This window comes from Ahaetulla prasina, chromosome 2, assembly GCF_028640845.1.
Source record: "Ahaetulla prasina isolate Xishuangbanna chromosome 2, ASM2864084v1, whole genome shotgun sequence".
Lineage (NCBI taxonomy): Eukaryota > Metazoa > Chordata > Lepidosauria > Squamata > Colubridae > Ahaetulla > Ahaetulla prasina.
The window spans coordinates 82,173,277-82,234,224 of record NC_080540.1 but is presented as its reverse complement, the minus strand read 5'-3'; the positions used below and the strand labels follow the sequence as shown (position 1 = coordinate 82,234,224).

The following is a 60,948-nucleotide window of genomic DNA, read 5'->3' as shown; positions in this document are numbered from 1 at the left end:
AACTTGTGTAAATTAGACCTTTTTTGTGTGTGTGCAAATCATTGGCTTATGCTCAGCCAATCTTATGAAAATGACATATGATTGAACAAAATGACATAAAGCTTGTGTGAGAATAAATGAAATGCTTAGCAAATGTTTTGGCATTATGGATGGAGTAAGAAAAGGATACAGTATGTTAATAGCCCTCTTGGTTTTTTTCCTACCTTGTGTTAAAACACTAGAATGTTTTGACTGTGTATCTTGCCTCTGGCTTTTTTTATTTTCATCTGTTTTTTTTTTCAAGTCCTGACCACATCAACCTTTTGATCCTTAATTGCCAGAACATGCATAGTTTGTTCCAGAAAAATGGGCCTAGGATCTGGCAAAAAAAATTTCATCCATGCACAGAAGAGAAGAATACATTTAAAACTGTGATTATTTTGTAATCCCTTTATAATAATCTGTCAGGAAGAGCCTTACTGAGAATTAATCACATGAGCCTTAAAATATAGCGCATTGGAGGAGTTCCCATTCTGTTCAAGTTTGTAACCTGTCCTATGAGGACTATTTTATGCACTCAAGAAGCAATTATTACTTTCTAAACTCTGACAAAGAATTTTCTGAACAATGACAATTCTGGTATACTTTGATTTATTTCCCCAAAACAATAAATTTTGGAATAAATAGCAAACATTGTATCTTAATGGATATTTCTAATTAAAGAGAAAGTATTGATCTTGTTGGTGAACACATGTTAAAAGCAAAATACATATAACTGGTCTCTTTCCTGACTTCTGGGAAATTTGATTTTGGATATAGTCAAGCAAATAATTAGGCAGTAGTTAAAGATAGTGTTACAAAATGAACATATCACAAAGATACCCAAATATTAAGGGAAATAAAGCCTAATACCTGTAAAATATTTATATTGTCTTAGCATAGAAAATGGACATGAAAAGACAAAATATTATGTTGCCAGTACATTAAAAAGTAGCAACAAAACAGATAATAACAAACCTGACAAACAGCTAACAGCAGGAAAGAGACAGAGGGGCTAACTCTGGCTGCACAAGACTGTTCTGTCCCCCCGCAACCACAACCAAGAAGACACGCGAGCTGACTATAACTGCCAGCAATTTATTCCTACGACAGATATCAGTTCTGACAACGAACCTGCGATTGCCTGTCAAGTTCTCTTATCTCCTCAGAAGCCAGCATAACTGCAGTTCGTTGCTGGAGCAACCAAGAGTTCAGAAATAAACAGAAATAAACAGAAATCCAGAAGCCAAATTCTTAGTCTCGAAATATTGCAGCCAAAGTTTCCAAGAGTCAGTTTTTGTCCGTCACAAGAAGCTATAGAGCAGCTCCTCCTGCTTTTATACCTTGTGGGGTGTGGCTCCGTGACTCAGCACTCTCTAGGCCTGCCCCACTCCTTCTTTTGTTGTTCCCGCCTCTTCTTTCTGCGATGCCTGGGATCTAACCAGGACTGATTGTCAGCAGCTGGGTCTTGAGATGTTGCCTGGGAGGGGGAAGGTGCGGGAGAAAGAGGCCTCGTCATCTCCTCCACCTGGCCTGCCTCTGGAACCTGGAGCGGAGCCAGAGAGAAAGGTCCTGCAAAGGGAAGCCCTGTCGGCTCTTCCCCCTCACTCTCTGAGTCACGCTGCCAAGAGGCCAGGCTCAGGAGCCAAAGACACAATAAAGACCAAGCATTAAAAATAAATGCATACAAAGCCACAATTGAGAAGACAGCAACAGCAAATGCCGGCTCTGCAAAGAAGCTGAAGAAACAGAAGAGCACTTGGTTAGTGGCTGCAAGAAGATCAGACTGACTACAAATGACAGCATTACGAAGTAGCATCATTTGGAAGATGCCATTTGCCTGAAAGCAAGAACTGATGAGACCACAATGAAGTAAGCCGAAGTGCTGTTGGGATTTAGAATTCAAATAAACATATCCCATGCCACAGTCCAGACTTGATAAGACAGACCAAAAAAAAATAAATCTGGATAGTGGACATGGCAGTACCTGGAGACAGAATAGAAGAGAAAGAAATGGAAAAGATAACAAAATAGAAAGACCTGCAAATAGAACGACTGTGACAAAAGGAAGCAAAGGTAATACTAATAGTTATAGATACCTTGGGTATAATCCCAATATAACTGGAGCACCACTTGAATTCTGTGGCATTGATAAATTCACTTTCAGTCAACTGCAAAAGGCAGCTTTACTCAGAACAGCTTGATAACTTTAACATTATAAAACATCAACAGCTGCCTATGCTATGCTAGATTCTTGGAAAGAACTTGATAGGTGGATAAAAATACTAAATCCAGTCTGAATAACAGGTTGACTGTGCAACGGACCATAATAATAATCTTTCTTTCTTGGGTTGCGTGGTTGCCAGTTATTCTACTTCTCAGTTTTCTTCATCATACTGATATCAGGCCACAGATGTTTGCAAAACACTAGGAGAAAGACAAGCTGTGCAACCAATAGACTATAAATGATGAAGTCTTTGTTGAGAACAGAATGCCTTGCGGAGCGGGTGCATTGTCTAACAAACAAAGCTTGCGTTAATACTGCTGAAAGCTGCTCATCCATCAAAAAATCGGCGGACATAAACACCCACTATAAGTACTGCAGTTACAAATGGGAAAAAGTGTGTTATCCATCTATGTGGAAGGACAGATATTGCCAATGGCTGCATTAATGCTTATGTATCTGAATAAACATAACAAGAAATTAGTTTAGTGTTTAAATTTGAAATTAGTACATACAATTTAGTTTTGCATTTTTTTTTACTTCAGGAAGACACTGTAAATCTTACTTTTCAAATATTTTATATTTAGCTGGCGAACATTAGGTGACCTATTTTTATTTTTATAACGGTTTTGTAATATTAAAAGGATGATTTTCATGGATTGTTTTATGCTTATTTATTTATTCAAAGTCTTTTGAATAGGTGATATAAAGTTGATTTTAATAATAAAATTTACCAAGCTAGCAGTTTTATTATATGCTAAACCACTGAAATAATATATAAAGCCATTTTTTTTTAAAAAAATGAAACTGCAGTAATGAACATAGGTAATTCTTCACAATCAGATTGTGAAAAGAGTAAATGTTCTGTCAGTTAATCCTAAAATCATGCAAAATGAAAACTCTCATTTCCTTTTTTTAAAATTTTTAAATAGAAAAATGTGATTAACCCCAGCAAGGTGAGAGGATATCTTTAGGTTCAATTGACATAGAAAGTTTCTGAGAAGTTTTCACTTGAGAATACTATATATTCTTAAACAGTAGCCAGAATAAGTAGGAGTGTGAACAAAATAAGATCTAGAAGCATTCTAGCTTGTCTACGACTCTAAACACATGTTCAATTTTCAACTCCAATTTTGAGATTTCCACCATTGATCTTCATTTCTGATTTTACCGTACTGTTCTTGATTTCTCCTTAGTGAATCCCTCCCCCCCGATTTCTCTCTTCTTTTTTAAAGATGCTTTTATTATTTCAGATTATGTGAAATACCCCGGGCAGAGTTTGGATTGAAAGGGTGCAAGTTATAATACACTATCACTGCTTCACACATTATACTAAACCACGTTTGTTTCATATGGCACAATTAGCTGAGTTAATATATCAAGCTAAACCCTAAATAGCTAATAAACTGTAATGACTTAATTAATATAAATTTAATTTAATTTAATATAAACATCAAATCTGAGATTAGTACAATATAGTACAAGTTTTATCCAGAGATGCCTGTCTTTATATTTGAAGCTGAACAAAAAAGTTGAATGAGAATCCCACATCCCATCCCAGCAATAATAGTACCTCTTCAAATTAAAAAAAAAAAAAAAGCAGGCGGCTATATAGTTCCTGAAAAATTATCTGGTTTAGTATATGCCTTGAAAACAGTCTCACTCTAGAATTTTGTCATATTATCCACTCTCAACAAAGTATTAGAGGATGAGTAGAACTAGAACGTGATATGGAAAGCAGTCTATGCCAATGTTTGAGTGGAATGGAAAAGTTGCTAATTCTGAGAGAGAAACTAATAACTTCAATAAATTCAATTACTGTAATAGATGGCCTATCAAAACATGAAACCAAAATGTTTAAATTCTCCACATGTAGTAAGCTAACCTTTATTCTATCATAAAAAACGAAAAATTGAGTGATTCTTTCTTTAACAGGAATGAAATTCAAATAATTGAAATATTAAGCTACTTGCAATTTCATATATCTGAGAAGTAAAACAGTATCATCTATATATTTATATAAAATAAGATCTCATTGTGTTCAGTATGCTCAACTCTAGAAAACTATGTATAGGATTGCGTTTTCTCATTAAAACTGATGACAAATAACAAAAAACCTTCCATATTTGATATCAACCATTTTCACTTAAGTACACAGCATCACTTCCAATATATTTAGTCCACAAAACAGCTGGAGATAATTTTTAATTGAGAATATTTTAATTTAATCCTTTTTTGCTACGTTTTTTCAAGCTAAAAAATGTTTATATCCCAATCCTATTGGTATTTACTTTGAAAAAGTCTATTGACTCAATGGAATTATTTCCAAGGAAGACTATAAATTGAAAGGTTAATTAAAAAGATACATTTATTTAATCAATTTATATAGCTGCCTAATCTGAAGAAGTCACTTTGGGTGGCAATTTGTAGGATTCTATCATTATAAAAATCATATCATTTATAATATGCAATTTATAATTTGTATTATATATAACTATAATATAAATTATACTTTTATAATTGAGGCATAATTTGCATAATATCTGTTGACCTTATTTTTTCGCGGGCAAAATTTTTTATTTTCCATAATAATTCCCACAATTTGACCAGTGTACAATACAATCACTTATCCAACAATCGATCCTATACTCAAATTATGCTCAATCAGGCCTGCTCGACCGCCACTCCCTCCCTTAATCCTTTCTACCCTTCTCATCCTTCTTCTACTTTCCCCACCATCCTTCTCCTCACTTTCCTACATCCCCTCCTCTTTCCCACTTCTTACTACCATCCTTTCTAACCCTCTATCTTCTCCTCCTTCTTCTCCTCCTATCCTTTCTTCTCCCTCCCTTCTTTCCTACCTACCTACCTGCCTACCTACTTTCTTCCTTCTTTACTCCTCTTTCCTTATCCTTTCCCTTCGGAAGTGGTTACCGAGCAGTCCCGACTTTACACCATTCCAACTTGTTTAATTCTACCATTATTCCTGTACAATGGCAATCAATCAATTTATAATCTTCCCTTCCCCCATTACCCCCTCCCCGAGACTTCCCAGAACAGAATACAGGGTATTGTAACTAACAAACATAATCTAAAATATAACATAAAACATATTCCATTTCACACCATCATACTATCAATTCCCTTCTTTCTTAAACTCTAATACATAGCAATTCCTAACTTCACTCAAAAACTAATTGATATTTTTTAATCTGATACTTATTTTGAATATAATCGATCCACTTCCTCCATTCCAAAATATATTTTTCTTGTGTACAGTCTTTCAAGTAGGCAGAAATTTTTGCCATTTCTGCTAAATTTGATACTTTACTAAACCATTCTCCAATTGTAGGTAAATCTTCTTTCTTCCAATATTGTGCAATCAATAGTCTTGCAGCAGTTATTAAATTCAAAATCAGTTTTGTCTCTATAACAGTACAATCTGGAATTATTCCTAATAAAAAGAACTGTGGAACAAACTTGATCTTCTTTTTCAAAATGTTCTGCATAATCCACCAAATTTTAATCCAAAAAGCTTTAACTTTTTTGCAAGTCCACCATATATGATAATAGGTAGCATCCTCACAATCTCATCTCCAACATTTTGCTTTCACATTTGGATACATACATGACAGTTTTTTTAGGATCTAAATGCCATCTATAAAACATTTTATAAACATTTTATTTTCTCTTAAATTTTGTGCTTGCATAAATTTAACATTCCTCACCCAAATTTTTCCCATGTTTCTAACATTATAGGTTGTTGAAAATTTTGTGCCCATTTTACCATACAATCTTTAACCAACTGCATTTCTGAATCAATTTCAACCAATACATTATATAATCTCTTTATATGCTGTTGACCTTGATCTTTTATTTGTTTTACCAAGTTATCATCACTTTGCCTTATACCAATTTTCTGATCTATTTTCCATCTAGATTGCAATTGTCCATACTGGAACCATGTATAATTTCTCCCTTCATCCCTCAATTTCTCCCTAGATTTTAACTGTAATCCCCTTTTTTCCATAGTCAACTAACATCTTGCATTATTTTTAACTTTATTCTCGGTTTTTTACTCTTCCATACAAAATTACTACTCCCTTTTTGCCATTCTTGTAAATTTGCATCTTTCTTCAATATTGGAATCATTTGAAACAAAAATAAAAATCTAGGCAAAACATTCATTTTTATAGCTGCCACTCTTCCCAACAATAATTGTAACTTCTTCCAATTCTCCATTTCTTTAATTACTTTCCCCCACAATATCTGTTGACCTACATTGATACAAATGACATATTTTATATCATTTGTGTAACTGACATTATGCATAGTACGAATTACCAAAAATAAGGCAAATTTAATGAGAGGCTATGTTTTTAGACACCTTGATGCAGATTGTCTGGATGAAACATTCCCAATATTTAGAAGTTATTGGACATATACTGTACTCATTGGATTCAATGACTGACAAATAGGGCTCTGTTAGACATGTCTAATAAACAGATTATACACGCATTTTGATAGCTGGAAGTAAACAAGATTAAGAATAGTTCATTATGAAAGTGAAATAGAAAGTGAAAAGTATAAGTAAAATATATAATACATATATGCTAGTCTCAGTTGAGGTAAGCAACCTGATGCAAATCATAGAATAGGTATAAGAAATAACACACAAAAGAAAATGAGAGAAAAAAATACAGCTAGATTTAATTTACTCCAAAACTTAGGCACGTATGATTTACTACTCATACGTGCCTATCGCCCATCTTTTTACATCTACATCCTGGGTTCCACAACATCCAACATCAATGAATATTGTGCAACCTCATCCACATCATCCATCGCATCTTTTTCATTCCTTTTTTTAATGGTGGCTGGGGAATTCTGGGAGTAGAAGTCTACATCTTTTTAATATGCCAAGTTTAAAAAGCGCCGTGCTAGACCTATTCTCTATCGCCTTCTATTCTCCATTAGATATAAAATTTACATTCTTCCTCCTCTCTTGCTTTTATCCCCGCAACCAAGGCGTCTTTCCCGCCCTTTTTTCCCATTGGATGATCTCCTGTCCAATCAAAATTTCACAATGCGATATATATCCCTGTCAAATTTAGCTCCCTCGTTTCGCCTCACCTTCTTCGCCTTCTGCGTGACAGAGCTGAGTAAAATTCGCGCTCGTTCTGCCCTAGTTAAAAGAAAGACTGCGCCCTCCGTTGTTCACGCGTCCAATGCGGTGGTGGCTGAAGGCGTGGGGTCGGCTGCCAGAAACGGCCTTTGGGCGGGATTATTCGTGGCAGCCCAGAGCGGGGCTCCCGCGTTCGACAGGGGTTCAGAAATACCAGGCCTCGTTTCCATGGGAACAGGATCCCTCCGTAGGGGGCGGGGACATTCCAGGCAGAAGTCGCGGGAAACCGCTCGTGCTCTGCCGTTGGAATCACGCAAAGGAAGCTGAGGGGGAACTTAGCTTACTGAGCATAATCGAAAGCTACTTCGACCGGGCGGAGCGTGTGGTTGAAAAGGACCTCGTAAAGCGGCTTCGCACTCCCAAGGGCGAGAATGAGCGAATGCTGCGGGTTCGCGGGGTCCTGGACACAATCCGGAGCTGTGGCCACGTCCTGGAGGTGGCCTTCCCCCTTCGTAGAGAAAGTGGCTGTTGGGAGTTGATCAAGGGCTGTCGGGCCCAACACAGCCAGCACCGTATGCCGTGCAAAGGAGGTGAGCCTGAAGAGCGCCTCCTCTCCTGTGCTGTAAATTTAAGCAAACAATCAAAATCGTTAATTTGTACTTTCAAAGCAAGTGTAGATATTCAAAAGAAATAATTGGTCTTGAAGATATTAAAACGTATTGAGTAAATATGCACAGGATTGCAGTTATTGGTTGTATTGATTGGACCTCGATCTGATTGACTGAACTTTGGTCTGCATATTGGTCTGTGTATGATATTCTACACCACATGATCATTATGGGGTTGGCACAATAAATTTAAAACATAATGGTTTATGGTTCACTCTTGTGCAAATCTGTGCATAGAATTAGGTGTGTTAATAGTTAAGTTGTCTGCTTGAGCAGATGAAAGACTTCAGATACAAATCCCAAAATAAATTGATGTTTAATATATTAATTGATCACATCTTTAAAATTTGTTAAAAGTAAACATAGCCATCTGGCTATCCAAACAAAAGTAGGACTTCAAAAACAGATTGCTTAACACCTGACAATCTGTACTGCATGACTAGTGAACCTGCGTTTTAAGGAAAGAAGGTTGATAAACAAATGTTGGAAATAGTTGCAAGATGACGCAAATGTAGATATCTGGCTATTTTAAGATCTGCCTAGTTGTAGTTACCAATCCCTTCTGTTTAAGGAAGCCTAGTGTTCAGAGTTGTTAAGCAGTATACAACACATGTGGTAAACTGCTTGCTTTCTAGCAAAATACGGTTGGTAGATAGTGGGTTGTAAAAATCCAGAGTATCTCCATGTAAGCTTTTATCTATCATTTGGTAAGCAGCAAAGAAAAGGTTGATTGACTTTTTACTATTGTCTAGTGGTCCAGAGTTTTTCAGCTGAAATCTGGTAGGTCTAGATACAAACAATGGATTTTCTGTGGTGTTAAAAATAGAACTTGGAAAAATGGCAGGCACTTTGTTGCTTTCCATTTATTAATGCTGCCATCTAGCTTAATAAAATGGTACTGCTGTCTGCTTAATTTATTTCCCCCCCCCCTTTTTTACTATTAGTATTATCTAGAGGGGTTTTTAAAACATATTAAAAAATATGGTCCTAAACTTATGAATTGTTTTAGAAAAGTTGACAGATTTTTTTAATGTAAACATTTGGAAGTCATGGAAGGTATTTGGAGGAAATTGAAAAATATATAAAACTTTTTCCTACTGATCTTAGTCTAAAGCAATGACAATGGATTGGACTTTGGACTATGAACAGATTGACGGACTGACAGTCATTTCTACCTTTGTTAAGACCTTTCGTAGAAACGTTCTCCATAGGTTTACCATGGAGGCTGCCGGTCTGTTTGCTTAGGCTTATCATCTTCATCTGGTTCCAGCTTTATTTGTCCTCTTTGACATCTAGACATCCGTTGGAGGATCCATCTTTTAATGTCTTACCATCTGGGATGTTACCATCTTAGCACCCTCACCGATCTACTTTTTCTATGCTACGCTGTACAGGAACTCCTGCGCCTGCGAGGTGCCCCCGCCTCGCAGGAATGGCCCGCCTCATTACCAAGGGCCGGCCTCAATGACGGGTCTTGGGACCCACAGAGGTGGCATGCGAAAAGAAAGAGCCTTTGGGGGTTTTTAGATAGGGCATTTTTAAGGGGTGGGAGGGGTAGGGCGGGTGATGGGGGTAGCCCGTCGGGAGGGAAACCAGTTCCAGCGCATGCTCGTGGCGATTATCAAATGGGTTCGGAGGTTATGGGGGGGGAGGGTGTTCCTTTGTGTGAGGGTGAGTCTATTGGCACGGTAAGTGGGAGGGGCAGATATGGCGGAAGGGGGATCGACGACATAGGGGGTCACGCGTTCGATGTATGCAGGCGATCGCGTGCCCCGATCCCCCTAACTTTACCCGTTCCCCGGATGGTCAGGACCCTCAGAGCCTGGGCCTTCGTCTGATGTTATGCAACGCACGGTCCGTGGCCAATAAGGCCCCCCTAATACATGATCTAATTCAGGGGGGTGCCGCGGATATTATAGGCGTTACGGAGACCTGGTTGGGCAATGAAGGGGGTGTGCCCCTGGTTGAGATGTGCCCACCGGGTTTCCGTGCATTCCATCAGCCGAGGGCCCAGGGTAGGGGTGGAGGGGTGGCGGTTGTGATTAAAGAGAGTCTAGAGCCGAGGGAGACCACTGTACCTCAGATAGCCGGGTGTGAATCCCTCTTTGTGAGGTGGGGTCATAGATGTCAGATGGGCTTGCTGGTCGCGTACCTGGCTCCTTGCTGCGTGACAGCTGCCCTGCCCGAGCTCCTAGAGGTGCTTGCCGGGGTGGCGGTGGAGACCCCCAGACTTTTAGTCATGGGGGACTTTAACCTGCCATCTGCCGGCCATCGACGGTAGCTCGGGAGTTCTTGGCTTCCATGACGGCCTTGGATATAGATGTTCAATATACATTGATATATATTTGTTTTTCTTTCTCCAGGAATTCGATATAGCAAATTGGTTAATTCTGATGAAGTAAAAGCTTTGGCAGCTTTGATGACATACAAGTGTGCAGTGGTAGGTGAGTTAGCACTCTGAGTAAATATTAAGGGTAGGCAGAGTAGACTTGGAAGTCAATATGTTGAAATTTTCCTGGTGATGAGATTCACAGAAATTATTGTGTATACTAATGTCTTCTGCCTTCAAAAATAATCATCAATGTCTCCTCAAAAAGTGGTTATTTGTTCTAACTAAATAATAAAAGATTCTTCAAGGAAATGGCAAACCAGCCAGGGAGGCCATATAGGTGCTTTGGATGAAGGAATCAAAAAGAGTGCTAAAAGGAGAAAACTAAATTGTAGAGAAGCTGAGTGTCTATAGAGATTCTCAATTATTCAGGTCATAGTTGTCCCAAAAATACTTTTTCTAAAAGACTAGACTTTCTTGTTTTTTTCTTTGAAAATGTCTTGTTTCACATCCAAGAAGTTCTTTAGCTTCTTCAGTTCTTTATTAAAGAAGCTTCTTAGATAAGAAGCAAAACGTTTTCAAAGAAAAAAAACAAGAAAGCCCCGTTGCCTTCTGGAAAAAGCACCTTTGGCAAGCTGAACAAATTATTTGCTTCCATCTTCATAGGAGAAAGGTTGCGCAGTTCCCCGAGTCTGAGCTCCTATTCTGTTTTAGCCATATATTGATGAAGCAATATGCTAGGCCATACTGACAGGTTGACCATCAACAAATCACTGGGCCCTGATGACATTTACCCAAGTGTTGAGCTTAAAGTTGAGATTGTAGACCTAACTAAAATATGCAACCTATTTATACTTCTCCTCTGTAGTTGAGGATTGGCCAATATAACTCAATTTTAGAAAGGGCTTGTAGGGAGATCCAGGAAATTATAGATCTATAGCGTAATATAATTTCCAGGAAGATAGTGGAAACTGCTATTAGATAAAATAATCAAATATGTGGATAGGCCTTGCTCAAGGATACTCAACATGCTTCCCTAAAGGAAAGTCCTATTATCTACTATTAGTTTTTTGAGAGTGTTAACAAACATGTATAAGATAAGCCAAGAGATAGCATCTACTTAGATTTAAAGAAAACCTTGATAGCCAAGGAATAAAAGACCTGATTCTCTTGTGGATAAGCAGTTGACTAAAAAATAGGAAAAGGAGTAAATCCTCATTTCTCATAATGGAGTTATGTAATTAGTGCTCTCCCCAATTCTGTTGTGGAATCAATACTTTTAACATTTTATGAATGACCTGGAATTGGTAACTTGTGGAATAACTTAACTTGGCTAGTGACACTAAATACTCTAGGTCGTTAAAAACAGTAATGGACTATGAAGAGCTCCTGAGGGCTCTTAAACATTTGAGGATTGGATGTCAAAATGTCAGATGTCTTTCAGTGTAAGCAAGAGTAAAGCAATACACATTGGTGCCAAAAATCCCAACTATCATACCAATAGAATCAGAGCTAGCAGAAAAATATTTTGCAGTAATAGTACTAACGAAGGGGTTAACACTGTTTATCTACTGCCAAAAAAGTCAATGGCATGTTAGAGACAATAAGAAACTATTTTTTTAAAAAGAGAAATGCCGATATCATAATGTCCTTATATAAATCAATGGTACAAATTGTACCTGGCAAACGGGTAGGGTAGGGTAGGGTAGGGTAGGCTCTCAGTGTACATACACACAACAAAGTGATAGGTCATAGATCATAAATCATAGTTACAATCATCGTGTCATTCTGGCCATTGCATCTCAGACAGGATATAGAGGAGCTTGAAATGGTTCAGAAAAAGGTAACATGGCTCTGTTGCCTTGTGTGGCGAATGCACACTTGTTCACAGCTGTCAAGTTCTCAGACTGGTGCCCTGAGAGCCCTCCCTTTGACTTTTAACTAATTTTAATAGTGTTTAATTATCCTTGCCTCCCTCTAAAATTTTAAAATGTATATACTGTTTTTATTTTTTAATATTTTATTCCACACTACCCAAACACTCTGAGAGAGATAGGCAGTTCATCAATCAATCAATCAATCAATCAAGAGGCTGGAACAGCTACCCTGTGAGATAAAGGTAGCTTTTGGTCTAGAAAAAGATGAGATGAGAGGGGACATGATTGAGATGTCAAAATTATGCATGGTATACTATTTCCAAGATGGTGCCGACGAAGGCTGCCTCGGTGAAATGCTCTCTAATGATTTCTTTATTTTTAATTGTTCTCTGTGATTCACTACGGATTTCCTACTCACGAGACCATCTGCTAAAAATTAAGCAATATTTCTTTAAGGAGCAGCTTTCTTTGATCTCACCCCCGCCTGTCTTTACAAACACGGAGGAGATTCCAACACAGGAGGAGGCAATTCCCACGGAACCATGGATTACTAAAAAAACCAAACGACAGAAACGAAGGAAGAGAGGTAAACGATCTGGGATCTTAAACAGGCTTAGAAGTCGCATTAAAACTCCTCTGCCTTCAATTTTCCTAACAAATATACGCTCGCTTGCAAATAAGATGGATGAAATACTCCTCTTAAACAAATACTATTCTGATTTTCGCAATTCAGCAGTCCTATGCTTCTCTGAAACCTGGTTAAATGAATCAATTGAAAATAGCAGCCTGAACATTCCAGGGTTTCAGATTGAACGATCAGACAGGATTCCAGAAACATCTGGTAAAAAGAAAGGAGGAGGCTTATGCCTATATATTAACAGCAACTGGTGTCAAGATTTTAAAATAATTTACAAATTCTGTGACAACAATTTAGAGACTCTAATTATCAACTGCAAACCTTACTATTCGCCTCGTGAATTTTCCTCATTTCTTCTAATTGCTGTTTATGTCCCACCACAAGCCTGTGTAAACAAGGCATTACGAACTCTAGCTGACCAAATCATGGAGGCTGAAGCCAAACACCCTGATTCACTGGCCATTGTTTTGGGAGATCTAAACAAGGCAAACTTAAGGAAAGAGCTACCAAAATACTTTCAGCATGTCAATTGTCCCACCAGAGGCAAGAATACTCTAGACCATTGCTACACAACACTAAAAGATGCTTATCGGTCTTTACCACGTGCAGCTGTAGGACACTCTGATCATTGCATGATTCACCTTGTACCTGCTTATAGGCAAAACCACAAAACCAGCAATTAAATCAGTGAAGACCTGGATGGAGGAGGCAAAATTAAAGCTGCAGGCATGTTTTGACTGCACTGATTGGAATATCTTTGAAGATACCTCTGCAGACCTGGATGAACTCACAGATACTGTAACATCATATGTCAGCTTCTGTGAAGACCTATGTGTACCTACAAGGAACTTGCGAATATACAGTAACAACAAACCTTGGTTCACACCTAAACTTAAGCAGCTACGACATTCCAAAGAGGAAGCCTACAGAAAAGGTGATAAAATGCTGTACAATCAGGCCAGAAATGCACTAACAAGGGAGATAAGAGCAGCAAAAAGAAGCTACTCTGAAAAGCTAAAGAATCAGTTTTCAGCAAATGAACCAGCAAACATGTGGAAAACTCTTAAAAATATCACCGGCTATGGCAAACCTCCTTCCCAGGCTGAAGGTAATCAACAACTGGCAGATGACCTGAATGAGTTTTACTGCAGGTTTGAAAGGAAACTACAGCCACCTATCTCCACAACCCCCATCTCAGACACACCAACAACAGCCAAGCCTCCTACAACTGACCCCATTTCATTGGGTTCACAACCCCTAGTGATCACAGAAAAGGAAGTGCAGGACCTATTTCACAGACAAAAGCCAGGAAAAGCTCCAGGCCCAGACAAGATAACTCCTTCTTGCTTAAAAGTCTGTGCTGACCAATTGGCCCCATCTTCACCCATATTTTCAATAAATCACTAGAGATGTGCTATGTTCCTTCTTGCTTCAAAAGCTCTACCATCATCCCAGTGCCAAGAAGCCCACCATCAAGGAACTGAATGACTACAGACCAGTTGCTTTAACATCTGTAGTCATGAAAACCTTTGAAAGGCTGGTGCAAATAAAGGATCCATGTAAAAGTCTCATCAAAGCGTCTTTGATAAACTCTGAAGCATTCTCAAACATTTATTACTAGAGCTCACAAAAATAATAAAGTGTGTTTGCAATGGATATAGATGTTCAATATACATTGATATATATTTGTTTTTCTTTCTCCAGGAATTCGATATAGCAAATTGGTTAATTCTGATGAAGTAAAAGCTTTGGCAGCTTTGATGACATACAAGTGTGCAGTGGTAGGTGAGTTAGCACTCTGAGTAAATATTAAGGGTAGGCAGAGTAGACTTGGAAGTCAATATGTTGAAATTTTCCTGGTGATGAGATTCACAGAAATTATTGTGTATACTAATGTCTTCTGCCTTCAAAAATAATCATCAATGTCTCCTCAAAAAGTGGTTATTTGTTCTAACTAAATAATAAAAGATTCTTCAAGGAAATGGCAAACCAGCCTGGGAGGCCATATAGGTGCTTTGGATGAAGGAATCAAAAAGAGTGCTAAAAGGAGAAAACTAAATTGTAGAGAAGCTGAGTGTCTATAGAGATTCTCAATTATTCAGGTCATAGTTGTCCCAAAAATACTTTTTCTAAAAGACTAGACTTTCTTGTTTTTTTCTTTGAAAATGTCTTGTTTCACATCCAAGAAGTTCTTTAGCTTCTTCAGTTCTTTATTAAAGAAGCTTCTTAGATAAGAAGCAAAACGTTTTCAAAGAAAAAAAACAAGAAAGCCCCGTTGCCTTCTGGAAAAAGCACCTTTGGCAAGCTGAACAAATTATTTGCTTCCATCTTCATAGGAGAAAGGTTGCGCAGTTCCCCGAGTCTGAGCTCCTATTCTGTTTTAGCCATATATTGATGAAGCAATATGCTAGGCCATACTGACAGGTTGACCATCAACAAATCACTGGGCCCTGATGACATTTACCCAAGTGTTGAGCTTAAAGTTGAGATTGTAGACCTAACTAAAATATGCAACCTATTTATACTTCTCCTCTGTAGTTGAGGATTGGCCAATATAACTCAATTTTAGAAAGGGCTTGTAGGGAGATCCAGGAAATTATAGATCTATAGCTTAATATAATTTCCAGGAAGATAGTGGAAACTGCTATTAGATAAAATAATCAAATATGTGGATAGGCCTTGCTCAAGGATACTCAACATGCTTCCTATTATCTACTATTAGTTTTTTGAGAGTGTTAACAAACATGTATAAGATAAGCCAATAGATAGCATCTACTTAGATTTAAAGAAAACCTTGATAGCCAAGGAATAAAAGACCTGATTCTCTTGTGGATAAGCAGTTGACTAAAAAATAGGAAAAGGAGTAAATCCTCATTTCTCATAATGGAGTTATGTAATTAGTGCTCTCCCCAATTCTGTTGTGGAATCAATACTTTTAACATTTTATGAATGACCTGGAATTGGTAACTTGTGGAATAACTTAACTTGGCTAGTGACACTAAATACTCTAGGTCGTTAAAAACAGTAATGGACTATGAAGAGCTCCTGAGGGCTCTTAAACATTTGAGGATTGGATGTCAAAATGTCAGATGTCTTTCAGTGTAAGCAAGAGTAAAGCAATACACATTGGTGCCAAAAATCCCAACTATCATACCAATAGAATCAGAGCTAGCAGAAAAATATTTTGCAGTAATAGTACTAACGAAGGGGTTAACACTGTTTATCTACTGCCAAAAAAGTCAATGGCATGTTAGAGACAATAAGAAACTATTTTTTTAAAAAGAGAAATGCCGATATCATAATGTCCTTATATAAATCAATGGTACAAATTGTACCTGGCAAACGGGTAGGGTAGGGTAGGGTAGGGTAGGCTCTCAGTGTACATACACACAACAAAGTGATAGGTCATAGATCATAAATCATAGTTACAATCATAGTGTCATTCTGGCCATTGCATCTCAGACAGGATATAGAGGAGCTTGAAATGGTTCAGAAAAAGGTAACATGGCTCTGTTGCCTTGTGTGGCGAATGCACACTTGTTCACAGCTGTCAAGTTCTCAGACTGGTGCCCTGAGAGCCTTCCCTTTGACTTTTAACTAATTTTAATAGTGTTTAATTATCCTTGCCTCCCTCTAAAATTTTAAAATGTATATACTGTTTTTATTTTTTAATATTTTATTCCACACTACCCAAACACTCTGAGAGAGATAGGCAGTTCATCAATCAATCAATCAATCAATCAATCAAGAGGCTGGAACAGCTACCCTGTGAGATAAAGGTAGCTTTTGGTCTAGAAAAAGATGAGATGAGAGGGGACATGATTGAGATGTCAAAATTATGCATGGTATACTATTTCCAAGATGGTGCCGACGAAGGCTGCCTCGGTGAAATGCTCTCTAATGATTTCTTTATTTTTAATTGTTCTCTGTGATTCACTACGGATTTCCTACTCACGAGACCATCTGCTAAAAATTAAGCAATATTTCTTTAAGGAGCAGCTTTCTTTGATCTCACCCCGGCCTGTCTTTACAAACACGGAGGAGATTCCAACACAGAAGGAGGCAATTCCCACGGAACCATGGATTACTAAAAAAACCAAACGACAGAAACGAAGGAAGAGAGGTAAACGATCTGGGATCTTAAACAGGCTTAGAAGTCGCATTAAAACTCCTCTGCCTTCAATTTTCCTAACAAATATACGCTCGCTTGCAAATAAGATGGATGAAATACTCCTCTTAAACAAATACTATTCTGATTTTCGCAATTCAGCAGTCCTATGCTTCTCTGAAACCTGGTTAAATGAATCAATTGAAAATAGCAGCCTGAACATTCCAGGGTTTCAGATTGAACGATCAGACAGGGTTCCAGAAACATCTGGTAAAAAGAAAGGCGGAGGCTTATGCCTATATATTAACAGCAACTGGTGTCAAGATTTTAAAATAATTTACAAATTCTGTGACAACAGTTTAGAGACTTTAATTATCAACTGCAATCAATACTATTCGCCTCATGAATTTTCCTCATTTCTTCTAATTGCTGTTTATGTCCCACCACAAGCCTGTGTAAACAAGGCATTACGAACTCTAGCTGACCAAATCATGGAGGCTGAAGCCAAACACCCTGATTCACTGGCCATTGTTTTGGGAGATCTAAACAAGGCAAACTTAAGGCAAGAGCTACCAAAATACTTTCAGCATGTCAATTGTCCCACCAGAGGCAAGAATACTCTAGACCATTGCTACACAACACTAAAAGATGCTTATCGGTCTTTACCACGTGCAGCTGTAGGACACTCTGATCATTGCATGATTCACCTTGTACCTGCTTATAGGCAAAACCACAAAACCAGCAATTAAATCAGTGAAGACCTGGATGGAGGAGGCAAAATTAAAGCTGCAGGCATGTTTTGACTGCACTGATTGGAATATCTTTGAAGATACCTCTGCAGACCTGGATGAACTCACAGATACTGTAACATCATATCTCAGCTTCTGTGAAGACCTATGTGTACCTACAAGAAACTTGCGAATATACAGTAACAACAAACCTTGGTTCACACCTAAACTTAAGCAGCTACGACATTCCAAAGAGGAAGCCTACAAAAAAGATGATAAAATGCTGTACAATCAGGCCAGAAATGCACTAACAAGGGAGATAAGAGCAGCAAAAAGAAGCTACTCTGAAAAGCTAAAGAATCAGTTTTCAGCAAATGAACCAGCAAACATGTGGAAAACTCTTAAAAATATCACCGGCTATGGCAAACCTCCTTCCCAGGCTGAAGGTAATCAACAACTGGCAGATGACCTGAATGAGTTTTACTGCAGGTTTGAAAGGAAACTACAGCCACCTATCTCCACAACCCCCATCTCAGACACACCAACAACAGCCAAGCCTCCTACAACTGACCCCATTTCATTGGGTTCACAACCCCTAGTGATCACAGAAAAGGAAGTGCAGGACCTATTTCACAGACAAAAGCCAGGAAAAGCTCCAGGCCCAGACAAGATAACTCCTTCTTGCTTAAAAGTCTGTGCTGACCAATTGGCCCCCATCTTCACCCATATTTTCAATAAATCACTAGAGATGTGCTATGTTCCTTCTTGCTTCAAAAGCTCTACCATCATCCCAGTGCCGAAGAAGCCCACCATCAAGGAACTGAATGACTACAGACCAGTTGCTTTAACATCTGTAGTCATGAAAACCTTTGAAAGGCTAGTGCTTTCCTACTTGAAAACCATCACGGATCCGCTGTTAGACCCCTTGCAATTTGCATACCGAGCAAATAGATCAACAGATGATGCTGTTAATATGGCTCTGCACTACATCCTACAACATCTTGAGTCTCCAAAGACCTATGCAAGGGTCCTTTTTGTAGACTTTAGTTCAGCATTCAATACCATCATTCCAGACATTCTTCTAACTAAGCTAAACCAGCTACAGGTACCGGAACAGACTTGTAAGTGGATCACAAGCTTCCTAACAAACAGGAAGCAGCAGGTGAAGCTAAGCAAGATCACATCAAATACCTGTACAATTAGCACAGGCCCCCCCTCCAAGGCTGTGTGCTCTCCCCACTTCTCTCTGTATACCAATGACTGCATCTCCAACGATCCATCTGTTAAGCTACTGAAGTTCGCAGATGACACAACAGTGATCAGTCTCATTCGAGACAATGACGAATCCGCATATAGACAAGAGGTCGAACGACTAGCCTTGTGGTGCAACCAAAACAATCTGGAACTGAACACACTCAAAACCGTAGAAATGGTGGTAGACTTTAGGAGAAACCCTTCCATACTTCCACCTCTCACAATACTAGACAACACAGTATCAACAGTAGAAATCTTTAAATTTTTAGGGTCTCTCATATCACAAGATCTAAAATGGACAGCTAACATCAAAAACATCATCAAAAAAGGACAACAAAGAATGTTCTTTCTGCGCCAACTCAGTAAGCTCAAACTGCCCAAGGAACTGCTGATCCAGTTCTACAGAGGAATTATTGAGTCTGTCATTTGCACCTCTATAACTGTCTGGTTCGGTTCTGCAACCCAACAAGAAAAGACACAGACTTCAGAGGATAATTAGAACTGCAGAAAAAATAATTGCTACCAATCTGCCTTCCATTGAGGACCTGTATACGGCACGAATCAAGAAGAGGGCCGTGAAAATATTTACAGATCCCTCACATCCAGGACATAAACTGTTTCAACTCCTACCCTCAAAACGATGCTATAGAGCACTGCACAACAGAACAACTAGACACAAGAACAGTTTTTTCCCGGAGGCCATCACTCTGCTAAACAAATAATTCCCTCAACACTGTCAAACTATTTACTAAATCTGCACTACTATTAATCTTCTCATCGTTCCCATCACCAATCTCTTTCCACTTATGACTATATGACTAACTTTGTTGCTGGCAATCCTTATTGATATATTGACCATCAATTGTGTTGTAAATGTTGTACCTTGATGAACGTATCTTTTCTTTTATGTACACTGAGAGCATATGCACCAAGACAAATTCCTTGTGTGTCCAATCACACTTGGCCAATAAAAATTCTATTCTATTCTATTCTATAAATAAACTAGACAACGATAAACTATGGTCTTTTGCTTTTTTCCAAAGTTTCCAACCTTACCTTTTTAGATGATTGGACTACAGTTCTAGTGGTTTTTTTTTTTTTATGAACTGGATTAACGTGGACCTTTTCAGTTGATTCAGATACAGGCTTGAGTGTGGAACCAAAACCACTGGTTCTTGTTGATGGCCTTGGATAGGATTAGGATAAGATCTCTTGGTGGCCTTTGATACTAGGAAGCATGCTGTTTTTCTGGCAGCATATTTGGGAGTAAGAGTTACTGTTCTTCATTAATTGTCCTCCCTAATAGTTTCAGTCACAGGTGATTTTGTTGACTGGAAAGTTATGGGGGTACTATGGCATAACAACATTAAAATAGGAATGGCATTGGCTACCATTTACCTAAGTTAGCTAACTTTAAAGCTATGGGTTAGAGCATGAATGTCTCAATGACAGTCTTTTCTGAATTGGGAAGATCGAGAATTATCTGTGAGAGGGGACTTGCTGATAGGTCCTACTGCCAAGGAAATGCTGTCTTTGGCTATCACAAGCTGAAGCTCACTTTATAATGGCTCCATTCCTTGGGAAGAGCTTACTCCTAGATATCTGGACCGTCTATTCCATATTATACTTTTTGGAAAGACATTTGGGGATAAATAAGTGTTAGTCCCAAATGACAGAACATCATATTGAATGATTATAATGTATTAATTTATTAATCTTAGTTTTTTATCATTGTATTAATACTGTAAATTGTTCCGTCTCTGGAAATAAAGCAACATAATAAGTTACAATGATAAAGTGTGCTAATTAGGAACGTATGTAACATTTCACTTCTAACTATTTCATGTGTGGAATTTCACAAAACTTCATTTTGAGTTTGAAACTGCTCCTTCAAGTGCAAATTGGGCACTTTCAAGGACTTTGGAAGTATTTCAAGTTTAAAACACTTCCACTATACTTGAGACAGACTATTTAACACTTGCAGTGGGGACCTTCAAAAAGATTTGTGGTCAAATAGAAACAATTGCATACCTGTATGCTAATGCTATCTAAATATTTTGGAGAAGGTCTGCTTTGTCCTCCTACAATAAAAATGCTCTCAAGTTGATAGCATTGAATATATTGTATTATTCTTTTTGTTAATATACATTAATATATTGTTACTATAAAGGTAGTCCTCAAATTACAATAGTTCATTTAGTGACATTTAAAATTACAAAAGCACTGAGAAAGTGACTGACGACAATTTTTCACACTTCACAACCATTGCAGCATCCCTAGGGTCACATGATCAAAATTCTAATGTTTGGCAATTGATTCATATTTATGACGATTGCAGTGTCTCAGGTTCATGTGATCATCTTTTGCGACTTTCTGATGAGCAAAGTCAATGGGGAAGCCAGATTCACTTAACTTAAGCACTACAGTGATTCACTTAATAATTCTGGCAAGAAAAGGGCTCAGTTGTGGTTATAAATTGAGGACTCTATAATATACCAACTAGGGAGCAACATTTAACTGACTAAGGATCTCAGAATAATTAAGTAGAGTCAAATCTGGTTAGTATTTGTGTGAGAAACTACCAAAAAGTTCCAGCGCTGTAGTTTATATTATTATAAACTACTATCCTGGAAGAAAGTAAAAGTAAATCACTTTCATACTGCTGCAGTGAATCTACACACATATGATCATGAAGTCGGTAGGAGTTGTAACTTAAAGAAGATGACACATTCTTAAATAGAATATTTATATGAATAGGATTTAAGCAAAATTCTAAATCACCGTCTTGGATTGGATCCCTTTAGCCTAGTTTATCTTAGATTTCTTGTAAGTTACAGTGTTCTTGATGATCATCAGTTAGGCTTCAAAATACATTTTTATCAGCATTTTATGTGAATATAATCTTTGTTTGACTTCAGTGAAAATTAAATTGACAACTCAAGTATTTGGGTAAAAAAGTTTGTTGAATAGGCCAAATGTTCATACAGAATACTACATCATAAACTAAAGTTTACAAACTAATGATACATATAACAAGCCATTTTTTTCTTCTCCCGTTCCTGGTGATTTTATCCAAGTTTTAGAAATATCTTTGCTTAAGTTATAAAAAAACCCATATATCTTCTAAGCAGCAGAGCTGTCATTCTTTATTAGGCTTTTTATGATATTCATCATGAATGTATTTAACATGTTTAAATGTTTTCCTTGCTTTTTTCTAAGAAAAGAAAAACTTTGAATTATAAGGCAATACCCTCTAAACAGTTCTTAAAAGTTGGTCTCGTATTACATTTCTGTGGCTGAATAAGGGATGAAAATATAAGATGCTAATTTGTTGGTAATGGTTTATTTCAGATGTTCCTTTTGGTGGGTCAAAGGCTGGTGTGGCTATTGAGCCAAAGAATTATTCAGTAAGTATAGGTTCTTTTCTCTACTTACAGGGCATGCTGACGTGGACATTTTTTAAAAAAAATTCAAATAACTTTATTAAGAATAACAACTTATTCAAACTACAAAAACATAGGATTGTGAAAAAAAAAAGACAAATAAAGAAAAATGTAAAAAAAAAGGAAAAAAAGAAGCAAGTCACCTCTTTATCCCAGCAAATAAAAACAATTTCAATAACTTATCGCCAACTCTTTAACACAACATATTCTATCTTCACCCCATGACTTATTTCTAGAAAACAAAATTCAAAAGCCTTGTCATTCATTCTTTGTCAGCAAAAGTCCAGAAAGGGAAACCAGTTATATCTAATTTTCTATTTCAGCCTTAATCAAATAAAGCTTAATTGAGTTTTGTGTCTGTAAAAGTCTGCTTCATGAGTATGAGCTTGATAGTATCCCTCAATTCCCAGAACTCAATTGAAAAGCGATTTGCAAAACAACAGTTTCTGCAGTCTGTTCAAGAAGAGCAGCTGTCTACAGCTATGTGGGTTATCTCAATGATCTCTCAGCTTCTGAGAATTTTTGCCAGTCCAGCCACAAATTTCCTTGTAAATGCAGACCTACCAGCAGGACATGAACTTGCCATGCCCCTGTCCCAAGGTCTTATGACGTACTGTAATTTTGAGGATGAATTGGTGCATTATAGAATTTGAATCAATGTATACGCATATCAGACAATCACTGTAAAAATGAAATTTGGAAGACCAAATATTAATTATTCTGTATAAAATAGAGAACAACCTAAGAAAAATGGAATCCTTTAGAATCTTATTTATCAACACCAAAGGTGACCCTGGATGGCAAACATGAATTAATATGAAAAATACATAGAAAAATATGTACAATATAAAAACCCTTATTAATAAATTATTTAATATTAATATTAATTATTTATTTAATATTAATTATTAATATTAATTAGGGGCCGTGGTAGCTCAGGCTGTAAGAAGCCTGTTATTAAAACACAGCAGCCTGCAATTACTGCAGGTTCAAGCCCGGCCCAAGGTTGACTCAGCCTTCCATCCTTTATAAGGTAGGTAAAATGAGGACCCAGATTGTTGGGGGGGCAATAAGTTGACTTTGTAAATATACAAATAGAATGAGACTATTGCCTTATACACTGTAAGCCGCCCTGAGTCTTCGGAGAAGGGTGGGATATAAATGTAAATAAAAAAAAAATATTAACAAAACAATAAAGCAAAAATACATATTGCAGGAGAGGATAAAAATGCCCACCTCTACAAGGGAGCCATCTGAGCAAGTCACCTTGGAGCCCCAAACCTGACAATGTAAGCAATACTTGAGGGCTTTTTTGGAATACGAAAGGGAAGATGCTAGTCTAATTTCAGAGAGAAGAATTCCATGAAGTGGGTGCCACAACAGAAAAATCTTGTCTTCCTGAGATGCACCAAGTGAAATTCCTGGCCAATGGTACCTACAATGTGCCTATGTAGTTTGCCAGATCTAGTGGGTAAGCTGATGTAACTGTTGAGAGATGGTCTCTTAGATAATCCAGTCCCATGTCATGAAATAAAGTATAAAACCAGTGCCTGGAATTGGACTCGGAAACAAACTGGCAACCAATGCAGCTTACAGACAGTTGTAACACATGCTGGTCTAGAATGCCATTGCATTTTGTACCACTGAAGCTTGTGGATACTCTTCAAGGTAGCCATATGTAGAGCGCATTGCAGTAGTTGATCTGGAGGTAACCAGGGCATGAATGATGTAAATAGGACCTACCAAGCCAATGGCTACAACTGGCACATCAGATGAAGCTGTGCAAAGGCCCTCCTATCCTCCTATCCATAACTGCCACCTGCTCCCTGAGTCATTAGCCTAGGATGATGATTGTTTGGGGGTGGGTGGATAGTGCAACCCCATCTATCCCCAAAGATGATGAAGTTCTGTAACTACACTAGTGAGCCACACTGCCCAAAGCCACTTAGTCTTACCAGGGTTCAGCTGAAACCTGTTGTTCCCCATCCAGACCCTCATGGCCTCCAGACATAGGGATAAGATATTAATGGCATCACTTAAATCTCTAGGGGTAGAAATATATGATTACCTCATCCCTTGGCTGTGAATGAGCACCTTGGAGAAAATAGTAAACCCCGTGGCAAACCACATAGTAGAGGCCAGGAGTGGGACCTCTCTTTCCCAACCAATACCAGTGTCAGGGTTCCAGAAAAACCTCTTCTGCATAAAAAAAATTCAGAAGCCATTGTTGTTCAGAGCTCTTTACTAGCATAAGGAAACTGGCACACGATGAGTGAAATTCCAAAACTGAACTTCCGGATTCTTTTCCCAGCTATACAAACCCCAGGAGTCCCACCCCCCTAACCCCTTTGCTGGTCACATGGTCCCACGTTCTCCCAGTTCATTCAAATATCTTTTTGCCACTCCTGCTGCAGATGTGAACACCATCCGTCCTTGACCGCTTGAAGAATGTTACCATACCCCTCAACCCCCCTTCTTCCCTTCAGGGGAAAAATGTGGCAGCGTCTGGAACCCTAAGGCTAGTATGGTTTCCAGGCCTGACAACCAAAGGGAATGGTTCCTGAAGGAAAAACGCAAACCAACACAATAGTGCATTCACCCTGCCGCCGCTCCTTTGAACTGGATTTATATTATTTCTTTACAATATATAAAAGGAATTTATATATTGAATTCCTATATATTGAATTTATATATTGAATTATATGTTAAAAGAATTGGCTGTTAAGGCAAAGTACTGATGCTGAAAGGTTTTTTGTCTTGTAGGATGCAGTTTATTCCTGAAAAAAATTGTAATGTAGATGTCATAGGTTTTTGTCACAATTAGCCTTTTGGCATACCTGATAGAGTCTATAATAATAACTGAATGTTGATATTCTCATACAGGAAAATGAACTGGAGCAAATAACAAAAAAATTCACATTGGAATTGGCGAAGAAAGGTTTTATAGGTGAGTTCATTTTTGTTTAAAAAAAAAAGTGATTGTTTCACAAGCTGCCCAAATATTATAAGAAGTTAAGAGATCATACTCCAATCTGTTGTCCTCTTATTATAGCAATAGCACTTAGACTTATATACCACTTCACAGTGCTTTACAGCCCTCTCTAAGCAGTTTGCAGAGTCAGCATATTGCCTCCAACAATCTGGCTCCTCATTTTACCCATCTTGGAAGGATGAAAGGCTGAGTCAACCTTGAGCCTGGTGAGATTTGAACTGCCAAATTGCAGGCAGCTGGCAGGCAACATTATGTCATTATATTGAATGATAAGACCCAGCATCCTCTGACTGAGTTTTACATAGTTATAAAAATATGAGCTAGAATAATGCCTGCCTTCTCTCTATAGATATCTGGCAACTAGATTGGTTTGAATTGACATTAAAATCTAATAATTTTATTGTTTAATTAGCACTATATCATATCATTTTGACAAGGATAGAAAAAGAATCAAATTTTGCAGAATTCTACTCCTTGTTAATATCCATTCTTAAGGAAAATCTGGTATTTTCCAGCATTATTGCCTAATTTAAAGAGCCTTAACCAAAATGCCCTCAAGAGCAGCATGGTGGCCTAGAGGTGAAGACGCTCACCTCCCATTTGGAAGGTTGAGAGTTCAGTCATAGAACTGGCAGATGTTTCTCTATCAGGAAGCAAAGAGAAAATATGTGTGAATTCCAAGTAGGCATCAGGAACGGCATCCAGTCAGTAAATACTCAGCTCTACTCAGTCGTCCTGACTCATCCTGAATAAAGGGATTTACAAGGTCATAAAACAAAAAAGGAAACCAATATGCTCTCAGTTCCTTTCCCTAATCTAGTGACTTTGTTGATTATCTTCCCTCCTCTCCTTAAACATTTGCGGAGGTTAACATGAAAATATATCCATATCTTGTTTTTAAGAGGTCTATTTTTTCCAGTCAGTCAACCTTTTTTTTCTGCTTACAATTTTTCTTCTCCTTTCTATTCTGGTGCAGTGTGTACTTTCAATTTCACCTCTGTTTATTTTGGTTCCATAATGATTATCACTGTGATGAACATATCTGGAGTGATTTTTTTAAAATAAAAAAACAATTTTGCTACTATGGCATTTCTAGGTCTTAGGATTTGGGATCAAGATCTGCGCTTACTAGTTCTGTTTTATTGCAATACTGTACTGCTTAATAACTAAAAATATGAATTTCAGCTTTATGTGTAACATTTACTGAACAAAGTAGAAATGTGACTGAATAAGATTTTAGTTGCCTAAGGATGGACTATAAGTATTCTATTTATTTCTAATTCTTCTTAGTTAAGAACAAGTGTGCAGTCTTATAGCTTTTTGCTTAGAAATATATTCATTTAAGTGGGACTTCTGACATGCTCATTTCTTTCCTTAGATTTATGCAAATAATATAATTTAGACTATTTTATATAAATTTTTAGTCCATTTCATATGTTCAATTCTCCTTTTTCAACCTTTATTAAAAATAATAAAGTTGCCATCCATCATTTACTGAACTTAGTGCTACAGTATTGCATAAACATATATAGGGTTGCATAGAAAATGCATAAATTAAACATATGTTCAATTTTATACATGCTTTTGTACACACACATATGCACAATTGATTGATTGATGTATTCTGGCAACATTTGTGATTTGTGCTAGAAGAGACCAGACAAAAAAATTGACTGCTGTACCTTTTTTTAATATGAGCAGGTCCTGGAATTGATGTAGCTGCTCCTGATATAAACACAGGAGAAAGGGAGATGTCCTGGATTGCTGATACATATGCCTGTACACTTGGACACAAGGTAAATTTAATTCTTTGGGCAAAAATAACCTTGCAGGTTGCTTCCTTCTCTGAAGGTTTGATTTAAAGGGAAGCTATAGGTTTGGCTGCATTACATTTTTTTCAAGTTTGTTCTCTTTAAGTGATAGCCACATATTTCAGGAGATGACCCAGTTCTCAGCTTTCTGGCCTTGGGAAAATAAATATTTAGTTGGCATAGTTATATACTGTTTCATATTGATAATTGCAGGATATCAACTCATATGCCTGTGTGACTGGGAAGCCCATAAGTCAGGGAGGAATCCATGGGCGTATATCAGCCACAGGCCGTGGAATTCTATATGGAATTGAAAACTACATCGACAATGCAACATATATGGATCTTATTGGCCTTAAAACTGGTTTCTCTGGTAAAACGTTTGTTTTGCAGGTAAATATAGTATTTAGGTGTGGTGGGATAGATATAATCTCATTATTACAGGTTACTGTTTGCAAGTCCATCCTTACAAATTGGGGCTGATACTGCATTTCAAAAGTGATAACATAGGCCAATTGGACTCAAATTGAGCTGGGATATTTGATTGTATTTATTAAAACAATATTGTAAAAATTTTGATATTTTATCTGACTCCAGATAATTTGTTTATAAATAGCCACATATTATGTACAGTATCATATAGATCATTTACTATGGTCACAAGCATTTTTGATGAAATTCATTATATGTGCATACACATGATTGCACCTGTACGCACACAGACATGGTGCTACTATCCCAAATTTATCCGCTGAAGATCTCTTCATTGAAAGTTGTGGACCATTATTTATCATGCTGATCAGGTGCAAGTTGTTGGATAGAAGCTAGGGCTGAGAGAGAAAGTGACTGGCACAAGGCCACCCAATTGGCTTCCATATCTAAGAGAGGAGTGGATCTGTCTGTCTATCTGTCTGTCTATGTGCCTACCTACCTAACTGAAACAGAAAACAGTGAGACTGAGAGAAAATGATTTGCTGTGATGGACGGAGGGAGGAAGGAAGGAAGGACCTGGGATAGTTGGAAATGGGGAGTTTTGGAGGGATATGCCAAAGGTTTGGGACATAAGCAAAGAAGAGGGACGGAGGGAAGGCACTGAGAATATCTAAGGTTAGGCAGACTTATTGAATCTAATCTACTGTACAAGTAGTCTTGTACACCTGTCTACCCTAGACAAGTTCAAATCACCAGGACCGGATGGATTACACCCCAAGGTTCTGAACGAACTGGCAGACGAGATCTCAGAACCACTGAACTATATCTTTCAAAGATCCGGGAGCACAGGGGAGCTGCCAGAGGACTGGAAAAGAGTGGATGTAGTTCCCATCTTCAAAAAAGGAAAAAAAACAGATCCAGGAAACTACAGACCTATCAGCCTGACCTCAATACTGGGGAAGATTCTGGAAAAGATAAGCAACGAATCATTGAACATCTAGAAACCAACAAAGTAATAACCCAAAGCCAACATGGTCTTGTCAAAAACAGATCATGCCAGACTAATCTTATTGCATTCTTTGCCAAAGTGACAAAATTAGTAGACCAGAGGAAGGCAGGCAGGAGATATCATTTACTTGGACTTCAGTAAAGCATTTGATAAAGTAGACCATAACCTACTACTAGATAAAGTAGAAAAATGTGGGTTATACAGCACCACCACCAGATAGATTCGTAACTAGCTGACCAACTGCACTCAGCATGTAGTCCTCAATGGAACTACATCCACATGGAGGGAAGTATGCAGTGGAGTATCCTAAGGCTAGGTTTTAGGCCCAGTACTCTACACCATCTTCATCAATGACTTGGACAAGGGGATAGATGGGGAACTCATCAGATTTGCAGATGACACCAAGCTGGCAGGAATAGCCAACACTCCAGAAGATAGGCTCAAGTTACAGAAGGATCCTGACAGACTTGAACATTGGGCGGTAACTAACAATGAAATTCAACAGTGAAAAAAGTAAGGTTCTATATTTAGGCAAAAAAACAAAACAAAATGCATAGGTACCGTATATGTGGTATCTTGCTCAATAGTAGTACCTGTGAGAGGGATCTTGGAGTCCTAGTGGACAGCCATTTAGATATGAGCCAGCAGTGTGCAGCAGCTGCTAAAAAAGCCAACACAGTTCTGGGCTGCATAAACAGAGGGATAGAATCAAGATCACGTGAAGTGTTAATACCAATTTATAATGCCTTGGTAAGGCCACACTTGGAATACTGCATTCAGTTTTGGTCACCACGATGTAAAAAAGATGCTGAGACTCTAGAAAGAGTGCAGAGAAGATGTCGTGTCCCACTCCTCCACTGACGGCCGGGTCAGGGAAATCCGAATCAGGCGTGCCTCTGCAGCTCTGCCAAAGTCCTAGCAAAATCCTCAAGGCAGGCAGGAGACCAGAAAGTGACTTCAGCAAGATATGTTCAACTTTGCCTGACTCAGAGACTGCCAGAAAGCAGATCCTTTATATAGGCCATGGGGTGTGGCTCCATGACTCAGCACTTATCCAGGCCTGCCCTCCTTCCTTCTGACGCCGCCTATCAATTCTTCTGAAGCGAGGTCACCCAGTCGGCAGCTGTTGGTAATTGACCTCCCTCAGGCCCACATGCTTTGGGGGAGGGGGAGGGGTCTAGTTGCTCCGTTTGCCTGGGCATGGAGCCAGGGCTGGGGCCGGGAGGTGCTTCCTCCTCCTCAGCCTGTCTGGGCATGGAGCCAGGGCTGGGGCCGGGAGGTGCTTCCTCCTCCTCAGCCTGTCTGGGCATGGAGCCAGGGCTGGGGCTGGGAAGTATACTAGGACATTCCTCGGCGTTCGGAAGCAGATAAGAAGGCCCCGGCTGCGGTGAGAGCGGGCAAGACACAACAGAAGAGCAACAAAGATAATTAGGGGATTGGAGGCTAAAACATATGAAGAACGGTTGCAGGAAGTGGGTATGTCTAGTTTAATAAAAAGAACTAGGGGAGACACGAAAGCAGTGTTCCAATATCTCGGGTTGCCACAAAGAAGAGGACGGAGGGAAGGCACTGAGAATTTCTAAGGTTAGGCAGACTTATTGAATCTAATCTACTGTACAAGTAGTCTTGTACACCTGTCTACCCTAGACAAGTTCAAATCACCAGGACCGGATGGATTACACCCCAAGGTTCTGAAGGAACTGGCAGACGGATCTCAGAACCACTGAACTATATCTTTCAAAGATCCTGGAGCACAGGGAGCTGCCAGAGGACTGGAAAAGAGCTGATGTAGTTCCCATCTTCAAAAAAGGGGGGGGAAAAAAAAACAGATCCAGGAAACTACAGACCTATCAGCCTGACCCCAATACCAGGGAAGATTCTGGAAAAGATAATCAAGCAACGAATTATTGAACATCTAGAAGCAAACAAAGTAGTAACCAAAAACCAACACAGGTTTGTCAAAAACAGATCATGCCAGACTAATCTTATTGCATTCTTTGACAAAATGACAAAATTAGTAGACCAGAGGAATGCTGTCGATATAATTTACTTGGACTTCAGTAAAGCATTTGATAAAGTAGACCATAACCTACTACTAGATAAAGTAGAAAATGTGGGTTAGACAGCACCACCACCAGATGGATTCGTAACTGGCTGACCAACTGCACTCAACGTGTAGTCCTCAATGGAACTACATCCACATGGAGGAAGTATGCAGTGGAGTACCCCAAGGCTCTGTTTTAGGCCCAGTACTCTTCAACATCTTCATCAATGACTTGGACGAGGGATAGATGGGGAACTCATCAAATTTGCAGATGACACCAAGCTGGCAGGAATAGCCAACACTCCAGAAGATAGGCTCAAGTTACAGAAAGATCTTGACAGACTTGAACATTGGGCATTATCTAACAAAATGAAATTCAACAGTGAAAAAAGTAAGGTTCTACATTTAGGCAAAAAAACCAAAATGCATAGGTACCGTATATGTGGTACCTTGCTCAATAGTAGTACCTGTGAGAGGGATCTTGGAGTCCTAGTGGATAACCATTTAGATATGAGCCAGCAGTGCAGCAGCTGTTAAAAAGCCAACACAGTTCTGGGCTGCATAAACAGAGGGATAGAATCAAGATCACGTGAAGTGTTAATACCAATTTATAATGCCTTGGTAAGGCCACACTTGGAATACTGCATTCAGTTTTGGTCACCACGATGTAAAAAAGATGCTGAGACTCTAGAAAGAGTGCAGAGAAGATGTCGTGTCCCACTCCTCCACTGACGGCCGGGTCAGGGAAATCCGAATCAGGCGTGCCTCTGCAGCTCTGCCAAAGTCCTAGCAAAATCCTCAAGGCAGGCAGGAGACCAGAAAGTGACTTCAGCAAGATATGTTCAACTTTGCCTGACTCAGAGACTGCCAGAAAGCAGATCCTTTATATAGGCCATGGGGTGTGGCTCCATGACTCAGCACTTATCCAGGCCTGCCCCTCCCTTCCTTCTGACGACGCCGCCTATCAATTCTTCTGAAGCGAGGGTCACTCCAGTCGGCAGCTGTTGGTAATTGACCTCCCTCAGGCTCACATGCTTTGGGGGAGGGGGAGGGGTCTAGTTGCTCTGTTTGCCTGGGCATGGAGCCAGGGCTGGGGCCGGGAGGTGCTTCCTCCTCCTCAGCCTGTCTGGGCATGGAGCCAGGGCTGGGGCCGGGAGGTGCTTCCTCCTCCTCAGCCTGTCTGGGCATGGAGCCAGGGCTGGGGCTGGGAAGTATACTAGGACATTCCTCGGCGTTCGGAAGCAGATAAGAAGGCCCCGGCTGCGGTGAGAGCGGGCAAGACACAACAGAAGAGCAACAAAGATAATTAGGGGATTGGAGGCTAAAACATATGAAGAACAGTTGCAGGAAGTGGGTATGTCTAGTTTAATAAAAAGAACTAGGGGAGACACGAAAGCAGTGTTCCAATATCTCGGGTTGCCACAAAGAAGAGGGAGTCGGGCTGTTCTCCAAAGCACCTGAGGGTAGAACAAGAAGCAATGGGTGGAAACTAATCAAGGAGAGAAGCAACTTAGAACTAAGGAGAAATTTCCTGACAGTTAGAACAATTAGTAAGTGGAACAACTTGCCTGTAGAAGTTGTAAATGCTCCAAAACTGGAAATTTTTAAGAAAATGTTGGCTAACCATCTGTCTGAGATGGTGTAGGGTTTCCTGCCTGGGCAGGGGGTTGGACTAGAAGACCTCCAAGGTTCCTTCCAACTCTGTTGTTGTTGTTGTTGTTATTATTATTATTACTATTTTATTTACACAAAATGACAGTATACACAGCAAACGAGATAATTATGCTGGATTTTGTATCACAGATCACTAGTCGAACACTTCCCAAGCATTTAGGACTGTGTGATGTATCGGCGAATTATGCGAGCAGATCCCAGTAAGGTGGCCTTCTGCAGCTGACCAATAGTGATCTTGTCAGCGCCAATTGCTTTTAAGTGCTTGCCTAGGTCTTTAGGCACAGCTCCCAGTGTGCCGGGTACCACTGGAACCACCTGCACTGGTTTATGCCAGAGTCTCTGCAATTCGATTCTCAAATTCTTATCTTCTTATTACTATTATTATCTTTTTATTTATTTTATTTTATTTATTTATTTTATTTTAAAATAAATAATATATTTATATTACTTATAAATAATATAAATTATTTATAAATTTATAAATTATTTATAAAATTTTTATTTTATTTATTATATTATTATTATTAATAGTATTATTAGTATTATTAGTATTATTATTATAGTCATCACACTTATTCAGTGATTGAATTTTATAATGGCAGTGAATGAGAGACACTTACAACAGGTTTTTATAATTGCAACTATCACAGCATCCCTGCAGTCATGTGATCACGATTTGGGTACCTTGGCAACTGGGACCTCCAATATCAGTCATGATTGTGGGATGCTGCCACATAATGTTAGCAACTGCCACTGTCCAGACTGCCATCGTAAGCCAATCATCTTAGCCACTGTTCTGTGAATTCTTTCTTCAACATCTTTCTTGTACCGTAGTGTCAGGTTCAGTCTGACCTCTCAAGGATAAACTAGAAATACTCAATTATTTTCTGATCCCAATATTTTACCTCTATTGGTGCATTCCAAGTTTGCATTGGCTTTTTTGGCAACTGCAGCACATTGCTGGCTCATACTAAATCTATGCTCTGCTTCACTATTATGACTATTGAGCCATGTACCACTTATCTTGTACCTTGAAAGAGGAAAGGTGTGTTAATATCTGATGGCAAAAAAAAAAAAACCTGGAGTCTGGTAGGACCTTTACTAAGCAACAAATTTTATTAAGAGGCTGTGAATTGCAGCTGATTTCATTGCATGCATGAGTGGATAGACTAATGTAGGACAAGGTGAAAGATGGAGGGCATGGGGAAGATTAGGTCACCTGTATCTGTAGCTCACAAAAACTTATGCCTTTTAATAAATTCTGTTAGTTGGAAAAAGTACTACTAGACTCCTGCTATTTTGTATCTGTGCATCTGGTTCTTTCTACCTAAGTGCACAATATTTCTTGTGCTTGAATTACATTTTTGAAAAATAGAGGCCAGAGTTCAAGTTTAATATTAGCCTTTTGAACCTTGAAGCTGTCATCTGAAATGTTAGCAGCTTTTTTTAGCTTTGTGTCATCTGTAAATTTGCTGAACCTTTATTCTATCCCCACATCTAGGTCATTTATGAAAATTTTCAAGAGCGCTGGAAGGATTATGGATAGTCAGGCTAGTGAGATATGCTTCCCTGGGAATTCTTTGGAAAGAGAGAGAGGTAGTGCATGTCAGCTTTGCCCTTTTCTTTTTCCTCAGCCAGCAGTGCTGATGCCTTTAACGTTTTGCCTGCTTGTCATCTATCTTCCAGCAGAACAATGTCTACACAGAGTAGCCTCATTTTTTTTCTATATATGGACCACAACATCTGAAACTCATTGCAGTTTGAGCATAGACTATAAAAATAACTGTTCACGGAGCCATTAAGAGTAGAAAGTATTCACACCTCTATTGAATTTCTGTTGAAGTAAATTGTTACCATCTGCTTTAAGCTGCTATAAGCTTCCATATGGTATATAATTGGCTAGGACTTATTTCTGGCAATTTGCTCAACTCCTGTCATAGTACATCTCAGTCTTTAGGTAGAGACAGATTAGTAAAATCATTCTGTAGGCTAACAAGATTTGGCTCTTAAAATGTCATTAGACCTCAGATTTCACAGCACAATTCATCTAAACCAGAAGCTCTATCATGGAACAGGTCCTTTTTGTTCTTTTCAATCCACTGAAATGTAAAAAGACTTCAGCGGAATGAGACTACCATTAAGGATGGGAGAAATTAGCAAAAGAAAGATTAAATAGAGAATAGTCAAAATATGTGTAGGAACTGGAAAAAAAAGAAAAAAGTCTTCCAACATTTTTCAATGGGAAACAGTCAGACAGTGTTTGGAATCCCCCTGATGCCTCCATTTTAAATCCCTTCTCCTTTTCCAGTTCAGTTTTGTAACTCAGAGTGGAGCTTATGTAGACTATACTACTCCATATTTCTCAATGCACATTTAGCTCAGACTATGAGGGGAAAGCAGAAAAACATATATTCACAGGCAACATTTATTTTATTTTATTTTATTTATTTTGTCACACAGTATATATTAGCATAAGCATGAAATAATTGTACAATATATAAGCATATATATGAGTATAAGCATGTGCACACATACACTTCTGTTTATCTGGGGGCGGGGGGAGAGTTGGTGTGCTTCTGCTTTCCCCCTCCTCCCAACTTTACTGCATTATGGAAAAAACCATGGACATCTCAAATGGCCATTACTAGTGAAGATGGTAAAGGACTTCCAGAAGAATGATCTGCATTCTTTTCTTACCTTTCTTATAATACAATTATATAACATCTTATTTATAAACTAGCTGAATTTACTGGTATCTTCAATATATTAACTCCAATCTTTTTGTTATAGAGCATCAAATTAGGCAATTTTTAAACTATAGTGCTAGTCTAGAAATGTAGGACCAAATCAAAAGGTCTAACTCTAAATGGTATCCAGAATTGATCACTATGGAAGAGAGAGAAAAAACCCAGCAGTGATATTTATCATATGTACAGTTCTCAGCTAAAGCATCAGAGAGTAGAATTCATCCTAAAAAGATAATTTTCTTTTCTACTGTGTTGCTTACAGGTATTTCAGTTGTAATATGATGCAGCTACTGACCAGCAACTAGGGATCTCATAAAGAGATCATAAACCCTAAAGAAAGCCTATGTGATATTCCATTACATTGTACAGAATAAGCAAAATTCTTGTCATGTATATTTTTAAATAGGGACGCAATGGCTCAGGGGCTAAGATGCTGAACTGGTCGATCGAAAGGTCGGCAGTTCAGCGGTTCAAATCCCTAGTGCTGCCGTGTAACAGGGTGAGCTCTCATTACTTGTCCCAGCTTCTGCCAACCTAGCAGTTCGAAAGCATGTAAAAAATGCAAAAAAATAGGGACCACCTTTAGTGGGAAGGTAACAGCATTCCGTGCCCCTTTGGCGTTGAGTCATGCCGGCTACATGACCACAAAGATGTCTTTGGACAGCGCTGGCTCTTCAGCTTTGAAACGGAGATGAGCACCGCCCCCTAGAGTTGGGAACGACTAGCACTTATGTGCGAGGGGAACCTTTACCTTTACCTATATTTTTACACTACTTTGGTTATACTTTTTTTATCATTGATAGCTAGAGAGCAATCACAGCCTGCACTGATTGGATTAATTAGTTTGGATTTGGGATGTGTTAGCATTATGAATAGTGGCATCATATGTCTATTGCTGCTTTTTATATTACTCGAATTTTGGGCCTCACTTGTTTAAGAAAAAGAAGATTCTGAGTATTCAGAATATCTGTTTGATTTGGTGACCATGCTATATCACTGACAAAAAAGACCATGATCTATGAAAATATATGGTATAATAAGATTACCCTCCTACCTGTTCTCCAAAGAGCTTAAATGTTTCCTTGCCTTCCATCCTGCTTCATGCTCACTGTGGTATTGTGAAGAAGGTTTGGCTGAAAGGACAGCAGCTGATCAAAATATAAAATTCCATAAGTTTCATAATGTCTTTTGCTTTTAACTTGAATTTTCTCAATAGTAGGCACTGTGACTCTGAGATACTAAATAGGTGTTTAGAGCAGAATATCCTCAAAATTTTGTGTTTAATGGAATGTTTTACTTGGGTTGTACCTTTTTTGAGTATCAGCTTTCTCTCAGAATGGCTCTCTTGTTAATATGTTTCTTCTAAACTGGAAGTTTGCCAACCTCTCTTAGGAAAGAAAAGAAAGAAAAGAAAAATGTCTTTTTCCCAAAGCAATTTTTGCCTTAGGTTAGAAAACTTGGCAAGCAGGGCAAAGCTGGGTTGCTATAAGTAACTGTCTCTAAGTCATCTCTATTGTATTGAGTTTGCTGAGCAATCCCTCAAGAAATGTTTCACTTAGTATAATTAACTTATCAAAATTAAACTTGGAAGGAAAGCCCTCAAATCCTTTGGGAGTCTTTGTGGATTGTTACTCTTCTCCTATTGTCAATGAAATCAAGGAGGGGCACAGATAACTCAGTATACAAGCAGTTGCTAAAAGTGGAAGAGCTGAGTTATTATGAGCTCTTTCCCAAAGGTGGTTTTTCAAGTGGCAACTGGACTTTCTGGTTTTTCTTTGAAGACGTTTCACTTCTCATCCAAGAAGCTTCTTCAGCTCTGACTGAAGAAGTTTCTCAAATGAGAAGCAAAACGTCTTCAAAGAAAAACCAGAAAGTCCAGTTGCCTCTTGAAAAACCACCTTTGGGACAACCATGACCTGAATGATAGAATTTCCATAGACATGTTCTTTCTCACCTGAATTTTCTTTTTCCATTCTTGATGGTTAAATCTAAACTGGAATTGATCATATAATATGATTTAGTTGTTAATATCTTATTGGAAAGTCCTATAGTGACTGCCATCCTTGTATTTTGCTGTTTTCTATCGATTTTTTTAAAGTTCATTGAACAATTGATGTTTTAATAAATGGAAAGTTCTTTAAGCATTTAAATATCACAACTAATCTAAGCATACATCCTTCCTCTACAGATAAAATAGGAGAAAAAGGCAACAGGGCCTGCTTTTGTGAAAATAAAAAAAAAACATTTTTAGATTTAGTTTTTTTTTAAATAATCAATTCAGTACTTGGAATTAAAGACTTTCTTTAACTAGTAGAAGCCCTACCCCACAAGGTCTACATGCTGCAGTAGTACAAACATAAACAAATTTATGTATTTTATTTATTATTTCGAGGTAGTCCTCAACTTACAACAGTTTACTTAGTTACTGTTCAACGTTACAAGGCATTGAAATAAGTGACTTATGATCTTTTTTCACACATGTCCATTGTGTCATCCCCAAGATCATGTGATCAAAATTCAGACGCTTTATGCTTCATATTTATGATGGTTGTAGCGTCCTAGGGTCAGGCGATCCCTTTTTTTTTTTAATTAACACTTTCTTCTTTTCAACAGTTTCGTGTCGGTGATCAATACTTATACAATTTCTCTCTTATCCTAATGTATCTTTTATACATATATTTCTAATATATCATATATATATCACTTTAATATATTATATTATTCTAATTATGTTATTTACATATATACTTCAATATACACGTGTTCCCAATTTCCTTTCCACAATTTTTGTTTCTTCCTATTTGTTCTTCTATTTCTACTCCTAATTTAGCCGTTATTTAATCTTTCCTTGTCCTTTTATTTTTTTCCCCTTTTCCTCCAACCATTTATACCATCTCTCCCAGACTAGATAATACTCTGTTTCCTCTTTTTCTTGTATCTCCTTTGTAAGCTTATCCATTTCCGCATATTCCATGATTTTTCTAATTACATTGTCTTCAGATGGTATATTGTTATTTTTCCAGTTCTGTGTGTAGACTATTCGTGCTACTGTAACTTTGTGGATAATTAAATTCCATATTTCTTTTTTATATGACCCTGGAATTATTCCCAGTAAAAATGTTTCTGGCCTCATTTCTATATGTTGATTTATAATTTCTTCTATTTGTAATTTAATTGTTTGCCAATATTGTTTCACTTTATAATAGGACCACCACATATGGTCCTATGGAAAAGAGCTGATGTAGTTCCCATCTTCAAAAAAGGAAAAAAAAACAGATCCAGGAAACTATAGACCTATCAGCCTGACCTCAATACCAGGGAAGATTCTGGAAAAGATAATCAAGCAACGAATCATTGAACACCTAGAAGCAAACAAAGTAATAACCAAAAGCCAACATGGATTTGTCAAAAACAGATCATGCCAGACTAATCTTAATTGTATTCTTTGACAAAATGACAAAATTAGTGGACCAGAGGAATGCTGTCGATATAATTTACTTGGACTTCAGTAAAGCGTTTGATAAAGTAGACCATAACCTACTACTAGATAAAGTAAAAAAATGTGGGTTAGACAGCACCACCACCAGATGGATTCGTAACTGGCTGACAAACCGCACTCAACGAGTAGTCCTCATCAAATTTGCAGATGACACCAAGCTGGCAGGAATAGCCAACACTCCAGAAGATACGCTCAAGTTACAGAAGGATCTTGACAGACTTGAACATTGGGCGGTAACTAACAAAATGAAATTCAACAGTGAAAAAAGTAAGGTTTTATATTTAGGCAAAAAAAAATGCACAGGTACTGTATATGTGGTATCTTGTTCAATAGTAGTACCTGTGAGAGGGATCTTGGAGTCCTAGTGGACAGCCATTTAGATATGAGCCAGCAGTGTGCAGCAGCTGCTAAAAAAGCCAACACAGTTCTGGGCTGCATAAACAGAGGGATAGAATCAAGATCACGTGAAGTGTTAATACCAATTTATAATGCCTTGGCAAGGCCACACTTGGAATACTGCATTCAGTTTTGGTCGCCACGATGTAAAAAAGATGTTGACTCTAGAAAAAGTGCAGAGAAGAGCAACAAAGATGATTAGGGGACTGGAGGCTAAAACATATGAAGAACGGTTGCAGGAACTGGGTATGTCTAGTTTAATGAAAAGAAGGACTAGGGGAGACATGATAGCAGTGTTCCAATATCTCAGGGGTTGCCACGAAGAAGAGGAAGTCAAACTATTCTCCAAAGCACCTGAGGGTATAACAAGAAGCAATGGGTGGAAACCAATCAAGGAGAGAAGCAACTTAGAGGTAAGGAGAAATTTCCTGACAGTTAGAACAATCAATAAGTGGAACAACTTGCCTGCAGAAGTTGTGAATGCACCAACACTGGAAATTTTTAAGAAAATGTTGGATAGTCATTTGTCTGAAATGGGTTTCCTGCCTGGGCAGGGGGTTGGACTAGAAGACCTCCAAGGTCCCTTCCAACTCTGTTATTATGTTATGTTATGTTATATGATACTACGTTCCCTTTTGTTGTTTACATTTCCAACGTGGTGAAACATTGGGGAACATCTTTGCCAATCTAGCTGGTGGCAGACGCCGCCTATAAAACATTTTATACATGCTTTCTTTATAGGGTACAGACAATGTTAGTTTATAATTTGTATTCTGTAATTTCTCCCGTTTATCTAATTCAATATTATAACCAATTTTTTTTGCCCAAATTATCATGTTTCCTTAGACTACCTTTTCTTCCAATTTGTATCTTAATAAATAATTGTAGAATTTTTTAATCAATTTGTCTTCTGTACCTTGAAGAATTTTGTCTAATTCATATGCATCCTTTTGGAATCCAAATTGTATCAAATTTGTCTTGTATCTGGATTTTATTTGAATATAAGACCACCAGTCAATGTCTGTACCCTGTTCCTTTAATTCCTTCTTGTTTTTAGTTCCCCTTGATTATTTAACAAATCTTTGAATCTTTTCATTTTACCAATGTCTAATGCATTTGGGTAAATTTGTGCCTCCGTTGTGGATAACCATTCCGGAATTTTATCATATTTTTTTATCCCTTGCCATGTCTTTAGCAGAACTTCTCTAATTAAATGCCTTTGAAAATATCCATGCTGTCTACCTTTTCCCTCCCACAGAAATGCATGCCACCCTCTTTGTAGATCGTACCCCTCTAATGCTAGAATTCTTTTATTTTTTAATTCTATCCAATCCTTGATCCATATCAATGATGTTGCTTTATAATAGGTTTCCCAATCTGGGAATCCAAATCCACCTCTTTCCCTGCTATCTTGTAAAGATTTTATTTTAATCCTTGGTTTCTTCCCCTGCCAAATATAATTCGCTATAGATTATTAAAGTCTTCAAAAAAAATTTCCCTAATTTTATGGTTATTATTTGAATAAAAAATAATATTCTTGGTAACACATTCATTTTGACTGATTCTGTTTTCCCTAGCAAAGATAGCTGTAATTTGCTCCAAATTTCTAGGGTCAGGCGGTCCCCTTTTGCAATCTTCTTACAAGCAAAGTTGTTGGAGAAGCCAGATTCACTTAACAACTGTGTTACTAAGTTAGCAACTGCAATGATTCACTTAACAACTGTGGCAAGAAAAGTCATAAAATGGGGCAAACCTCACTTAACTATTGTTTCAGTTAGCAACAGAAATTTGGGGTTCAATTGTAGTCGTAAGTCAAGGACCACATGTATTTTTTATCCCACTTTTGTGGTTTGCTATTCCAGGTACTCTGAAGAGTGAACAAACTTTGCTTATGATATCAGCTTTGCTTTTATTTCTCAGGGTTTCTCTCCACTACTGAATTAAAGGACCATCTATCTTTGAGTCAGCACGCAATAATGCAGTGAAAAATTAACTGCATCCTATTTTCAGTTCCTGTCCTTCTATTATGTCTGTCGAAAAGTTTTTCTTAATTTCTGAACATGCTACTAGGTTATAGACAGCATTATTGGTTTCCCCTCTGGCTATGCCACTGTCCACCTTTAATATATCACAAGTAAGCAGGAAAGAAATCTATCTATTAGGGCACTATAGAAGATGAATCTCATTTTAAAACTCTATCTTTTCTGAAGTCGTTTTCTATTCTTTCCATTTTACACACTTGGTATCTCCCAAACTAGATTAATATGAAAAAAAGAAACATAAAGGAAAAAATCAAAGAAGAGAAGGCAGCCTCTGCCATGATGGCACAATTAACTAGTTTTGGTAGTTGCTGAGTTCTGGAGAAGTAGCAAATAAGCACTTCATCTTGATTTAGGGTCAATTATTGAGGAAAAGCAGGACTGGGAAATGCTCCTTACTCTTCCCTAAGTGAAATAGAGGTGAGCTTTACTTTCATTTAACCTGGAGAGGAATTCGGGTTGAAAATGGAAGGGCTTGGAGAGGTAACAGGTGAAAGGAAAAATGTCTGAAGGAAGAATGTTTATGGAGATTCTCAGATATCCAGGTCATGGTTGTCTCAAATTCTCTGCTGATGGAGAGAAATAATGGAAAAGGAGGTTGACTAGTGACTAGAGAAGAAATACTTCCGAAGCATACTTCTAATTACATGTACAACCTGATTGGTTCCAAAACAATGAATGACATAGCATTCCAGATTTTATTCATCTTGGGTTATATAGTGTTGGAAAATGGAGAAAATACTTTTGTGCCAATACAGATATTTGGTGAAAAACCAGGAATAACAGAAAGCCAATATAATGAGGATGGAGAACTGCAATTCATGTTGACAGGGCATGATTGGGTTGGAGTTAATTGAGGATCTAGATAGATAGATAGATAACTTTTTTTCTGCAAATTAACATGGGGAAATGATGCCACATGGACCAGTTCATTTACATTTTCTGTTTGTTAGCCATTGAACTTGTAATGCCCGGTTTCAATAAAACAAAGAGCACCTTAATGAAAGCTAAATAGAATAATAGAAACATATTGCAAAATAAAATGAAAAAAATAATAAAGCACATTTTAAAACTCATCATGATTGTTAAAGATGTAATTATCCTTCAACTTGACTAATTCTGCCTGGATGAATATCTAATGCAGTTATCTTGATAGGGGAATCAATTCTTAAATGCCAAACAAGCAGGGTTTTTTTTTCTGAAATCTTGCCAAGAAAACTGCAGGGCTTTGTCTAGGGCCTAGGCAGTCATCAAGAGTCAATGCTGACTTGAAGGCACACATATACGCAAGGAGAGCCAGTTTGGTATAGTGATTAAGGCATCAGGCTAGAAATCAGGAGAAAGAAAGAAAGCACATTCTTAAACTGCTGATTTTTGTTAAAGATGTAATTATTCAGCTTGGCTAATTCTGCCTGGATAAATGTCTAATACATAATAGCACAATCAACTCTTAAATGCCTAATAAGCATCTCTATCAGCAAGGCTATATTTGTAGAGTGAAAGATTTGAGGTCTCGAATTTCCTCTCCCAGAAACCCTCATATACACCCCCTTGATTCTGCCTTTCTGCCTTAGTGTAGCTGCTTGGTAGTTACTGTTGCTGATACTTGCCGATATCTTCCAGAGTTATTTGTTTACCTGGTATCTTTTTTACAACTTCCAACACTGTTGTGTCAGATCCCAATGTCTTTATGTGGAAGTAAAAGGACAAGAAGTTGAGTTACAATGAAATAAGTTCAATAGAGTCACCTCTAGAACTTGTAATATAGTATGACTAGGGAAATGAGCCACCTTCTTTTGGAGATAGGCCAGTGTTTCAAGAGGTAAATAAATGTTAATGTTTATTTTTAAAAGGAAAAGAGGAAAGCTAAACATTCATTGTTAATTTAAAGTATTTATTTGGAAAACATTTAGTGATGAGTGCATTTAAAACTGAAAATATGAAATTAGAGAGAGTAGCTTAGAAGTATCTCCCATAGGAAAATACTGTAAGGGGGTTAAACAGACAACAAAAGCAAAAATCATAAAGAAAACGAAAAAGAAATTAAATCAAGTAAAATAATTAAAAACTAATAATTTCTCTAGAGAATATATCACCTTTGGAATAGTTGTTACCTTTATTTCAACTTAAGCCTCAGTTGAGGAGACAAAAGTAAATCCCACTGACTTCCAGGCTATGAGAGAATGGGAGAGGAGGGCATTCTATCTATGAAGATATAGATTAGAGATGTTTACAAATGTTGGAGAGTATATATAGTGGGAATGTCCGAGTTCTGCCAGCTGTCAAGGGAACATTCACAACAGAAGCAGATCTTTCTTCTTAGTCAAGATAGTGTATGTGTGTTTTGTTGCTGACTGAAAATTTGCTCCATGTTTTCCCAATTTTGCTTTCACAGGGATTTGGCAATGTGGGTTTTCACGCAATGCGATACCTGCAGCGATATGGAGCATGCTGTATATGCGTTGAAGAAGTAGATGGTGCCATCTATAACACCGATGGAATTGATTCCAATGAACTACAACACTACAAACAAGTATGTTGAATACAAGTAACTCAACTTAAAACAGTCCATTTAGTGATGGATCAAAGTTACAATGGCACTGAAAAAAGTGACTTATGACCGTTTTCCCCACTTACGACCAATGCAGCCTCCCTATGGTCACATGATCAAAATTCAGATGCTTGGCAACTGGTTCACACTTATGATGGTTGCATGTCCTGGAATCATGTGATCAGCTTTTGCGACCTTCTGACAAGCAAAGTCAATGGGAAATCCAGATCACTTAACAACCATGTCATTAATTTAACAGATGCAATGATTCATTTAACAACTATAGCAAGAAAGGTCATAAAATGGGCCAAACTCACTTAACAAATGTTTCACTTAGCAACATAAATTTTGATCTCACTTGTCATAACTTGAGGACTACCTGTACACGAGGGTACTGGTAAGTTTTTTCTCTAAAAATAATCCAATGCAGATAGGCCCTAGCCTGTTTCGGGCACAGATGGACCACTAAATAGTGGTGAAAAATATATTTCCCTGTTTTTTCTCTCTTGGCTTGGCTAACTGAAGTTTTTATTTCAGGAACATGGCACTATTGTTGGTTTTCCAAAGGCTAAGAAACTTGAAGGCAGTGCCCTTGAGGTACCTTGTGATATACTTATTCCAGCTGCTATTGAGAAACAGCTTACAAAGGCAAACGCTCATCGTGTCCAAGCAAAGGTATTATTTAGAGACAGTTGTTTTTAATCTCATAAACATCAGTCTTGTTTCTAGTAAGAAAAAAAAATCTGAGGCCTGGTTAATTAGAAGATTAAAAAATGTACAGGTAGTCCTCAGTTTATGACAATTGAGTCCAAAGTTTCTGTTGCTAAGTGAAACATTTGTTGTCAGTTTTACCCCATTATACAACCTTTCTTGCCACAGTTATTAAGCAAATCACTGCAGTTATTAAATTAGTAACAAGGTTGTTAAGGGAATCTGATATCCCCATTGAGTTTGCTTGTGAGAAGGTTGCCAAAAAAAAAGTTTATGACACTGCAACTGTCATAAATATGAGTCAGTTACCAAGTGTTTGAATTTTGATCATGTGACCATGGGAATGCTGCAATGATTGTAAGTGCGACAAATGGTCATAAGTCATTTTTTTCAGTGCCATAGTAATTTTAAGTGGTCATTAAATGAATTGTTGTAAATCAAGGACTACCTTTATTGAGGTCCTACCTGATAGCTCAGTGAAGAAGACAACTCCAATATGCGGTGACTATGAAAAATAGTAAGTTCCAAAAGAGACAAAGGGAGAAAGAACGGGGGAAGAGAAAAAACACAAAAAACTTAAATGATTACACTGGGATTAACAGTGGTAAAAGAAGAATAATTAAAAGGGGAATAAGGAGAGCAGTTGGAAACATATTGCAAACTAGGAGAACAGACAAAAATAGAGAGGGTAGAAAGAGACAAGGAGGAAAAAAAGGAGGGGGGGAAATACAAAGTTAAAGGACCACCTTGGGAGTAACAGTGAGAATATAGGAACAAGGGAAAGGGGAAAGAGGAAGATGGATAGAAATACAGGGCAAATATAGAGGTAAAGGGTTTTAAGAGAAAGAAGAAAAAAAGGAGAAAGAGGGAAAAGAAGAAAATAAAAAAAATAGCTGACAATATATTAAATGGTTTAAATATTAATAATAGAATTTGAAAATATAAAAAGTCTTTTAATTGTAATTATGAAATTCACTTACTTAAAGTATTAGAAATGATATGTTATGAAGATTAACTAACAGTTGAATATTATATGAATTGTTTTGAACTGTAAATATATTAATGATTTTAATGTTTGATAAATAATATATATAAAATTTTACAAATATCAATTTTGATAATGATTGATTTGGAAATAAAGGGTTTAATTTAGAGGGAGTAATGAGAAAGAGGGGGGGAAAGGGAAGTTGATAAATGATTAGAATTCAGGGTAAAGGGTAAGATTAGATATACAACATAAATAAAGGAAAGAAAACAAAAATGGGAGAGAAAAGAAAAAAATATATTGAAAATATACAAAATGTGTTGGAAGAGAACTAAAAGTTGTATAAATCTGAAACCTGGTCAACATTCTGTTCAGAAAAAATGTATGTTTGTGTGTATGTGTTAAAAAAAATAAAAAACTTTTTACAAAAAAAAAAAAGAAAAATAGTAAGTTTCCTATTACAGATCAGTAAGAAAGTGTCTAAAAATAAAACTAAAGACATTTAATTGCCCTCAGGGAAATATTTGCTGTTTATGTATTGAACACTATGTATTCTTCTGGTTGCTGCATTTTAAAAAGGATATGTAGGTAGCCTTCGACTTACAACCACAAACATTGCAAGAAGGGAGAAGATGACTTCAAGTTCTCTTTCTCTCTTCTCGTAGTCTTTGAGACACATTCATATTTAATTTAATTTATTTATTTGTATCCCAGCCAGCATTCATAGCTATGGCTGGGCTCAAACTCACAGTCTCTGGCCTTCTGATCTGGTGCCTTAACAAGTAGACCAAACTGGCTCTGTATTTGTGTGTGTGTGTGTGTGTGTGTGTGTGTGTGTGTGTGTGTGTGTGTGTATAAAACCCTCTTCTCCCCTCCTTTAAAACACTGGAAGGAGTGGAGGCTCTTTTGGGGGCCTTTCCATTGTAATTATGTCATGGTGATCATTAAGCAAAACTGTTTCGCTCAATGAACCCAAAACTTGCATTATGAATTGAACTGGTTGTTAACCAATAATATGGGTCATTCAGCGAATGGAGTCCTAGTGCAGGGATGCTTTGAGGGTAGCAGAAGGTAGAAGAGGCCTGGTGCAGGCCGTGTGTGAGTTGGACAGGGTACTGCAGTGCAGCGCAAACACTTGGAGGCTGGAAAAGAAGCTATAGCCTGGCTGGAATGGGAAGCTTCAGGCATACCAGTCCAGATTTCAAGTTCTCTTTCTTGCAATGTATAACACATAAATGTACAAGTGAGTGCATATACACGACTCCCACCTCGATATAAGAAATGACTTGGCTGAGCACAAGGACCGGGGTCAAACACATCAATTTGGAGACTCACTGGAGAAGAGCCTAATGCTGGGAAAGATTGAGGGCAAAAGAAGAAGGGGACGACAGAGAACGAGGTGGCTGGATGGAGTCACTGAAGCAGTAGGCATGAGTTTAAATGGACTCCAGAGAATGGTAGAGGACAGGAAGGCCTGGAGGAACATTGTCCATGGGGTCGCGATGGGTCGGACACGACTTCGCAACTAACAACAACACCCCTGTAAGAAACCTAAGTTCAGCCCCCTTTGAAGTCCATTGACTGTTGTCTGGCGTCAATTTGTCTTGACAGTTAGTAGATAGATTTGTGTGTACAGGTTGCATGGAATAAACTTGAAGTGCTTTTCAGCTCTATCTTGACTTCTGATTTCCTGTGCCTGACACCTTCTTTAAAGCCCAGTTGTTCGAAGAGATGAGGGAGACGTCTTTTGAGAATGCACAAACACACAGAGGTACCTCAAACATTGCAAGAAAGAAGCTTGGAATTCTCCTTCCTTCTCGCAGTGTTTGAGGCGTTTGTGTGTGTGTGCGCGCGCGTGTGCGCATGTGCACACACATATGTGTGACTCCTTCCTCTCCGTTAAAGCTCTTCCCCACCACCATGTGGACTCCAGTGGATTTTTTTTCTTATTCTAATTGATAGCCCCTTGTACAGTAGGCCAAAATCTCTGGCAACTGCAGACTGGTAGAATTGGTGCCCCGAGTGGGGCAAGCACTGCTGCAATAGGGAAAGCCACCAGGGAGGAAAGCCACTGGCAGGGATAGTTCAGTTGCTGTTTCATTGTAGCCGCTGGTGCCCACTTTCAGGATGGAGCCATGCGGCCAGGGACACAGGTGGGGCGACCTATCATCCTTCCCTAACATAAGGGGATACCTGTTACTCCAGATATCTTCCAAAGATAAGTAAATGGGGATGGAAAAGAGGGTATGTGCCTGGTGGGATGGAAAGTAGGTCCAAGGCCTGTGGTGTTAAGGTTGGGAAGGAATGAGGGGAAGATAGGTGGGGTGGGGTGCTGCAGTGTCCCTGCAGTTAATTGTAAAGGTGAATGATTGCACAGATGTGGCAGTGGTAGTAATTTCGAAACTGGATCATAAATAGCTTTTGGGAGGCTCTGTTGTAACTTGAACAGTTGCTAAGTGACCTGTCATAAGTTGAGGATTGTGTTTAACTCTTGTAAAAATGCATCAGGTAATCATAGTTGTGAGTTGCATGATGAGAGAAAATTAGAATGTTACAAACATGAGGGGTCTCTAATTTTAATCCTGAGCTACAAATATTCTCCTTTAATGTAACAGACATTTTAGCTTAGAAAAAAAAAGTAAATGAAGAAAGATATCAAAGTGTGTAAGATCACTCATGACCAAGAAAAAATAGACAGAGACATTTTTCTCATCTCAAAATATTATAAAGTAGGATCAGCCAACCAAACTAATTGGCAGGAGATTTAAATAAGACAAAGAACTATTTCATATCACATATAATTAGAGTTTGCATTTTAGCTGTGATAATTCTGGTTTATTCTTTTATCTTTCCATGCTTCACAGATTATTGCTGAAGGTGCTAACGGCCCTACAACTCCAGATGCTCATGACATCTTTTTGCAGAGAAAAATCCTTGTACTTCCGGTATGTCTGCAGACCTGATGGCTCCCTTAATGCTCTGCTATTTGGGCCTCTAGCTTAGAGTCTGCTGTTGGGCATTCTCCATCTTGTAGCACCTTGGAAAACTGGATAATCCTTTTGGAATGCAGTTAAACATGACTGAATTTTGCAGTACATTGAAAATATCCAGAGCAATCTAACAAAAATTGAATAAAAAAGTCAACTTGGGTTTTTTTTGTATGGATTTTTTAATGTTACCTCTGTTTGTATATTAATTCCTAATTTTGAATTTGGTAGCAAAATGAGGTTAAGATATAAGTATATGGCTTTATTTTATTTCATTTATTTTTGTATTTCTATATAAATTAGCCTGAATATGAATTATAAAATTAAAACCATGTCCGTGATGTCGTAATCTTGTCCTGTGGGATATAAATATTTGTAATCCATTGGACTGAAATAAAGAATACATGTATTTAAATCCTCTAGTGTCAGGACTAAGGTGCTCCTTTTATTACTGTAGTTCTGAATACTTTCTTTAAATAAATGACTTTCTGAATTAACCTTTGATGGAAGTTTTATCAACTTGTCCTAACCTAGACTGGATTAATAGTAACAGCATTGCTCAGAGAGATTTTTAGTGAAAAAAATATGTAAAAAGTCAGATGCTATATGAATTTACCAAACCTTTCCCTGAGACTCCACAGTAATTCGCTAAAATTGAGGTTGTCTTAGGTTCATTATTGAGTTTCACCATAGGTGGCCGAATACAGGAGTAAGTATAATATTCACTGCGCAATAAGGTAAATAGTGAAGTCTCCCAAGGATACAGATTGGAAGTAGGCATGCATCAAGAACCACCACTTTTTTTAGCTGAAATTATATATATGAAATTTTGAGAAAATTTTATTCTTATAAAATGTCTGCTGGGAACTCCTCTATTCTTCTCTTTTATGATTTTCTACATAATCTCTGCTTATTTTTATTTTTTCTGAGGAATATATACTTTAAAATACAATTCTGAGGCTGCAATACATCATTTTTATTTTTGAAGTAAGCTTATGGAGTCTGTTCCTCTTAGGCATGAAAATTAAATGGGAACTGTGTTTTGCTTTGCAGCAAACTTCCTTCTCCCCCACCCCTCCATAAATAATTCAATTATTCAAGTAGGACTCTTATAAATGATAAGACACTGGTGCTGTATTTGGGGTCCCACGTTCTGTGTTCAAAAAGAATCGAGTTGAGATGGACAGCATAGAGAAATCTCAAACAAATTGCTTTTCAATCTCGGGGGACAGATAGAAAAATAGCAGAGGTGACTACAGAGGCACATTTACATTGATGTGATTTGTGAAGGTGTGACGACTAACCAAGGAAGTTCTTGGGACCCTCTGAAAGAGGTTATTGAAAACTTTGCCTCAGTGTGCAATGGTTGTTTAATAAGGAGGAAAAAAAATCAAATGTATCTATTTAAAGTGGAGATGGAGATAGAATAGCACAATCCCCTAGCTATGCTGTGGGAAAGATTCATTGTATTGCCCTAAAATGTGTTGCTGAAAATGTCATGCTGTATTTGACCAGATAGTACTATGCTACATGTTTTTGGGGCTTTCCATAATTCATTTGACCTAAAATATTTTCAGTTGGTCCATCCAGGAAGTAATTTCTGTCCTAAGGACCAGTGTATATTCAGAAGTTTACAGAACTTGAAACCTACCATATGGTTCAATTATGAATAAAACAAATCTGTGACTGGTTTTTGGCCACTCAGTGACATTTGGCATTAGGTTGGTTTTTTTCTATGACTATGATTCTTATAGTTCATGATATTACACTATTTCCTTTGCCTCAGTGGTGAAATGTAAAATTTGTTACTACCAGTTCTGTGGGCGTGGCTTGGTGGTGGTGGTGGTAATGTGACTGGGTGGGCATGGCCAACTTTTTTTTTTAACTTTTAAAAGCATTTTTCTACAACCTCTTCGACTGAAAAAATGCTTTTAAAAGGCTGTGATGATCCCAGCTGAGTTGCCTGATCGTCAGAGGCTTTTGTTTTAAAAGCATTTTATTTTGCCTTTAAAAGAAAAAAAAGCCTCTGATGATCAGGCAACTCAGCTGGGGTCGTCAGAGGCTTTTTTTTTTTTAACTTTTAGAAGCATTTTTTCAGCCAAAGAAAAAATGCTTTTAAAAGTTAAAAAAAAACACCTCTGATGATCACACGGCTCAGATGGGCATGGGGGGGGAGGGATTTTTGCTACCAGTTCTCGAAACCACCTGCCGCCATTGCTACTGGATCGGGCGATCCGGTCCAAACCGGGAGCATTTCACCTCTGCTTTGCCTCCTATTGTTTTTTCTGCCCCCCCCCCTTTAAAAACCATCAAATGATAATGTAATAAATTGTTTACTTACTTAGAGACTGATCCTAATATTACAATAACATCAAATTGTTCAGTACCTTGAATCACTGCTGCTAATATAAGAAGGGAAGGGGCAAATGGGTAGGCTTCTGAAGTCTGTATTATCATTCATCCACAGTACAGGAAATAAATTTCTGTGCTGCAGTAAAGATGGCTATTCTCGTATCTTCCTCATTGCAAGATAATTAATGTGTTGCAATACAGATGCATGAGCTCATTTTCATTGTCAGTAAGTAGAAATCAAGCAACAATGTGTTTGTTATTTTTAATTTTTGTGTTGCATTTCTACATACATTTTTAACATATTTTCAAGTGACTGAAACTATTTGTTTCTTTGTGGCAGGATTTATACATAAATGCAGGTGGTGTGACAGTTTCCTTTTTTGAATGGCTGAAGAATCTCAACCATGTCAGCTATGGGCGTCTTACTTTCAAATATGAGCGTGATTCTAACTATCATCTGCTGATGTCAGTGCAACAAAGTCTGGAGAGAAAATTTGGGAAAAGCAGTGGAAGTATCCCTATTATACCCACATCAGAATTCCAAGCTAGAATAGCAGTAAGTTATTTATTTAATTCCCCTTCCCTTCCCTTCCCTTCCCTTCCCTTCTCTTCTCTTCTCTTCTCTTCTCTTCTCTTCTCTTCTCTTCTCTTCTCTTCTCTTCTCTTCTCTTCTCTTCTCTTCCCTTCTCTTCTCTTCTCTTCTCTTCTCTTCTCTTCTCTTCTCTTCTCTTCTCTTCTCTTCTCTTCTCTTCTCTTTCCTTCCCTTCTCTTCTCTTCCCTTTTGAAGCATTCTCTTAAATGAAAAATGCCTAGGGCACTGTATTTTTCATGAAGACACCTGGGGAATTTCATTCTTCACAACTGTCACCAAAAAGGAAATGTTAGAGACTGGATGGTAGTAGTCTAAAACCTATAGATCCAAGATGAAAGGAACCAACATCTTTTTCTAGTAATTAGGGCATTGAATCTTCACATACGGAACCATTTGCCTGGATCTAGTGCATAAACTCACTCCCCATCCCACCCCACCCCATTCCAGTTATCCAAAGAAGCCAGGAGAGGCAAGAATCCAACCTGCAGGTGGATGACATCCTACAAAGATCTTTATCCACTTTCTTAACAGGCATAAAAGAAGGTCTAATTACCACAGCCAACTGGGTGGCCCTTGCCCAAGACAGCGTTATCTAGAAAAGGGATTCCCCAACTGCCGGTCCGCAGCATGCCAACAACAGGGTCATGCAAACAAGTGAAGCCCCATCCATGGGATGCAGGCAGCACACAACCATGCCCCTCTGGTCCACGGAAAAACCTTTCTCCATAGAAGTGGTCCCTGGTACCTGAAAGGTTGAGGGCCACTGATCTAGAAGAAGGTCTCTGAAATAGCCTGCTAATGCAATAAGAAAGAGATTTTTGTTAAGTCGCAGGTTGCAAGTCAGAACCCTTGGACTGATTTTGTTCTCATATCAATGACCTGAGATAGGCTGGTAGCAATATCAGTGGTGGGTTGCTACCAGTTTTCCCAAGTTCTTGCAAACCGGTAGTGAAAATTTTGAGTAGTTCGGACAACTGGTAAATACCACCTCTGCCTGGCCCCGCCCCCAATCTATTCGCTGCCTCCCAACTCCCAGCTGATCGATAGAAGGTAAAAATCAGGGCTCACTTGACAAAGAAGAACAAACAACAAGACACCGTCACTTTAAATTGAAAAGCCAAGAAGCCTCCCAATTGATCTGCTAGAATGAAAAAATCAGGACTCACTTCTCAGCCAGGAGATCACTTGGCAAAGAAGAAGAATGGAAGAAAAAAAAAAACCCGTCGCTTTAAATTGACAAGCCAAGTAGCAGTTGCTGGAAGGAGGTTTTTACTTGCAGAAGCGAAGTGACATTCAGCAGTTTGTTTCTGGGTCAGCTGAACAACAAACTGGATAAGAGAAGGGATTCTTATATGGTTCTATGTTTTTGAAGTTTTGGGGTTTGTGCAACATGGGCTTTGTGTTTCTAAAAAGGTTTGGGCGATTTCCATTGTGAAATATCCTGTCTTGAATGAGTTTTCTGCCTGCTTGTAAATGGAGCCAAACTTCCAGCTTCCACTTTCTATTATCTCTAAGCACCGGTAGCTGTTTTCTTCTTACAAAGTTTCCTTTTTGTAGCTGGCAGAAATGTGGAATAAGTATCAGGCAGGTTCCTTGTTAGCAGCTTGATTTTTCCTTGATTTTTTGGGAGCCTTTTCTTATGAGTAATATTTTATTTGGGAAATGAAGAGGGGGGAGTTTGATTCCTTCCCAGAGCAGATTAGTGGGGTGGGGAGGGAATGGGGTTTTTGAAGTAACCTTCACCTGGAGTGGGGAGGAAATGGGGATTTTGCAGTATCCTTCCCCTGTCATGTCCGCCACACCACACCCACAGAACCAGTAGTAAAAAATTTTGAAACCCATCACTGCAAAAGTCCATCTTAATATGCTATTCCTGGTATGTGGTATTTTGTATACATACAGAGAAAGAACCACTCTTGTAATCTGTGACTTTTAGGCTTGCTGTCAAACATCAGTTATAATACTAATGACTTTTTTGAACAATATGCAGGTTGTATTACATGAATGGCTATTATATATGTGAAATTATGATTGAAATACTTCTGCGCCTATATTGGTTCACACTGTCAGGAAGTTTCTCCTTAGTTTTACGTTGCTTCTCTCTTTGTTCAGTTTCCATCCATTATTTCTTGTTTTGCCTTCTGGTGCTTTGGAAAATACATTGCCCCCTCTTTTTCTGGCAGCCCCTTAAAAGCCTGTTGTCTATTACGCTCTTGGGCAAAGCATGTGGGCTATTTCCTCCTTTCAGTGCTCCATGAAAGTGCATCTATAGTATGTAGATAATAAAGTTGAAAAAAGGAGAACATTTTTACAGAACTATAGATATGTTGAGGCTGGGTGTGACAAGGAATGGCGGGGAGGGGAGGGGCCAGGTGAGGCACCCCTTGACATGAGTGACATTGAGTTGGCTATGCCTATCCAGTCACATGACCATCAAGCCTTGCCCACTGTCATGACCATTAAGCCACACCCACAAAATAAGCCACGCCCACAGAACCAGTAGTAAAAAAAATTAGAACCCACCCCTGAGCAATACACTATGTATTTTACAACCCACAGTTCCAAATCCATTCAGTCCATTACATTGCAAAACAAAAGTTAGAAATAATTAGATTAATAAAAATAGAATGATATACTGTGGTTTACTGTGTTTTTTTAAAGGGTGCCTCAGAGAAGGATATTGTTCACTCTGGACTAGCTTTCACTATGGAACGTTCAGCCAGGGTAGGTGTTTTCTGAGTTGTTTTTTTTTATTTGCATTTATATCCCGCCCTTCTTCGAAGACTCAGGGCGGCTTACACTATGTCAAGCAATAGTCTTCATCCATTTGTATATTATATACAAAGTCAACTTATTGCCCCCAACAATCTGGGTCCTCATTTTACCTACCTTATAAAGGATGGAAGGCTGAGTCAACCTTGGGCCTGGTGGGACTTGAACCTGCAGTAATTGCAAGCAGCTGCTGTTAATAACAGACTGTCTTAGCAGTCTGAGCCACCAGAGGCCCCTGAGTTGCATTTATCTATCACTGTCTTTAAAAAAATTGTTTTTCAAACAGTTGACTTTTTACTTTATGCTTGTGTGTCTGTAATATCCATTGCTGCATTACTGCAATAGATGTCACTATTGCAGTGGTACCATTTTTATTCAATAATTACTTTTTAGGTTTTAATTTCAGACCAGAATACTAGGTCCACATTGCTTATGTTTATATGTTATTTTCTAGCAAATCATGAGTGTAGCCACAAAGTATAATCTAGGCTTGGACCAGAGAACAGCTGCCTATATTTGTGCCATTGAAAAGATCTTTAAGACTTACATTGAAGCAAGTTTCATTTATTGAAGCTCTCCACTGCTGACCTACTGGTTAAAAAATACAAACAACAAAAAAGTATGTATTACTTTAGAAGATAAGGAACCTCTAAGCAAGAAAGCTGGACCAAGATGTTGCTGTTCTGTTATACAGCAGAACATTTTTCTCTTGTTTTTATCCTATTCCTATCTTTCATTTTCACAGACTTTCTGAGATATAATTATTAATTTTTTTCCTGAGTTTTAGTTTCAATTTATAGGTAGATGCTTTGTTGTTGTGCAACTTTATGTTACTGCTATTTCACTTGTCCCAAATTCTTACCTCTATTTTGGTCTTTATGATAACAAAACACTATCTGTTTTGTGACCTCCTCTGTAGATGAGATTTATTATGAATTAGTGCTTTGTTTTTTTAAGTTGTCAACTTGGATTCTGAATCTGGCAAAGTTTATTCTTTGCAATAAACCTTATTTATTTTTATTTTAAATATCATACATATAATCAATATTTATATCCTTGATGTTCTGTGATTCATTTTCATTGTAGTTTGTTTCTCATACACAGTATATTCCCAAGATCTTGCAACTTAAATTGCAGCTTGTACCTTCAAAAGATTATTATCATTGCATTGTTGAATAACACTGATGAAATATTGTATAGTAGTAAGGAAATATGATGGCAAATGTCTATCCAAATCTCTGGATAATATTCTGTTAATATTAGTCTTTCCAATCACATTTCTTAATGGATGTATGGCTGTGGCAGAACTAATGAAAAAACAGAGTTCTGCCTTAGATATCTGGGCAAACACTTTTATTTAATTGTACTCTGTTCAGAAGTAGCAGCAGCAGGATCTCTTTATTCATGGAACAGTTAAGGAAGCTGATTCACAATGTTATAGTAGGCTATACTCTGATAAACCTGGTAAGTTACTTTTGTATGCACATTTGCCTATTTTTCTAAGCAACTGCAGAAATTACTTCTTATATTACTAGTAAATTGTCAGGGCAAAAATCAAGGCAGCCACGTGCTATAAAATTGTGACAATGGACAACATTCACAAAAACAAGGAATCTGTTTCAAACACAGATCTTTTGCCCCCAGACAGATTGACTTTTAAAGATTAACTAAATAAATTTGATAGACAGACAGACACGGTAAATAGATACATAGATAGAAATAGATGAGTATTAATAATAAAATAGTTTAGAAACAATTGCATTGTGAGTCATTATTTCTTTTGATTTAAGAATGTCAAGGTTGTTATTGCTAGAAAGCATCCAAAAGTTTTAACAAATTTGAAAAGATTACAATCTAATTAACATTGTCACAGACTAATTTAATGGGCAAAGTTGTAATATGTAAAAAGCATGCCAAGCATTTGAAGTATTTCCATTCTTTAAGGGTTGTAGATTTAGTCACACCATGTTTTAGCACTTGACTAATTACATCCCAGTTGTAAATGTTATCAGCAGGAATCCCATAGGTCTAAGTAACTTATAGGCACTTACGTCTCTCCCATCTGGCTAATAATTTGTTTGTACATTGACATCTGCCGTGGTAGTCTTTGGTCATAAAAAGTTCAGTATCATAAAAAGAGTTTTGCCACCAGAGGGCAGGGTTGACCTTAACTAGGAGGGAAAAGGAAAGGCTGGGAATAAGAAAGGAAAAAAGACTGATGATAACCATAAAAGATAAGCCTAAGAAAGGGACAGATAGTGGTAATCCTTTGTGACAAAAGGGTTGAAAGAAAAAAACCCCAGTCAATTTAATCTTGCATTATCGCTATGTACCTTACAACTGGTGTCTGTCTTGCTAGAAATTGTTTTTCATCTCATTCAGATTGATTTGGCTGCAATAAGGCATGTTATATATTCAGGTCAAATCCTAGGCTTCCCTATGAGTGCATTGAGTTCCAAAGGGAATTACATTTGAAGGCAACTTTGATGCCAAAAAGCATAAAAGATTCACAATGCTATATTCTCTTGGAAAATAATTTTTGGTTCTTTGACGGTAGAAATGATTATGTAAATGTTCCAGGAAATATATTGTGGACCCAAATTGGGCATACTTTTATTTTTTTCTAAAATTAATTCAATTTGGCAGTGTCTGCAGTTGCACACTATATTTAAATAATTCAAAAAACATTGAGCTGCTATTAGAACTCAAGCAATGATGACTATAAAAAGTCAGATATATAAAAAAATGATTGTATTAAAGTTTTGTAGTTGCCATTCTTGTAAATATGATCATAAATTTTGTTAGTGGAAATTTTGGTGTCAATTTTGCCCTATACATTGTAAGCCGCCCTGAGTCTTCGGAGAAGGGCGGGGTATAAATGTAAACAAAAAAAAAAAAAAAAAAAATCTATCAGCAGAATTGGAATGGTTGATTACAAAGTCTGACAAGCATCAGCAGCTATAGACTGTTAACTTGTATCAGGTTTTGATGTAAGCTACACAAAACCTTTAAGCTTTTGAGCAAAATATTTTTTGAGAAAAAAATAGTTTATTGAAAAATAAGCCATGTAATGACGTGTATCCTTTTCCATCTTTCACAATTATTAAAAAATTGACCTACTATCACAGCCTTTAAAGTTAGGCTTTAATCACATGGCAAACGTCAATGAATCAGCATTGCAAGTGATTTGGTATTGGATAGTATGCTACTACCTTATATGGTGGGAACACCTTAAAAGGGCTGTTGAATTCCTCATTAATGGGGCAAAGATTTCTGTTATTGCTGTCAGATCTGGGCTACAAAAATCTAGATCACAACTAGATGATGGTGATATTATTATTATTTTTATTGACTAAGGTTTCTCCCTCTAACTTAAGAGGAATCTTCTCTAGAATCATTTCAGTTGCTAAGCATTAACTGCTTTGAATAGTAACTTGAAAGATGATTTATTTAAACAACAAAACAGATGTGGAACATGGATCATCATGTGTGTTTGTATGTATAATTTCTGTTACTTGCAGGCTTTGAATTGGGTTTAGGTCAGCTCATGAGAATAAGCAAAAAAGATGTTCATGCCAACTATTTTTACCTGTTCTACATGTACATAGCTCTTGTGTTTGTGTTTTCCTTGTGATAGCTATTCATTGAAAGCACTCACAGTTTTTGGAAGCATGCAGGAGAGGTGAAATTCAATTCATGTGAGAAGAAGTTAACAGCCCAGACATGGTGGCCATGGAATGGAAGTGTTTCAAACTGATCCTAGCTTAACTGATTCACTGCAAGTCTGCCTGGGAATATTTTTATGCTATTGGGACTGTGTTTTTACCTTTGATCAGGATTGCCAATACCTTCCTTAAATCCACATGGTTTTCATTCAGCTATATGGGGCGTAACATATATAGAATATCCAGAGTTGGTTTTGAACATGGACACATGCATGGGTCTAGTAAAACTATACAGCTCTGCTGCTCCCATTTGGTTGACTGTGCTTCTTTCCATCATTTATAGACTTAGTATGCACCCTCTGCTGAGATATGTTGGGGTTAAATTTCAGACTTCCTGCTGGCTTCCAACAACCAAAATCAGTGGGGAAACTAGCAGCCACTTGCAACTTCCAGGTGGCTCACAAGCAGGTGGGCAAGCAAGTAAATGGATACGTGGATTGCCAATGAGAGACAACATGTGCACTAGGGCTGGGGGATGGTACAGAGGAGGTGCAAGCAGCCCCAAAGCAATAAGCCCTAGAGATGCGGTACTTTCCCTGTGTGGCCAGGATAGTGAGCCTAGGAGAGGAAAGGCGGGTGAAGATGACAAAGATTAGCTGGCGGGGGGGGGGCATGCAGTCTGGCTCAATTTTTTATCACATGAGTAAGGGATGCTGTAATAATCATAAGTTCAAGGATCAGTTATTACATTCAGTGGATGTAAATTGTGAATTTTTAGAATTTTATTCAGAATTATATAACAAGCCAAATGATTTATTGAATTAGGATATATGAGGCCTTTTAAAATAAAATTAATTTACCACATTTAAATTACACAAAACCAACTTTTATATGCTTCACTATCGGAGGTAGAGACTAAACAAATGTTTTTTGAAATGCCAACTTGTAAAAAAAACAGGTTTAAATGGTTTCCCTATCAAGTGGTATAAAACATTCATAGACTTTCTGGTGTCAAAATGACAGATATTTGATAAGGGAATTTTATCACCATTGTTTAAACAGACATATTACAGGTATACCAAAAGCAAGTAAAAATCACACAAAGTGTGCTAATTATCATCCAATCATATTGGTTAGTGTTGATACAAAGATTTTGACAGCAGTGTTAGTAAATAGATTATAGCAAGGGATATCATTTTTTACTAAAAATGATCAAGGATGGTCTATATAAACTATGTAAAGTAGACAACATAGTTATAGACTTTAACTAATAACAGTTTGTAATTTTATTATTAGATGCTGAAAAACTTAACAAAGTCCTGTTTGCTGTACTAAATAGATTCACATTCCCTTTGGAATTCATTAAATGAATGAAGGTATTATATGAGTTTCCTATATCCAAAGTAAAGGTTAATGAAATGTGTTTTCCTTCTTCCATTATTCAGAGGAACTAGTCAAGGATATTCACTTTCACCCTTGCTTTTTAATATCTATGTGGAGCCCTTGGCTTATGCTATTAGACAACACAGAGAGACGGTACAGAGTAGCACATAATGCATGTGGAATATACATTGGTTTTATCTGCAGATAACATGCTTTTGTTTATTTCTAAACCTAATATACTATCCTAATGTTGATGCAAAAGATAAATACCTTTAGCAACATAGCAGATTATTCTATTAACTTTTTCAAATCAGAATTGATGCCAATAGGTGAAAAATGGGTTATCCATCCATTTAAGACCAATTCTGTACTTCTACTGAATCCATTAAATATAAAGAGATGTGTATACCAAAGGATATAACTCAGTAACATGTAATATAAGTAAAATATATAAAGAGGTTTCTTCAGATAGCAATAGAAGGGAGTCTTTAAATTTTATTATTTAGAGAAAGGTGAATGCTTTAAAATGAATATTTTTCCCAAGTTAATTTATATTCTCAGAGGAATTCGGAATATGTATAGAAAATTGTGTAGAAAATTTCTATGGGAACCATGGATTCTGAGAATATATGGCATCTTTGATTGGATGGACAATATTAGGATACAAATATACTAAAACTTTAATATTTCTGAAAAGTATTACATCAGTTAAAAAGTTATGGAATGAAATGGCTAATAAAAAGAAGATTCAACCCTTCAATACATGCCAAATTGATTTTATGGAGTAACCAACTTTGAAAATTGAAAAGAAGATGAATTTTTAACATACTCTGTGTTAAGACATAGATATCATCTCTCAAATGTATCCCAATGGCAATTTTTATAATTACGACATTTAACAACATAGACCAGCAACATTTTCAGCTTCTGAGACTCCTGAAATACTAGAACAACTGGTCTGGTTAAATCCTTCAAAACCAAAAACCCTGTTATCATAAATCAAATTGATATGCAAATGTTAAGAAATGAACAGAATAAAATATGTCTAAGCAATGGAAGTGTCTTAAATTCTATAGCAAGGATGTCAATAGGCCTCAGATTACAACTATGGAGCTTCATTACATTTCTACAGAAAAGATATGTCAAGAAAGCACTTTGTTGGAGATGTAATAAAGATAATGCTTCTTTTAAAACATACTTCTACCATGTCCTACACTTACCAAGTTTGGGGAGAAAGTATTGGATTATATAAATGTCATTCTGCAACAAAAGCTAACCTTTTCAGAAGATTTGAGCTATGTACGTAGTAAATGGAATTTGACAACTGGAGAACATAAATAGATTCTCGGTATCCCTACTATGCCTAAAAGTCTGATTTGCAAGATAAATAGAATATCTTTGGATATTGGAAAGATAAATGGCTCTATTATTCAGTGGGTTGAGGAACTGATTGCACTTGCCACCGATCAGCTGATTGCCTATAGAGGTAGTCCTAGACTTATCAGTTGCTTAGTGACCATTCAATATTACAATGGACACTGCCCAAAGGGTACTTAAAACTTGGAGTCAAAATTCCGATGTTCAGATTTTGAATGCTCAGCAACTAGCCTACATTTTTGGCTGTTTGCAGTATTCTGCAGTCATGTGACCACAATTTACAATGTTTTCTGCCAGAAACCAGTATTTACTTCCAGTTTCTGGCAAAACAAAAATGCCCATTGTGGGTAATAGGTTCACTTAATAGCTTTCATAAATCATAGTATACTTTTGGATCAACTATGGAGACTGGGGCTGGGCAGCACAGTTTTGCACTGGTTCAACTCCTTTCTCCAAAGCTAGTGCCCATCAGTGTGACTAGTGAGTGAGAGGTCCAGTCCTGGGTCACTATTTCGTGGC

At 37.7% G+C, this 60,948-nt stretch overlaps 1 protein-coding gene across 1 annotated transcript; it reads left to right on the top strand.

Moving 5' to 3' along the window:
• Nucleotides 1–7,444: 7,444 nt before the first annotated feature.
• On the top strand, nucleotides 7,445–54,575 carry LOC131192437 (glutamate dehydrogenase, mitochondrial-like). The gene is made up of 12 exons (XM_058171583.1): nucleotides 7,445–7,957; nucleotides 10,399–10,479; nucleotides 22,320–22,375; nucleotides 25,295–25,358; nucleotides 27,105–27,199; nucleotides 27,428–27,607; nucleotides 43,450–43,587; nucleotides 44,143–44,280; nucleotides 48,166–48,246; nucleotides 50,981–51,196; nucleotides 53,894–53,956; nucleotides 54,459–54,575. Exons 1-12 carry the CDS (start codon nucleotides 7,471–7,473, stop codon nucleotides 54,573–54,575), a joined length of 1,716 nt encoding a protein of 571 aa, XP_058027566.1. The 5' UTR covers nucleotides 7,445–7,470.
• The last annotated feature ends 6,373 nt before the right edge of the window (nucleotides 54,576–60,948 follow it).

Bases quoted from the DNA above. Each gene is read 5' to 3' on its own strand.
- LOC131192437 (XM_058171583.1), top strand. From the start codon at position 7,471: ATGCGGTGGTGGCTGAAGGCGTGGGGTCGGCTGCCAGAAACGGCCTTT. The intron at 10,480-22,319 runs GTGAGTTAGCAC...GGTTTATTTCAG, and splicing joins ATACAAGTGTGCAGTGGTAG to ATGTTCCTTTTGGTGGGTCA. The intron at 27,608-43,449 runs GTAAATATAGTA...TTGCTTTCACAG, and splicing joins GTAAAACGTTTGTTTTGCAG to GGATTTGGCAATGTGGGTTT.